This window comes from Mytilus edulis, chromosome 9, assembly GCF_963676685.1.
Source record: "Mytilus edulis chromosome 9, xbMytEdul2.2, whole genome shotgun sequence".
Classification (NCBI taxonomy): Eukaryota; Metazoa; Mollusca; class Bivalvia; order Mytilida; family Mytilidae; genus Mytilus; species Mytilus edulis.
Window position 1 is genome coordinate 70570259 of NC_092352.1, and position 54573 is coordinate 70624831.

Consider the following 54573-nt stretch of genomic DNA (forward strand, 5'->3'; position numbering starts at 1 on the left):
TCGAAAATTATGTTCTTAATGTTATAATGCTTTTAGTAACGCCAAAATTAGGATGAGTTGGGTATTGCTTTAATGAGAATGAATAAAAGTAAATGCTAGATACATTTTGTTGTATCGTGTCTTTTGTTGACTTGTATATATATTGGTTACCAGCAGCAAACATTTCACTTATAGGAAACTGACAAATATGGTTTACATGAAGTACATGATATGCATAGGGCACAACATTTTAAGACCGCCACCGGGCTTTTCTCATTGTTATAATCCCTTGGTTAAATTTAGTAGTCAAAGTGATATTCATGCACACTCCACATCGGAGTTCTACTGACACTCGCTGGGAAATCATGATGCTTTTGTGCGAACTATCATAATTTTCCCAATATGATCTTTTTTCTTTACATATATATAAATTGTTCAAACATCGTTTTCATCTTTGTCTTCTTCAGAAATTGCTTTGTGAGTAAGGTGTGTCTATATATCATTTTGTGCGTAAAATAGATTTACAGTGGCGGATCTAGAACTTTTCATTAGGGGTGGAGGCTGGGCCCGCTGACTGAACTAAAGGGGGGCGCTCCAATCATGCTTCAGTGATTCCCTATATAATCAATCATTTTTTTCCCACGAAAGGGCGTGGGGGCTAACTAGCCCCCACGCCCACCCCCTTTTTTGATCCGCCTATTTATGATATGGGGCCGATATGTTTTATTCATTGTATGTCGATAGAGGGTTTCCGTAGTCTATCAAGCTATGCTAATCTAAAATATTTCAGATCAATACATCTCAATATAAATATATGCGGTATGAGTTGACAGCCATGTTTCTTTTGAAAGGTTTAAGAAGAGGCGTCCTCATTGCCATATCAACACAATTACTATCAAACAAAATAAGAGAATTACAAACAGACTCTGAAAGCATATGGGCAGAAATAAACACGACAAATGCAAGAAAACTTATACTAGGCTGTTACTATAGACCACCTTCAAATTATGGCATAGTCACTTAAAAATCTAAACATCTCACTTAATCGCATCAACAATAATACAAAAACCACTGTCAACATGATGCTAGGTGACGACTTCAATCTCGGCCACATTGACTGGGAAGTACCATGCATTATTCTAGGCAAACCAGAAATTCAACTGCACACACAACTCTTAGACATCATAAATGACCACTATTTAGAGCAACATGTAAATAAGCCTACTGGAGGTGACCGAATAATTGACCTCCTACTCACGAATATGTAAATGCTCTTTTGTTCCGACGTTGGAAAGTTCCGGGCGGAAAGAACTAACTAGCCGAAAAGGAACTTATTAACTACAAGTAGTTACTTTGTTCTTCCTCTGGTTTAAAAGTTCCACCGGAACAAACTGATTGGTTGAAAGGTTCCACCGGAACAAACTGACTGGTTGAAAAGTTCCAACGGAACATATCAACTAGTTAGAAAGTTCTTTTTTGCCAAATTAGTCAAAACCGGAACTAACAAACTAGCCCAAAAGTTCCAACGGAACTTATCATCAACCAGGCAGAAAGTTCGATTTGGAGAATTGATGCAAAGTTGAAGCGCAACATATTATATTTGAACCGGAACTAACACACTAGCCCAAAAGTTCCAACGGAACTAGTTCGTTCTTATGTTGTACTGTAATAAATATACCACTGTCCCAGGTTAGGGGGCAATCTAATTAAAAACCGATCTCTCATCGCTCCTGTTTCTGATATGTCGCGTGGGAGATCTAACGAAACCCGCTCAGAGGTCACATGTGAGTGAACTAGAAGTTATGAATTTATAATGATATGCAAATGACTTGACGACCTATTAATAAGCCAATCAAAAAAGTTTATGAATTATTTTGACTGACGATTTCGTCGTAAATAAAATGAGTTACATCCCTTTACCTTACGATAAACTTTCAAGATCGTGGAAGACTCAATTTCATTGGTCGAAAAAGACACACCTACGAGGTCACTCATATGTGACCTCAAATCGGGTTTCGTTAGATCTCCCACGCGACATATCAGAAACGGGAGCGATGAGAGATCGGTTTTTAATTAGATTGGTTAGGGGGAGGGTTGGGATCCCGCTTACATGTTTAACCCCGCCACATTATTTATGTATGTGCCTGTCCCAAGTCAGGAGCCTGTAATTCAGTGGTTGTCGTTTGTTTTTGTGTTACATATTTGTTTTTCGTTAATTTTTTTACATAAATAAGACCGTTAGTTTTCTCGTTTGAATTGTTTTACATTGTCTTATCGGGGCCGGCCTTTTATAGCTCACTATGCGGTATGGGCTTTGCTCATTGTTGAATGCCGTACGGTGACCTATAGTTGTTGATGTCTGTGTTATTTTTGTCTTTTGTGGATAGTTGTCTCATTGGCAATCATACCACATATTCTTTTTTATATTATCATCCAGTCACAAAGTTCCATTTGCAGAATTGGTGCAAAGACCCACAAGAGGAGGGGTATTCTTCCCTCTCTTAAGGGTACTATGAATACTAAATTTGCATGACAATGCAACTTATTCCGTTTTATGTGAGCTATGAAATACAACTTAAATTTCCCTGGGGGAGGTTGTTCTTCCTCCTCAGTACATCAAAATTTTAATACAGTTTTCATTATTTCCCCGAAAATAAATTTCCATGTCCCTTTTTCATATTTGTCCCCCCCCCCCCCCCAAAAAAAACCCAGTTCAGTGCGTTGGGTATTCTTGGAAATTAATGATTTGCTCTTTATATACTGATACTCATTCTTCCCCCTCTTTCACAAAAAGGACGAAATATGATATATTCGGAACGATGTAACTAGTTGTTCTGTTCCGCCAGAACTATTCAACTAGTTACATTGTTCTGGGAATTTTCAACTAGCTACTTTTTCCGGAACTTTTCGACTGCACTCGGAATAAAACAGCTAGTTGGAAAGTTCCATCGGAATGAAATAACTAGTTGAAAAGTTCCGCCGGAACAAAGTAACTGACGGAACATAGTGGCTGTTACATATACACCAAGCATAGTTAACAAGACAGAAACCATGCAATCGAGTGGGACATACAGTGGCGGATCCAGAAATTTGCATAAGTGGGGGCCCACTGACTGACCTAAAAAGGGGCCCGCTCCAGTCACGCTTCAGTGATTCCCTATATATAAGCAACCAAATTTTTTACCAAAAAGGGGGGGGGCGGGTCCCCTGCCCCCCCCCTAAATCCGCCTCTGACATATCAGAAAACGGGAGCGATAAGAGATCGGTTTTTAATTAGATTGTACAGAATCATGCCTAAGAAGAAAAAAATATCATTGTCAAGTGAGATAACTAGTGTCAGATTAAATGACCACGTTCGATAACTTCTACCAGATAAGTAAAGAGCCAGTTTAATAGAGCGATGAGGTGTAATTATTACCCGGTCTAAGCAAGAAATGCATCATAATATTTTCTTTGAAGTCGGCCGCGTTTCCATTTCCAGTGGCGGATCCAGAACTTTTTCTAAGGGGGGGGGGGGGGGCGCTGACTGACCTAAGAGGGGGTCCGCTCCAGTCATGCTTCAATGATTCCCTATATAATCAACCTAATTTTTCCCACGAAAGGGAGGGCCCGGGCCCCCAGGCCCCCCCCCCCCCCCCCCTGGATCCGCCTATGATTCCTTTTAATGCTTATATGTAGGGTCTACAGTGAAAATCAAAAACAAGTTATTATTTCTTTATTTAATTTTGTATGTAAATATATAATTGTAAATTTTACTCGCATGCACGGCACATAGTCATCAATATTATGATGAAAGAAGATTCCTGCTATGTTAGTTAACGCTGAAAGATTTTTAAAAAGCCCGCGCACCTGCATTGAAATGGGAGTTAACTCTGTGTTGTACAAAGTCCGCTCTCGTTTTCAACGAGACTAGCAGATGATATGCACATAACTAAATATAAAACACTTTAGACCTAATTCACTTTGTGATTTATTTGATCAGTTAAGTTGTGGCAAAATGTCAGAACTAAGACATAGAGTAAAAGATGGAGAAGTTAGCAGTTCAGATGAGGTGAGACATCAAACGTTTATTGTTCCTGTTACAACGTCCCAAAACATGACCACCTGAATCAAAAACATTGATGCAAAAAAATCAAAACAAACTATTTTGAACATGTTTTGAACTGAAACAATGCTTAATTAACATTTATAGTTGCAGTTGTGCATAACAAATGATGTTAACTTTATAAATTTTAATCAAGAAACTTGATCATGTTGATGGAAACTAGATTTTGGAATTACCATGATCATGTTTTTGCTCCAGGCAAATAAGTGTGGTAATTCCTAAAGACTATTCCTATATTTAAGACAGCTGTTGCATGGAACATCATAACTATAATGTATTTGTACATAGGATCATAAATAGATATTGATTCTATCATTCCTTGAGGTACATGCATTTTCGAAGGGAATATTTATGAGGGTGGAAAATGGGTAATACATTTGTATATAAATGTTGATGAAAATATCAAAATATAAAGCTGCGAAAACAGTAACTGCAAAAGTCCTTTTGCTATTTTATGATTTGTGTGGACCTTGAATCTGCAAATTGTCAAAATCTATCAAAAGAACATAAAAGCTAGGGTACTGCGCGCAACAACATACAGCTCATTGAAGGTTTCAGAATAGAATAAAGTACATTTGTACCTGTCATCCCAATAACTAAATTCAGTTAAGATTATTAATGTTGCATGCATAATAACATAGCTTTTTATTTCATGTTCTGCTTGATACAGATACATGTGTATAACTAATATTAGGATGGATATTTAGTGCCTGAAATGTGTTGTTTTTTTTTGTCATTCAGTAGTGGTTGTTTATCTTCCTCTAAATAAGTGCCATAGATCATGTAGATTGAGTTTGTTGTTTGTCTTTGTCTTTATAAATGGCTGAGCCATAGATTGAGTTTGTTGCTCATCTTTGTCTAAGTATTAAAGTGCCATGCATTGAGTTTATCTTTCAACTTCGTATATACAATTGCCGTAGATTTTGGTTTGTCAAATTAAAACTTATTGCTTGGTCCTGGAAAGAATGTGTCAAATATTCCTAGTTCCTGAAAAATGAATTAAACATGTCATAGGATGAAAGGTGCTGGTATTTTCAGAGTTGAGAAATCAGTATCAGAAGTGAGATAGTCATACATCAATGTACATATATACATATATACATGATAAACGAGTCTAAATTGAAAACTACATTCAAACCTATGATTGCGTTGGATAAAAACCGCAATTTTTATATGTGTGCATGTAAAACAAATTTCGTTGTAGAAGGGTCTAAAAACAGCACAAACAACATTTTCTGAAAGACCAAAAAAGTGAAAAAGTATATTTAAACAAAACGCATTTGACTAACAGGTCGAACAACTGATGTTCTTTAACCCTGCTGACTGCCATTGGTGATTGCCAAATAAAATTGATCACAAGATGTAACAAAATGGATCTTAATATAAATTTAATACTAAACAGAAAAAAATTAACTTGTGGCCACAATGTTATGCCACAAACATACGGTGTCAATATTTTTATATATACAATGTATGTAAACCTCTATTAGTCCAAATCAGAGGACTGTACTTAGTTTCAGTTACTTGTTCATAGCCTGTTTGACCATGTAAACTAGATGCTACCCTAATTTCATAATTTGCATGGAAAGAATATGTATTGAACCTTTCTTATCTATGGAATATATTATAATTTATTTATTTTATTTCCAGATAAATCAATAATATCTCAGGTTAAAATTTTTATATTTGAACATATATTTCAATAGACTTAGCCATTCATATTAAAAGAATAAATAATGGAAATTAATATCTGAAAAGTGACTTTAATTGTGAGATTAAAAGTCTGTTCTGATCCCCACAACATAGGCCACATTCATTATCTGCATGTAATTTTAATTTGTTTACATTTCGAATTCATATCAACAGATTATGAAAATTCCTATCAATTTATTTGTAAAATAAACAAACATATACTGACTAAGTTTTTTATTACAAATATATACATGTATGTGCATTTTGTACATGCAGATTTTATCTGCTAACAATTGGCATAATTAATTTTAGATTGTAGATTTAGTGTTTTTGACTCTCACTTTATTAACATGATTAATTAACATGTTTATGTCATTAAGGATTATATTAAACTAATCAACTAAATTCAAATATTTACTGTCAACTAACTATTGTTAAGTAAAACAAGTTTGTTACATCCAAAATACTTTCACACACAAAAAACACTTTTTAAGACATACATGACATACATGAACAAAATAAAAACGAAATCAGAGATCAAGCAATTATACATAAATGGTCCTTAGTTTTTATACGACCGCAAAATTTGAAAATTTTTTCGTCGTATATTGCTATCACGTTGGCGTCTGCGTCGTCGTCGTCGTCCGAATACTTTTAGTTTTCGCATTCTAACTTTAGTAAAAGTGAATAGAAATCTATGAAATTTTAACACAAGGTTTATGACCACAAAAGGAAGGTTGGGATTGATTTGGGGAGCTTTGGTCCCAATATTTTAGGAATTAGGGGCCAAAAAGGGGCCCAAATAAGCATTATTCTTGGTTTTCGCACAATAACTTTAGTTTAAGTAAATAGAAATCAATGAAATTTGAACACAATGTTTATGACACACATAAGAAAGGTTGGTATTGATTTTGGGAGTTTTGGTCACAACAGTTTAGGAATTAGGGGCCAAAAAGGGACCCAAATAAGCATTTTTCTTGGTTTTCGCACCATAACTTTAGTATAAGTAAATAGAAATCTATGAAATTTAAACACAAGGTTTATGACCATAAAAGGAAGGTTGGTATTGATTTTGGGAGTTTTGGTCCCAACAGTTTAGGAATAAAGGGCCCAAAGGGTCCAAAATTAAACTTTGTTTGATTTCATCAAAAATTGAATAATTGGGGTTCTTTGATATGCCGAATCTAACTGTGTATGTAGATTCTTAATTTTTGGTCCCGTTTTCAAATTGGTCTACATTAACCTTCTTGCTGCCGGAGGGACACATATGTCCAAACCGGCAGTGCCGGAGGGACACATATGTCCATGGATAAATTTATGCAAGCTTCTTATCAATGCTGTATCTCTTTCAATTAAAATACGGAAGAATAAACAGGGTTATGTTTTTCTCCAATTGGTCCCAAATGTAGTGGTCATTTTGTCGTGACGTCATATATCGAATGACGTTGTTGTTTGGCATGTTACGTCACAGACGTTGAGTTGTCGTATTTTCCGGCATATGAAATGCAACCTTGAAAAACGGTCGGCAGCAAGAGGGTTAAGGTCCAAAGGGTCCAAATTTAACTTAGTTTGATTTTAACAAAAATTCAATCCTTGGGGTTCTTTGATATGCTGAATCTAAAAATGTACTTAGATTTTTTATTATTTGCCCAGTTTTCAAGTTGGTCCAAATCGGGGTCCAAAATTAAACTTTGTTTGATTTCATCAAAAATTGAATAATTGGGGTTCTTTGATATGCCAAATCTAACTGTGTATGTAGATTCTTAATTTTTGGTCCTGTTTTAAAATTGGTCTACATTAAAGTCCAAAGGGTCCAAAATTAAACTAAGTTAGATTTTAACAAAAATTGAATTCTTGGGTCTCTTTGATATGCTGAATCTAAACATGTACTTAGATTTTTATACGACCGCAAAATTTGAAAAATTTTTCGTCGTATATTGCTATCACGTTGGCGTCGTCGTCGTCGTCCGAATACTTTTAGTTTTCGCACTCTAACTTTAGTAAAAGTGAATGGAAATCTATGAAATTTTAACACAAGGTTTATGACCACAAAAGGAAGGTTGGTATTGATTTTGGGAGTTTTGGTCCCAACATTTTAGGAATTAGGGGCCAAAAAGGGCCCAAATAAGCATTTTCGTGGTTTTCGCACTATAACTTTAGTTTAAGTTAATAGAAATCTATGAAATTTTGACACAAGGTTTATGACCACAAAAGAACGGTTGGGATATCGATTGATTTTGGGAGTTTTGGTTTTAACAGTTTAGGAATTAGGGGCCAAAAAAGGGCCCAAATAAGCATTATTCTTGGTTTCGCACAATAACTTTAGTTTAAGTAAATAGAAATCAATGAAATTTAAACACAATGTTAATGACTACAAAAGGAAGGTTGGTATTGATTTTGGGAGTTTAGGTCCCAACAGTTTAGGAATTAGGGGCCAAAAAGGGACCCAAATAAGCATTTTTCTTGGTTTTCGCACCATAACGTTAGTATAAGTAAATAGAAATCTATGAAATTTAAACACAAGGTTTATGACCATAAAAGGAAGGTTGGTATTGATTTTGGGAGTTTTGGTCCCAACAGAATAAGGGGCCCAAAGGGTCCAAAATTAAACTTTGTTTGATTTCATCAAAATTGAATAATTGGGGTTCTTTGATATGCCGAATCTAACTGTCATGACTGTGTATGTAGATTCTTAACTTTTGGTCCCGTTTTCTAATTGGTCTACATTAAGGTCCAAAGGGTCCAAAATTAAACTTAGTTTGATTTTGACAAAAAATGAATCAGTTAGGTTCTTTGATAAGCTGAATCTAAAAATGTACTTAGATTCTTGATTATTGGCCCAGTTTTCAAGTTGGTCCAAATCGGGGTCCAAAATTAAACTCTTTTTTTTGTTTGATTTCATCAAAAATTGAATAAATGGGGTTCTTTGATATACCAAATCTAACTGTGTATGTAGATTCTTCATTTTTGGTCCTGTTTTCAAATTGGTCTACACTAAAGTCCAAAGGGTCCAAAATTAAACTTAGTCTGATTTTAACAAAAATTGAAATCTTGGGGTTCTTTGATATGCTGAATCCAAAAATGTACTTAGATTTTTTATTATGGGCCCAGTTTTCAAGTTGGTCCAAATCAGGATCTAAAATTATTATATTAAGTATTGTGCAATAGCAAGTCTTTTCAATTGCACAGTATTGCGCAATGGCAAGAAATATCTAATTGCACAATATTGTGAAATAGCAATTTTTTTTTTAATTAGAGTTATCTTTCTTTGTCCAGAATAGTAAGCAAGAAATATCTAATTGCAAAATATTGTGCAATAGCAAGATTTTTTTTTGATTGGAGTTATCTTTCTTTGTCCAGAATCAACTTAAATCTTTGTTATATACAATATACAATGTATATCCACTTTTTACTACCAACTGATAAATTACAATAATCTTTACCATTCAGTGATAACAAGCAGTTTTTTTACATCTTAATATTTTATGATGTATTTAAATGAGTAGTTATTGTTGCAAACTCCATTAGAAATTTTAATTGAGATTAGTTTTGGAATAAGGGAAAGGGGGATGTGATTAAAAAAATTGGGTTCAATTTTTCTCATTTGAAATTTCATAAATAAAAAAGAAAATTTCTTCAAACATTTTTTTGAGAGGATTAATATTCAACAGCATAGTGAATTGCTCTAAGAGAAAACAAAAATTTTAAGTTCATTAGAACACATTCATTCTGTGTCAGAAACCTATGCTGTGTCAACTATTTAATCACAATCCAAATTTAGAGCTGAATCCAGCTTGAAAGTTGTGTCCATACTTGCCCCAACTGTTCAGGGTTCAACCTCTGCGGTCGTATAAAGCTACGCCCTGCGGAGCATCTGGTTGATTATGGGCCCAGTTTTCAAGTTGGTCCAAATCAGGATCCAAAATTATTATATTAAGTATTGTGCAATAGCAAGAAATTTTCAATTGCACAGTATTCAGCAATAGCAAGAAATCTTCAATTGCACAGTATTCAGCAATAGCAAGAAATCTTCAATTGCACAGTATTGTGCAATAGCAAGAAATCTTCAATTGCACAGTATTGTGCAATAGCAAATATTTTCAATTGCACAGTATTGCACAATAGCAAGAAATATCTAATTGCACAATATTGTGCAATAGCAAGAAAATCCAATTGGATTTCAATTGGAGTTATCTTTCTTTGTCCAGAATAGTAGTTGAATCAACTTAAATCATTGTTTTATACAATATACAATGTATATTCACTTTTACTACCAACTGATAGATTAAAACAATCTTTACCATTCAGTAATAACAAGCACTTTTTTACATTTTAATATTTTATGATGAATTTAAATGAGTAGTTATTGTTGCAAACTTCATTAGAAATTTGAATTGAGATCAGTTTTGAAATAAGGGAAAGGGGGATGTGAAAAAAAAATTGGGGGGTCAATTTTTTTCATTTCAGATTTCATAAATAAAAAGAAAATTTCTTCAAACATTTTTTGGAGAGGATTAATATTCAACAGCATAGTGAATTGCTCAAAGGCAAAAAAAAATTTTAAGTTCATTAGACCACATTCATTCTGTGTCAGAAACCTATGCTGTGTCAACTATTTAATCACAATCCAAATTTAGAGCTGAATCCAGCTTGAATGTTGTGTCCATACTTGCCCCAACCGTTCAGGGTTCAACCTCTGCGGTCGTATAAAGCTGCGCCCTGTGGAGCATCTGGTTTTATTTTCAAGAGGAAAACAAAATGTACCAGTTGTGTTGTATCCCACTATGACTACATGTACGAAATGACTGCTTTTCTTTCATTCATACATGTATTTAATAAGTTTAGAAAATGAGAGTTTTCAATTTTACATAGATCTTACAAAAACAAATTGGTCATGTTGGTTATGATTTATAATACTTATAAGCATGATAACATTAAACATGTTTAACACATTCTTTTTGGAGTATTTCAAAAAAGAGGTAAAAGATATATAATATATATTTAAACTCATAAGCATGATACATTGTAAGTAGAAAACAAACTGACAATGCTTTGCATTTTCTATGTTCATGATGATCAGTGGACTGTGAAATTTGAGTAAAAACTCAAATTTGTTAGATATTCAGTGTTCCAGCTAGGATTTCAAAAGGGCAGGGTGCAAATCCTGAAAAAGGGCATTTAATGTGTGATATGATAAAATGAAAACGGCATGTTTTAATAAAGATATTAATCAAACATTGTGTTTATTTGTTAAAATCACTGGTTATACAAGAACAACATCATTAGCCCATATAGAACTCTATCTTTCTACTTTTTAGGCTGAAAAAATGGTCAAGCAGCTTGTCACACAAGTTTTTAAATCATTGCTTGGCACAGTTGAGCTTTATATATATGTAGTATGTTTTGAAAGGTGTCCTGCTTCATTCTGTTTCTATGGTCTGACACACTTTACCAGTTACCTATAATAGGATCAGATATGACAATGTTCAGTAGTTTTGGTCATATTCAGTTCCATGTTGGTTTCTGTAACGTGGAAGTCAGGGGCGTAGCTAGAAAGAAACGATGTGGAAGCAACTATCGCCGAGCGGAACGAGGCGAAAAATGTTTGGGACCCTATTGTGCAGATTTTTTTTTTTTCGGTTTTCGGTCATAGGACGGTTAAAAGAGGAGCTATATGTAGATAAAAATTTATGAATGTAAAACTATTAATAAATCTTCTGCATATAGTAATACATAAACAACACATATTTGTGATACAGAATTTACTAAAAATTGTCCAAAATCTGCTCTTCGGGTCTGGGCAGAAATAAACTTCTCTATTACTTTGTCAACATTCACACTGAATCCCGATGAATACGCAGTAATGCTATGTAACTTTCGTTGTACATTGTTGATCGTACATTTGTTTTCAATTACATACGTAGTACCGTGACTGATAGATCTCAGGGCCATCATGGCATGGTAGCACTCGCGAGATGTTATAAACCAGCGTACGTGTTCGGCATCGAGCGACCTCCCAATTGAATTCGTCAAAATTACATGCTAGGTCAGTTTCGTATGTTTCAGACAATATTGAGATTTGTTCGTTTGTGATATTTCCTATAACACGATGAAGCAGAAACAGCACAAAGAAGCGATTTTCTGATAACTTGACGCGACTCCACTCTCCAGTTGCCTTATCATATGGTCTATGAACGCAAAAAATAATGAGACTTTCCAATACTGTTTTGGCGTGGTTGCAGGGTGATTGGCTCCGGTAGTCTGTCAACCACATCGCCTCGGCATATTTTCAACGATATCGAAGGGATCTGATAATTCTAATGCTGATTGGTACATCTCATTCCAAACTGATGAACTGTACACTGTAAAAAGTGCTCTAAAACTACATATCTAAGTGACTGAGTATTACAAATTCAAAAGTAAAAATCTTGTAAAAGATACAAGTAACCTTCCGATTTTGTCATAATCTCCAAAAAAAAAAATATTTTGAAACCAAATGTCATATCAATTAAAAAAGTGACAACATAAGTGTTTCCTTTAACATTCAATTTATAAATTTTTATTTTGCCATTTTTTTTTTTTTTGGCATGCCGAATCAATGTGCACGCAACTTCGGAGCTACGATCTTTTTCTGAATGAACAGATTCATCCACACTTGTAACTAGGTTGTCAAACTAATATCCCGGATAGACGGAAAAGACACCAACAGTCTCCGATTCCGATTGACCAACTCATCTCTCTCTCTTCTGCTTTTTTTTTTTTTTGTGAAAACGACGTGGATGCACGTGCTGTCGTGCCTCCGGGTAGCTACGCCCCTGGAAGTTACTATTTTTAGCAGTTATCACTAAGTAACTAGTACATGTATACATACAATGACATGTAAAACAAATACATGAAAGGCTGATGTAAGATACATTTTAAAAGTGCAATAACTATGATATCTAATGAATTTTAAATATCTAATTTAAAAGTATTTGTATTTTATTTTTATTTCACACAGTATTTTATTTTTAATTTCACACATATGTCATTGTATGTGTGTATTTTTAATTATATATATGAATGATTGATAGGATTTTAATTTTTTTAAATACTAGAATTAACATGATTATAGTTTAATTTTAATAATGAGTTGGGCTAAAAATATATTAGTTTTAGAATTAAATAGTGCTTAACGCCTTCAGTACTGACATTGACTTATAACATAAACTTTTCTTAAAGTATGGTAAATCATCTGTTAATCATGTAAATAATTTTAGATATTATTATACATTTATATGCATGCACATGTATTAAGAAGGTTTGTCAGGCAAATAAAGCTCCCCAGGTATTTAAGTGAGGTATACACCATTGACTTTCAAACTTTTGGGTTAATCCAGTTAATTGGCTTCAGCTCTACCTAATCTATATTAAATTTATTTATAAATTATTATTTGCATTTCACGAAAGAAACATGGAAAATAACAAAAAAAATGAACTGTGGAGTCATTTATTTTCAAGGGTACCAATTTTACTGGTTTGAGTAAAAACTTGCAAATTTGAACATTTGAATTTGTGGTTCCCCTGTACCCTTTGAAATCCACGAAAGTTGATATCCAACGAATATTAATGAATCCACAGTAGTTTTAAAAGACAAAATAAATTGTATTTATATTTTAGGCCTGTATTGGTGACTGACAAACTAATTCAAAAAATTATTTATTTGATACACTTCAATCATGTCAATCATTGAAATGAAATTATTGCACCGCTGGTAAATTATCACATTGTCATTGGTTTAACTCCGTCACATGGTGACCGCTATGAGACCGTATGGGGTTAGTAAATTAAATAGGGGGTTCATGACGCGTTCATGGTGACGTCATCTATTAATGTTGTTGTGTTTCATTGGTTTTTTTTCAACAAAATGCAACAAAAAATGTAGTGTGCGATAAATTCGTTATACGGTTAACTACTGACCCCCTACGGATCCATAGAGGGTGATATTGATTACAGTCAATACCATCCTGATTCCTAACCATTAACCATTAGCCACTAGTCTTATGCCGCAGACTAGGAAAAGTTTTTCAACTTGTAACTTTTTGCAAAATTTTTAAGACACTTAAAAGGGAAATGTATGAATATTGGTCTTCCAACTAGCTGTCAGAAAAGATTTTGTTGCAGACTGTGATAAATGTTTTATATTTTATAATTTATATATACTATTTTTTTGTAATTTTATTTTTAGAAGCCTCCACCTCAAAGTAACCCTGAATCAGAAGATGATGAGCTGCCACCTGGTGCTGACCTGAGTACAACACGTCAGTTGTCACAATCATCAGACAAAACAACCGAAGCTTTAGATTCAGCTCTTAAAGGCCTCAACCCAAGGTAAAGTTTTTATTAGTCACTTAGTACCTCATCCTCTTTTAACTTTCTCTCTTAATATGAACTTCACCTTGTTCACCTAATAAGACAGAGGTCTATAGAATTCAAAACATAATGATATTCTGCACCTTGAGGCTAATAAGGGATAAGGGTGCTTTTTATGCCTCATTAAGGGCATTATGGTTCTGGTATGTGCGTCTGTTTGTTTGTCTGTCCATCCCGCTTAAGGTTAAAGTTTTTGGGCAAGGTAGTCTTTGATGAAGTTGATGTTCAATCAACTTGAAGCTTAGTGCACATGTTCCCTATAATATGATCTTTCTAATTTTAAGGCCAAATTAGAGTTTTTACCCCAATTTCACACTCCACTGAACATAGAAAATGATAGTGTGATTGGGGCATCAGGAATTGATAAATTCTACATGAAGATAACTTTTGTTATTTTCATCAATATTAAAAATTTACTTGTATAAAGATAAAAGTTATCTCTATTTTCTAAAAATAACTTCCTTCATCTTTCTGAATGATAAGTTGCAACTCACACTCTTTTAAGTGTGATAGTGATTAAGAAAAAAAGTGAAAAACAGATTTGTTTTTATTGTTTATTGAAACTTGTTACATTTGTCATCCTCATATCATCTAAGGAAATGTACTTTAGGCCAAATAAAAAAGTATGTGTGGTTCCAGTTACATCTGAAAAAAGTTAGGGTAGGCAGTAGGGATTTTTTTTTATTTTATGTTTTTTTTTTACATTGAGTCTATGGGAGCAACATTCTGACTTTAACAGTGCTTAATGAAAAATGACAATAAAATCTTTAGGGTAGGCTATTTTTAAGCCGAAAAAGTAGGGACGGTAGGGTTACTGGAACCACACATATATTTTTATTTGGCCCCTTTTTGGCCCAAAAATATAACAGTTTTACAAAATTGTTAAAATGTAAACTTTTAGTTATTTATTGGACAGATGAATGCTTCTGCTACATAAATATGGGCTGTTTTTGACAATACAATGCACTTATATCGGGTTGTAGCACCATCAAGTCATGCTAAATTACTGAAATCTTCAAAATTCTATCATTTTAGTTAAATTTTAGACGGTTTCCGTGTAAAACGAAAGTGGCCGCATTCGTGTTCATCCTTAATATTGCAATGTAAGTTGTATTTTATGATAATACATAACATATATAAAGGTTGTGGATGAACACGGATGCGGCCACTTTCATTTTTGACAAAAACAATCTGAAAAGTGACGTTTTTTGGCATATTTGAGAGATTTTTCATATTTGAGCTTCAATCGGATCGTTTTTAATGACTTAATCAGTTACAATCTTTCACATAAACTAATTGAATCAAGTGAAATAGACACTTAAATGTTTAAAAAGTGGTCAAAATCTTTCGTCAGATGAAACTGAAATTTGAGGCCAAAATGAGTCCTTACCGGACCTACTCCTTTCAAACATTGTTATATCAGATCTAGACAACATTCAAGTAATTACTATTGTATTGAAAATATATGATGGTAACACACACATGACACAGGACTGTTTGAATTGAAGATTTTAATATACATGAAGACCCCTTTGTGGCCTAGGGCTGTTTTCTGCTCTTTGGTCGTGTTGTTGCCTCTTTGACATATATTCCCCATTTCCATTCTGAATTTAATGAGTCATTTACTAAAAATTAAATCAGACTAAAGATATATTGCATCTTTTGTAATTATAATAATCTATACAGAGCATCATCATTACCATGCATAACCACCTCAGGTTGGAAACTTTGTTATAGAACTTGACATTTCATTGGAATAAAATAACATCATAACATTTAAATGTACCAGCAGCTTGATTTTATTGTGCATTTTCATGATTAAGATATAAAGTAATTACATGATGATGCAGGTAGCTAAATGTTTGTTACAACTATTAAGCAGACAATCATATTACATTTTGTACATTTTTCTTGTTAGCTGACTGTTGTATTGTTTAAATGATAAACTAATCTTCCTTGATGTAAATGTATAGGCTTGTTAATTAGTGCATTATGTCGTTGATGAATTAGTTTATTGATTCCTGCCAATTCAAAATGATGGAGAAGAAGATTTTGATTCATTTCAGATAAAAATATCATTTGTGCATTGATTATTGGAGTTTGACCTTTAATTAACCAAGGCCTATAAATGAAGGTGATTGAAGGTTTAATAACATGGTTAAAATATTTTGCTTTATGACCCTGTCCTATGATATATCTTGAATGTATCCCTAGCTTTTTGTGACCTTACTACAAATGTATATGGTTATGATGGTTATATAGATACCAGGACACGCGTTTCATCTACAAAAAGACTCATCAGTGACGCTCGAATCCAAAAAAGTTAAAAAGGCCAAATAAGGCCAACTAAAATTAATTAGTAGATTTTCATCCAAATTTTTGAAAAAAATGGGGCGGGTGGGAGGATTTTATTTTTTAAATTTTATTTCATATGAAACCCTCTTGTCACAAGTTCTTCGTACCGCGAGGTATAAACAAGTGTAAAATATATATTATAATATATTATGATAATAAGCTTACGTCATGTATATACATGTCGTATAAGGGACTATAAGGAATCATAATATATAATTTTTCAAACTCTTAAATAAATATCTAATTTGCAACCACTGTTATACATGTACATGTAAATTTGCCCCTTTAGAAACCTATTTATAGTAAACATCAAAAACGAAGAGAAATACTCTCTTCACTATACCTACACTAAATGTATTTTGCTTTCTAAGCAATTATTTGTAGTCCCCAGAAATTAAGAAAATGTACATCATGCATTGGTACAATTGTATGCCACACAAGTATTATGAGTACAGAATACAATGAAAACTCAGTGTTGAAAGTCATTATGATGTAAAACACGAACTTCACCAAAAACAAAGTTGTTGTTTAATGACTACATTGAGGGTATTGTGCCTGTTTGGATAGGGAGTGTTTGCTGTTTGTAAAAAAAAACGACAGTCATTGGTAAATCTAACGGCTTTCTATACATGCTATAATAAAATGTGTTTGTTTGTCGATTTTTTTGTTCATTATACGGCCATAAATCTAACAAGTTCGTGCTTGTGTCAATTTCTTTAATTCAGTGATGTTTTTTTGTACCAATTTGTTCAACGATTCTTGCGTTTTGGATATCATTCACAGTCGAAGTTTCCTGACACAGTCATAAATTAAAAAAAATATGTATAATCTACTGAATACTGGGCATACATCGAAAATATGATCTTTGACATCGATATAAAAGAACCAGATCAGCATTGCTTCAACAAACAACCAAAAAAGCTGTACTCTTATATAAAAAGCCAAAGAAAAGAAAACACCGGCATTGCATCCTTAAGAAGCGAAGGCACCCTCCATACAAACCCCTCTGAAAAAGCCAACATACTAAACCAACAATTTCAATCTGCTTTCACATCAGAAACTAACACAGAAATACCAACGAAAGAAGCTAGTACACGCCCTAAAATGGAACTAATTAACATCAGTCGGGAAGGTGTATACAAACTCATAAAAAACATAAACACCAATAAAGCTACAGGACCAGATACTATCGCTGGCAAAATACTGAAGGAAAACATCGAAATAACCTCAGACATACTTGTAATCATTTTTGACAAATCTCTTGAGACAGGCAAAGTACCATCAGACTGGAACCATGCAAACGTTACACCAGTATTTAAAAAAGGAGACAAACATCATCCTGGTAATTATAGACCAATCTCACTTACCTGTATCTCATGTAAATTACTTGAACATATACTAGCTAGCAATATGATGAAACATCTTGAAGCAAATAACATCCTATATGAACTACAACACGGATTTAGAGCAAAAAGATCTTGCGAATCTCAAGTAATATCTCTTTTCACCAACTAGCTCAAAACAACGATAAAAATATACAAACTGACTTAGTTATCATGGATTTTGCCAAAGCATTCGACAAAGTGCCACACAAACGCTTACTTTTCAAATTAAAACACTACGGCATCTCTGATCAGGCAATAAACTGGATCCAATCATTTTTATCTAACAGAACTCAAACAGTCCTTCTCGAAAACACGACATCTGAAAAAATTCCAGTAACATCAGGCGTTCCTCAGGGCACTGTACTAGGACCAATACTCTTTCTTATCTACATCAATGATTTACCTGACTACCTTAAACACAGCCAAATAAGACTCTTTGCAGACGACAGCATTATCTACCGGCCTATTACCTGCCAAAACGATTGTATTAAGCTTCAAGAAGACATAGAAGCAGCTATTAAATGGGAACACGACTGGCTCATGTCATTCCACCCTGACAAATGTAACATCTTAAGAGTCTCAACAATGAAAAAACAAATACACTTCTATTACAACATGCACGGTCATATCCTAGAACAAGTACAATCAGCTAAATATCTAGGCATTACAATCTCTTCAGATCTCAAATGGAACAAACATATACAACAATCAGCAGCAAAAGCAAATCAATCTTTATCTTTCGTCAGACGCAATCTAAAAATTAGTTCAAAATTAGTGAAAGAAAGAGCATATCAAACTATAGTAAGACCAAAACTCGAATACTGTTGTACCGTTTGGGACCCATACACATCAGAAAATATATACAGACTGGAACAAGTGCAAAGAAGAGCTGCACGATATACATGCAACAGATTTTACAACACCAGCAGTGTATCTGATATGCTTCAAAATCTGAAATGGCAAACTCTACAAGAACGAAGGCTTATAACCAGATTACAAATGTTCCACAAAGTCATGAAAGTAATAAATAACGAAATTGCTATACCATCACAAGATATTCTGATAAAAAGCCAGTCCAAAACAAGATCTACTCATCAATTAACATTCAGACAGCTCCAATGCAATAAAGACAGTTTTAAATTCTCATTCTTCAGCCAAACAATCAAAGACTGGAATAAACTACCACCTGAAATTTCAAACAAAACTTCTACAGACAACTTTAAGGATGCACTTACCCATGAAGTACTCCTTAAAACCTTTTCTCACTTAAACTAAATGTACCTATTGTTTTTATCTTAATTTAAAAAAAAAAAATAGAATAAAAAATGTAAAAATTAAAAGTTCAATAAAAATTGTAAAGCTTAAAAATAAAGAAAAATTGAAATAAATTTTAAAAAGCAACCTCAATCAGGCATGCGCCAGAAAGTAATCTTCAAAATGTTGATGGTTTTCTGTAACTAAAGAAGAAGAATCACATTTGTGACATACCGCAATTTGCGTTCTTGGACACAGCGTTTTAGTAAAACTTTTACTCGTAACTCTAATATTTCATACATGCCCTTCTCTTAATCCATCTTAATTCTCGGTAGATGATGTTGTCATCAGAGAGCAGCACAATATGTCAACTTGATCATTTTCGTTAGATTACTCGAAGAAATACAAAACCGAAATTTAAAAGAGGAAGTTTTGAATGAAACGAAATAATCGAATGTTCCCGGTAACGGACGTGAACAAAATCCAGAAATCATATTTTTTTATAAAATAAAAAAAATTGGGGCTGGACGATTTCAGAGGGGCGGGCGGGGATGAAAATCTATCAATTAATTTTAATTGGCCTAAAGTACGAAGTTGAAGAGCATTGAGGACCAAAATTCCTATAAGTTTTGCAAAATACAGCTAAGGTAATCTATGCCTGAGGTAGAAAAGCCTTAGTATTTCAAAAAATTCAAAATTTTGTAAACAGTTAAAGACTGTACAGTTAAATTTCCTAATAGAAAAACAAAGATTATGAGGTTTTCATCCATGACACAAAATCAGTACATGAACACCAAATAAACACATGAAAATCAGTACATGAACACCAAATAAACACATGAAAATCAGTACATGAACACCAAATAAACACACAAAAATCAGTACATGAACACCAAATAAACACATGAAAATCAGTACATGAACACCAAATAAACACACAAAAATCAGTACATGAACACCAAATAAACACATGAAAATCAGTACATGAACACCAAACAAACACACAAAAATCAGTACATGAACACCAAATAAACACACAAAAATCAGTACATGAACACCAAATAAACACACAAAAATCAGTACATGAACACCAAATAAACACATGAAAATCAGTACATGAACACCAAATAAACACACAAAAATCAGTACATGAACACCAAATAAATGTGTTAGGAATTTGAAACTTGTTGGGAATGAAGGAATGTGTCAAAGAGACAACAACCTGCCCAAAGAGCAGAAAACATGGAACTATGGAACTTTTTTTTTGAGGCATTATAATTTCTTTTTAGCTCACCTTTCCAAAAGGAAATGTGAGCTTTTGCCATCACTTGGCGTCCGTCGTCGTCCGTCCATCGTAAACTATTTCAAAGATCTTCTCCTCTGAAACTACTGAACCAATTCAAACCAAACTTCATCTGATTGATTCCTAGGGTATCTAGAATAAACTTTGTGTTTTAATTCCCATTTCATCAAAAAACATGGCCGCCATGGCTAAAAATAGAACATAGGGGTAAAATGCAGTTTTTAGCTTATAACTCAAAAACCAAAGCATTTAGAGCAAATCTGATCTGCCCTGAAATTTTCAGATGAATCGGACAACCCGTTGTTAGGTTGCTGCCCCTGAATTGGTAATTTTAAGGAAATTTTGCTGTTTTTGGTTATTATCATGAATATTATTATAGATAGAGATAAACTGTTAACAGCAAAAATGTTCAGCAAAGTAAGATTTACAAATAAGTCAAGTTGACCCCTTTAGGAGTTATAGCTCTTTATAGTCAATTTTTAACCATTTTCCGTAAATCTTAGTTATCTTTTACAAAAATCTTCTCCTCTGAAACTACTAGGCCAAATTGAACCAAACTTGGCAACAATCATCATTGGGGTAACTAGTTTAAAAATTGTGTCCAGTGACCCGGCCAACCAACCAAGATGGCCACCATGGCTAAAAATAGAACATAGGGGTAAAATCAGTCTTTGGCTTATAACTTATAACTTTGGTTTCAGTTGACAACCCTGTGTCCTGTGGTGAAGATCGTGTCCGCTCTATATCTTGAGAACCGTTATGATTTCAAAGTTTATACTTGACATGTATATGAACAAACACCAGAATATAAACCAATATCAGAGGGTATGTCATAATTTATGTACAACTTCCTAGGTCAAAGGTCAAGGTCAAAAACTTTGGTTTCAGTTGACAACCCCATGTCCTATGGTAAAGATCGTGTCCGCTCTATATCTTGAGAACCGTTATCATTTCAAAGTTTATACTTGACATGTTTATAAACCAACACCAAAGGGTGTGTCATAATTTATTTACATCTTCCTAGGTCAAAGGTCAAGGTCAAAAACTTTGATTTTAGTTGACAAACCCATGTCCTATGGTAAAGATACAATTTTTTAATGCACATTATTCACAGCGGGGCCCACAGAGATGGCTCCCATCTCAATGATATCTAGTTATCATGAATATTATTATAGATAGAGATAAACTGTAAACAGCAAAAATGTTCAGCAAAGTAAGATTTACAAATAAGTCAACATGACCGAAATGGTCAGTTGACCCCTTTAGGAGTTATGGCCCTTTATAGTCAATTTTTAACCATTTTCCGTAAATCTTAGTTATCTTTTACAAAAATCTTCTCCTCTGAAACTACTAGGCTAAATTGAACCAAACTTGGCAACAATCATCATTGGGGTAACTAGTTTAAAAATTGTGTCCAGTGACCCGGCCAACCAACCAAGATGGCCACCATGGCTAAAAATAGAACATAGGGGTAAAATCAGTTTTTGGCTTATAACTCAAAAACCAAAGCATTTAGAGCAAATCTTACAGAGGTTAAATGGTTTATCAGGTCAAGATCTATCTGCCCTGAAATTTTCAGATGAATCGGACAACCCGATGTTGGGTTGCCGCCCCTGAATTGGTAATTTTAAGGAAATTTTGCTGTTTTTGGTTATTATCTTGAATATTATTATAGATGTAGATAAACTGTAAATAGCAATAATGTAATGCTTGGGGTATACAATGTTTTTTTATGCTTTCATCATAAATTATATTATGAACACCAGACATTTCAGTGTGTCCACTCTTGTTTTTGCTTTTGAAGAAGATATGACAGAATCGAAGAACCATTTATATAAATTGAAAACCCAAAATAATCATTGATGGAAGATTTAAGCAAAAAATTTAAGGTGAGCGATTCAGGCTCTTGAGAGCCTCTTGTTTATAAAGTAAGTAAGTAAGTAAGTAAGTAAATTATTTATTATAGTGACATGTGTAAATATGTACAGATTATAAATATACAATATATGATAAATATTAATACACCCGGCCCAATGGACCTATAAGTCACCTCAAATGAAATTAAGTAATTTTAAAACAATATATATTTTAATATATATAATTTATATGTGGAGCAATTTGATTTTGCAATGAGTCTTTACATGGTGATAGAGTTTTTGAAGGATTCGTTCTAAATGACTAAATACTAAAGGGAGTTTTTGGTGAAATAAAAATAGATTGATTAATGTATTATTTTTTCCTATATTTTCAGATGGAGAAATTGGATTATAAGAGGAATTTTCTCCTGGGCGATGATTTTCTTTTTCTTTTTAATCATCTATTTAGGACCACTGGCATTGGTTATAGTTGTAAGTAAAATTATCATTTTTTTTACATACATGTAAGTTATTTAAATACAATTGTGTCGATTGTAATGTATTGATATTAAAAGCCTGGCATAGAAAATTAAGGGGTCATTATGTTTTCCAGTTTGTCCTTTCAACCAACCATCCATTATATCTTCAATTTGTTATCCAGTATATCAGGTTACACATTTTTCTAAAGATAGTTTACCATGTAGTAGCGTCACATCAACTTAAAGCTTTGTGCTCTTGTTCATTTATATGATGTGAAATTTTCAAAAAATATAACCTCACTTCACATGGAAAAATAAAAGTGTTAGCCGGTCCTGACGCAAATGACACATATTCTTGATTACTTAATGGAATTAATTATTTTCATAAATTTTTATATGCCTCCCTGGCTAGGGAACATGGCCCTATTAGTTTAATCTGTTTTACTGTTGTTCGTTGGTACATCTCAGAATTATTTCTACTCTCTAACTTTGGTTTGCCTCAACCGAATGTAATGAAACTTATACACCATGCTTATTTATACCAAATTTTTCTTTTATTTATTTATAGACACTGATGGTACAGATCAAATGTTTCCATGAGATTATTACAATCGGGTATATTGTTTACAAATCCTTTAACTTACCATGGTTCCGTATGTTGAGTTGGTACTTCCTGTTTACATCAAATTATTTTTTCTACGGAGAAAGTCTCATCCAGTACTTTGGTGTTCTGCTTCAGCGAACAGTGAGTTTTGTATTATTACAAATTTTGATTGATTATAAAAACAGCTTTTAGATTTAATTGGTCATTAAAAAAATTTGTTTAATAATGTTATTTTTTAAATACATAATTATAGTCTTACATCTAATTTATAAGAATTCATGAAATCAAAATAGATAGACAACATCATGGCTAAAAAGAAAAAAGGACAAACAGACAAACAACAGAACACATAACACAACATAGAAAACTAAAGACTATGCAAAATGAACCCAACCAAAAACTGTGGGTGATCTCAGGTGTTAGCAGATCCTACTCCACATGTGGTGACTGTCATTTTGCTCATGTTAGTACAAACCCAGTAATAAGTCTAATTTGGATTCTTATTCAGTGAAAGGGGACAGATAGTATTGCAGTTACCACATTTGACATCAGCTGCGAATTTATTATTCCATTTCATATATTTGACTTAAATGTATAATATGTTTTGGATAATGAATATTTATTATATGACCGCAAAAAATTTTGCGTTCATATATTGGTATCACGTCAGCATCATCCGAAGTCGGATGGTTTCCGGATATTAACTTTAGTATAAGTGAATAGAAATCATTAAAATTTTAACACAATGTTTATAACCACAAAAGGAAGCTTGGGATTGATTTTGGGGGTTATGGTCCCTAAGGTTGAGGAATTAGGGGCCCAAAGGGGCCCAAAATAAGCATTTATCTAATGTCAGTACAAAAAGTTGTGTAGAAGTATTTCAATTGTTCTGAAATTATACCACAATGTTTAATACCATAAGTAGAAGGTTGGGATATATTTTGTAGGTTATGGGGCAAACAGTCTAGGAATAAAGGGCCAAAAAGGAACCAAAAACAAGCATTTTTGTAGTTTCAAGACAATAAATTGGAGTTATCTTTCTTTGTCCAGAATGATTGTTGAATCACGTAAACCCAATGCTTTATGAAATCTTCTTTGAAAATTGGAGTTATCTTTCTTTGTCCAGAATAGTAGTTGAATCAACTTAAATCAATGCTATATATACAATATACAATGCAATATTCACTTTACTACCAACTGATAAATTAAAGCAGTCTTTACCATTCAGTGATTACAAGCACTTTGATTACCATTCTAGGGTTATGTCCCTTTACAAATGGAAAAATGTTTCTGTTCTCTTAACTTAAGTTTGTCTCAACTAAATTTAATGAAATGTGTATATAATGCTTATTACCTCCAAACTCAGTTTAAGTTCAATTTTTGGCAGCTTCACTTTTACAGTTCTTGAGTTATTTCCCTTTATAACGTTATATGCTAGCAGAAGCATCATCTGTGACTCTGTGTCCCTTTGGACACATTCTCCATTTATTTTGTTGGAAGTTACTATTAATTAATATTAATTTTAACCATGACTGTATGACATTTAATATTTCAATATTTTATGATGTATTTAAATGAGTAGTTATTGTTTCAAACTCCATTAGAAATTTGAATTGAGATCATTTTTGGAATAAGGGAAAGGGGGATCTGAAAACAAAATTTTTTTTTTGGGGGGGGGTCAATTTTTCATTTCAGATTTCAGAAATTAAAAAGAAAATTTCTTCAAATTTTTTTTTTGAGAGGATTAGTGAATTGCTCAATAGCAAAACAAAAAAAAGTTCATTAAACCACATTCATTCTGTGTCGGAAACCTATGCTGTGTCAACTATTTAATCACAATCCAAATTCCAGAGCTCTATCAAGCTTGAATATTGTGTCCATACTAGCCCCAACCGTTCAGGGTTCGACCTCTGCGGTCGTATAAAGCTGCGCCCTGCGGAGCATCTGGTTCCTAATATATTTACTCTTTAAAACAAGGCACAACAAATTTATGTGTTACCTATCTAAATACCGTTTATGTTTACAGGAATTTTTACGTCCCTTAGTATCGTACCACAGATTTATATCATTTTCCTTGTACGTGGCTGGCTTTGTTGGTTTTGTTGTCAGCTTGAAGAAGAAGCACTACTTAAAACAGTTCACCCTGGTAAGTGTATGAATAACATGAAGTAGTACATGCATTAACAATTATTGATGTTTTCTTAGGTTAAAGGAGAAGGTTACAATTTTGGCCTCTTGGCCAAATGAGAATGAAATTTCACATAAAAAAAGAATATGAAAATCAAAAAATATCTTTCAGATGCTCATTAGTCACAGTGTTCTCCCCAGGATTTTTGGATAGCACCAGGGTAACCTGTGTCAAAACTATTTGTAAAAAATGTTGTGTCGAATTGCATCGCTTATTTTTTTTTTCTTGTTAGTTTTTTGTGTTAGTAACCTTTTTGTCTTTTGTTTTGTTTACTGTGGTACTGTGTTATGAAGACTTTTGGTCAAAAAAACAATCTACAATTTTTTAACCGAAAATTTATCACCACAGAGAAAAATTAAACATCACAGTAAGAATGATACCATCATGTAAAAAATTATACATCACGGGTCTGTGGTCTTTTAAGGGCCTGGGGAGATCACTGAGTTATTAGTCTATTAGAAAGTAGTATTTGAATTTTACTTAAATTTGCATAGAGGCTTCATGTTGAATTGTGTTCAAAACAAAATGCCAAAATATTCACATTTTATAGAGATATTGTCATTTATATTTATATACTATTAAACGAGAAGACCTCATTTTGTGTGTCGCTTCTCTTCCTCCCACAATAAATTAATCATTATGCATCTGTGTCATATAGGTACCATGCATAGTCGCATTTGTCATCCTTTCTTATGACTATTCAGTTTGGGTTATTTTGGGAGAAAAACGAAAATAAAGGTGTCCGAATATTGTTTCCGTTATCAAACCGACTTTTATGTCAGACATGTCTTTCGGATTAAACATTGAGAACCAATCGAATGATAGATAACAAAAATGAAAAATAAATAAGCCAATCAGAGCGTTGTCCATATCTTGGTTTTCATATTGTAAGAACCACTACTTTATACCTCAGTTTTAACCTACAGATAATTTTCATAAGTACTCGGACGGGGACAGGACAATTATTTTCGCGTTTATCTGCATGTATACTGTGATCAATATACTACTATAATATATAGAGACTCTCTATATAATGTAGCAGTGATGGCCATGGAGAAGACACTTTGAATTGATAGTTAAAATAGAAAATTAAATACACTTTAATATTTATAATATAGTATACGTTTGTTCATAGTATACAGAAACGCGTAAATATCAGAATTTAACAGAAAAAAATAACGGACTTTGGAAACAATGGAGCTTAAACTGTTTCCATGTACCTATGAATTTTGACACCATTTCTGAAATACTCCAGATATGAAATTGTTTCAGGCCGAAATTCCCCAGACACAAAATCTCACAAGCTCTAAATGTCTGCGATTTCGCAGGTGTGTTCTAGTTATATTTATATATGAGGAACAGCTTTACTCAAAAAGACTTATTATTTATACATTTGTAATATATCATATTAGAAATTATAATGTATTGATATTATTTTAGAAATTATAATGTTATTACACAGAAGCTTTGTACTAAAAGCCTTACTGTAACTTAAAGATTAAATGTAACAATTAAAGAGTTGTTTAAGTGTCAATATAAAAAAGAAGATGTAGTATGATTGCCAATAAGACAACTCTCCACAAGAGACCAAAATGACACAGAAATTAACAATTATAGGTCACTGTACAACCTTCAGCCATGAGCAAAGCCCATTCCGCATAGTCAGCTATAAAAGGCCCTGAAATGACAATGTAAAACAATTCAAACGAGAAAACTAACAGCCTTATTTATGTACAAAAAATTAACGAAAAACAAATATGTAGCACATAAACAAACGACAACCACTGAATTACATGCTCCTGATTGTTTTGAAGTACGAAATTTATGTTATAAAATAAAATAAATAATAATTTGTTTGAATCACATTTATTAATCCTTCTGCGTTTTATTTATTTTCAGTTTGGTTGGACACACGTAACCTTACTTATAGTGGTCACACAGTCCCACTTAATTATACAGAATGTTTTTGAGGGACTCATTTGGTATGGGATATATATATCTTGTAGTTTGTGAACAGTATGAAAATATGGTTTAAAGTTTCCACTCTTAGAGAACACCATTTAATCATATTAAGAAATAATTCATGAGGGCTTGAATTTATACTCATACTCAATATCTGCATAAAGGTCCAACTCGTGGTAAAATCAGTATAAATTCGAGCCCCATGAATTATTTCTATTCTAATAGGAAAAAGACTGCAATTCTTTTGGATCGAAGCGCTCTAGGTGGAGGAAAATATTTGCCGTTCCTGTAAATAAACCCATAATTACATTGATAAAAAAGAATGGAGCAAACTGAAGCAATGACATGACATGCTTATAAAAGATACTTATAATAATGTATTTAGTTAGGTGGGGTATCTCATTCTTAAAAAAACATATGACGTGTCAGTATGGTCAGAACAGCTCATGCAAGTAATATATTCATATTTTACCACGGGTGTGTACTAAAACTGTCTGAAGAACATCATATAAGAATTTTAATTAAATCTCCCCAACACGACTTAAGTAGACAGTTGACTCATCATATGAGTTATGCTCTTAAATGGTGGTTTTTACCCAATTTCTTTGTGTTTTGGATGCAATTTGGACTAATGTTCAATATCTTTATGTCCCATGATGATATTGCATGAGATACAAATTTATGTATATTGTTTATAATATTTTTTGTTATTTTTCAGGCTTTTAGTCCCAGTCTCCATGATTATTTGTAATGACATCATGGCGTACATGTTTGGATTTTTCTTTGGTAAAACACCGCTGATCAAACTGTCTCCTAAGAAAACATGGGAAGGATTTATTGGTGGTGCTTTGTCTACAGTACTGTTTGGATTAGCAGTTAGTATATTAACTGCCTCAGGCGGAATTTCAATCATATCCACCTGTGCAGTGTGAGATTTGGCACAAAGATACAAGATCATTCCAAATGGAGTGAAGATGCCGTTACTTTTCTTTCGTCATTACAATAACACTCACAACACCCTGTTAAGCGTAGTTGAGTTTATAAATTCCCTATATTTACAAAATTTTAGTTTTAATGTTAGTCCTTAGTGTTGGGCTGCCTGAAAAGACCAAAGAAAAGAAAACTGACCAAGGCCATGAATGTGTCATCAGAACAGGAAGAAATCCCAATGGGGAGACTGGCTTCAGCTGGCTCCATAACAAAAATGCATACTAGTTCATTGCAAATGGATATCACACTAAGCTCCAAAACATATAAATATCTGAAATCATACAAGACTGACAAAAGTCAGAGCCTCCTGACTTGGGACTGGAACAATAATGCGACAGGATTTGACATGTTTTGTAAGATCTCAACCCTCCCTATACCTCTAGCCAATGTAGAATAATCAAACCCACTGCAATATGCACAGTAAAACTCAGTCTAATGTCAGAATAGGTAAGAGAAGAAACTAAGAAAAAATACTATGAAAACATCTATTAACAAGGGACTACTAGCAGTTACTGACATGCCAGCACTTAAGTTTCCTACCATCATCAGATTTATATGGGTCATAATGAGAAGAACATTACCATTGAATGTCATGCCAACAACAGGTTTAAGAATAAATGTGTTTATGTTATAAGCATTTTAATTTTGATATCAAGCAGCCTGGCATTTAAAAACATTAACGGTTTTAAATTCAAGCAACCAATGAAATTTACTGAAAAAGTTTTGTTTTTTCAAATAAACCAATGAAAATGGTCACAGCCATGTAACAAACCAATGAAAATGGTCACAGCCATGTAACAAACCAATGAAAATGGTCACAGCCATGTAACAAACCAATGAAAATGGTCACAGCCATGTAACAAACCAATGAAAATGGTCACAGCCATGTAACAAACCAATGAAAATGGTCACAGCCATGTAACAAACCAATGAAAATGGTCACAGCCATGTAACAAACCAATGAAAATGGTCACAGCCATGTAACAAACCAATGAAAATGGTCACAGCCATGTAACAAACCAATGAAAATGGTCACAGCCATGAAACAAACCTGGAAATTAGTTAGTCATTTGGTCTGATTTCTGTGTCAGAAGTTAGAACAGACAAATCAAATGCAAAACCATGCTCAACTGAGCACAAGGCATTAAAAGTCCTTATGCTGTGAATTTCATTTTGTATGACACTTAATATTGTTTATATTTGTAGTTGTCCTATTTTCTGGTGCAGTTTGATTATTTTGTTTGTCCGATTTCTTACGATGATGTAAATAACAAGATATCGTATGAGTGTGAGAGACATCCTGTGTTTATATTAACAGAAGTCAATCTGCCAACAGTAGCACAGAAGATATTCAGTGTAGTAAGTTTATTTTAAAGTGTTCAATATTTTCCAGAAATTTCACAGCCTCTATTAGTTTTTTAACGACATATTTTTATGTAAAGATTTTCATGCAATCAAAACCTTATGGGACTGACTTGATATCTAAAACTTCCAAGGCTAATCACTACCTTTTTTGATACACAAAATATAGTGCATTGATCAAAACATTCTATACATCCTATCCATTAAAATTGAGAATGGAAATGGGGAATGTGTCAAAGAGACAACAACCCGACCATATAAAAAACAACAGCAGAAGATCACCAACAGGTCTTCAATGTAGCGAGAAATTCCCGCACCCGGAGGCGTCCTTCAGCTGGCCCCTAAACAAATATATACTAGTCCAGTGATAATGAACGCCATACTAATTTCCAAATTGTACACAAGAAATTAAAATTAAAATAATACAAGACTAACAAAGGCCAGAGGCTCCTGAACATTTAAAGAAATTTATGGATGTAATACATTTTGTATATGCTCAGGTATTCAAGGCACAAAATATTGTTAAACTTGTCCAAAAAAATACATAACTTTTGCAAGGTGTAGGAATCTAATATCTGTTTTAAAAATAGAATAATGTCATTGTTTACATCTTCTCTAAAAATTTGTAGTTATCCTCCTTTGTCTAGAATTGCTGTTCATTCAACTACAACCAATGCAATAATTGATTTTACTTCCCACTAATAAATTAAAGCAATCTTTACCATTTAGTGCTTACAAGCACTTTGATTAGATTACTTTGCCTACTCACAAAAAAAAATGTTTCCTGCAAGAAGTGTGGCATTCAAAATAAAAAAAATCTATAAATTTATTTTTATCGTGGATAAAGCAAAAAAAACTGGAAAATGGGAAAGATTTTGTCCTTGAACTCTTTGGTGATAAGATTTATCAAAATATTAGAAATTTACATTGACCTCTGCCACTGTCTTCAGTAAATATAGTAGTTTTGTTTGATGATCCTTTATGAAACAAATCCTGCTTTATCATCTTTTCATTTACACCTATTTTATATGGGAAGGGTTGTACTTCAAGTTTAGAATATATTTGTATTTTATTTATAGCACACAACACAACACATGTTTATGATTGAGCTATATTTTAATAAGATTTGCATGTCTGTGATAAATAAGCACATTATTAAATTCACTGTTTCAAATTGAGTACTCATTATAACATACATTAAAATTAAATACTTAACACAACCAAAAAGTCACCATTTTATATTTTCAGTTTGAATACGTTTACATAATATGCAATCCAACATTGCAAATTAAATATTAATGGTTATTACATTGGTTGCAATGAATTACAATGACTTCCCAGTGAAATAAAAACCGATAATTTCAAATGTGAAAACAATAGGCGTTGTCAAGACGTCGATAACGGCAGATCAAAACAAATTGTGAATGCGTAGAAAAAGATATAGTTCCTTACATTTTCTACTTTAAATTCATAAAAAAAAGCTTTTTGCCAATGTAATAAAAAGAATAACTAATCAAACAATTCCAATATCGAAAAATATTCCTCTTGTGACCGAACAACACTGATAATTAACTCATGCACTGTATATCAAAATGGTTCTGACTTATATCTTTAAAAAATGGTATGCTTGAAAGTATCCCAAAGATATAGTTTGTACAAATCAAGATATTTATCATGTGAAGGACTAATTTATCTTTTGATGCACAAATTAAACTCTCATACCAGAAGTTTATGCTTTGATACCACGAAAATATTCCCATTTATTATGTTTGAAATTGCGCCAATTTAAAAACTATTATTTTAAGCTCATATTCAAACAATTGATATTCATATTTTGTATAAATTTTTTCAGAGCAAAATTGTGAGTATACAACATGTAAAACACACCTAATAGAAACATGCTTTAGATACTACTCCGATGCATTCTCCGAATTCTTGGAAATCCTTATAACATAGTTGTACATGTTTAGCTCACCTAGATATGTGAGATACATGTATTGTCTTCACTTCTAATCTGTCTTTGTCGGTTAACTTTTACCATTAAAATTGTCAATTTTGATAATGTATATATATAAACTGGTCAGTAATTTTTGAAAACAATTATAACTATTAAGATGCATTATTTCAAAAATTATTGCAATTCAGATATTCTGTTTTCTAAGTTTTATATCATTTTATACACATGATCAGGTGATGACACATCAAATTTTAGTTATTAATGTCATCGTAACCTATGTTTTCACCATGAAAAGGAGGACAAAATAGAATAGTGTTAATATTTTGTGGAAATCTATTTCAGTCCCTCTAATTGCATGATTCTCTATCATGTCTATTTGGGAAACCAAAAAAAACGTCACATTTTTAATCACTACAATGAAATAACAAATATTTTGGAAAACTCCATTTAATGACTCAATGCAACAGTTAATCAGCGCCATTTAAATCTTTGTAGTGTTTGTCAGACATTGTGCAGGCTGATTAAATGTTTTCTTTATTACGTACATTGATTATAAATGACTCCTCATTTCCACTTGTCCACAGCAAAATTACTGCTAAGATCACATAGATTGTACACTTTTCAACTTTGTTGAACTTTATAGTTCTCATCAATGAATTTATAGAAAGCACAACATCTGTAAAGATCATCTTTTCTTACACCATCATTATCAATGAAATCCATTATTTTTTTGGCAAAGATGGGAGATGAATGAAACAGATTCTCTTGAGCCAAAAGTTACGATGTGGGAAATTTTAGTACATGTAGTATGAATATATTTCATGTAAAAACTTTAATGCTTGGTTCACATTTCCAGATTTGCTGAGATTTTTTTGTACCGACTTTGTGGATTTTGTTGGTATAGGTAAAACCAGAAGTTTAAATGTTGAACAAAATATACATAAACTTTCTATCAGCTTGTCCACAAAATTTGGAAAATAACCAAAATCAAATATGAATGATAATACAATTTTTCCTCAATCTATAGAAACTGATACTCACAAAAAAATGTCTGAATTAACATTAATCTGTAAGCTATCTTCTGTTTCAATGTCATTATCTTAATTTTTGTATTTTTTTCTGATATTTGCAGAACAGTTTTCATTCTTTTGCAAGCTTGACATTTTCTAACCATAGAATAGTTTATCAGCACTTTCACAAACATCTTCTATTCTAAATGCATTATTTCATGTAAATTTATTTTTGATTGGACCACATTGCAACACTTCATGTAAAGTTACTTTTGATTGGATGATATTTACTGTCAATTTCTATGTTTTCATTTTGAATCATTAGCAACAGTGTTTTGCAAACACAGTCAATGTCTAGTTATTGAACATTTTGATAGTATTGCATTAAAAAAGCAATAACTGTACTGAGTTTAAAGATTTGCCACTATTAATTGGGAGTTTGAATGTTGCAAGTATAGTTTTACTAGTAACAAACAGTGCAGACAAATAAAATGTATATTTACCACTGTCAAAGCCCTAAAGGTGTCATACCACCAATTACTCCCTCAAATTTAGAACGTATGTGAAAGTAGGCCTACTCGGACAAAAAAAAGTGCATTTGATGTCATTGTTCACCTAAACTAACTAACAAATTTGCAGAAATGAAAGTTTTGTTGAAAGAGAAATATATATTAAGACCATTTTGAGCCAAAATTTATCTGTCTATGAGTTTGCATTAAAAATTGAGGATTAATGCGCTCCATAGTATACTAATTTAAGATTTCCAGAAAACCAGGGGTTATTTTTAGTGGTACCTCCTTTCGGAAGCTCTCTGCTTTCTTATATGATTTTGAATGTATGTTGAAAATTGGCATGCAGAAAGGTGACACCTGTACAATTCAGGATATACCTAGTTTCTATGAAGTTAAACTTAAGGTGAAATATTTAGAAAGCTGTGAAAATTGCAAAATTTGGTTGAACAGATAGGGACTTTTAATTGGTGGTATGACACCTTTAAGCAAAATACGGTGAAACATCAAAATCAGAAAACAATTGTTTTTTTTTTGTCTTAACTGATCATTTGAGATAATAGTAGCCACATTTCAATCTTTTTGGGGGCAAAATGTCACATATTGCAAATTTAGAGCCTAAAACTTGAGTTTGTCCTATTTTTAGCTTTTCCCATCCTGACAATATGCTTTTATATAAAAAAAATGTCCTAAATAATGTTATAAATGCACAGAAAGTTATTCTGTGGTGTTAAACATTGAAACATAAGTTGTTTAATACCCCCAAAAAAATTTTGTCATGCAGATTTAATGAAATTATTTGATTTTTACCCCTTATAGCATTGCGTCATACTATGTACTTGGCAGATAGCATAGCCTAATGTAAGCACTGCTGAAACTCACAAAAGCACCATTTATTATTCCAAATGAAATATTTATAACTTAAATTTTATTAACTGATGTTAAAAACACAGTTAAATGACCATGACTGCACTTTTGATCAATTTGTAGTACTTTACTGACACCAGATGAAAAAAAGGAAGGTCAATATTCCCTTACACTTCAATACCTTGAATTTTTTACTAAATTCATTGCAAAAATTGTTGGAAGTCTTTAAAGAAGTAGAACAAACAAGAAAAAATCAGCAAACAATGATCTTGATATTGAAAGTTTATGTTCCTGTAGCCCAAAATGAAATTTTCAAGTATTTTCTATCAAAGTCATACATTACAGTCAGTTTAAATTGAGCTGTGAAATTTTTATTATAAGTCGCATAATGCTCAGATAGGCTGTTTTTAACTACAAATTGACTAAGGATTAAGAATAAAGCAAAGTAAAAGATTTCTAATCAACTTTTTTGTCTCTTTAGGTGTCATACCACCAATTACTCCCTCAAATTTAGAACGTATGTGAAAGTAGGCCTACTCGGACAAAAAAAAGTGCATTTGATGTCATTGTTCACCTAAACTAACTAACAAATTTACAGAAATGAAAGTTTTGTTGAAAGAGAAATATATTAAGACCATTTTGAGCCAAAATTTATCTGTCTATGAGTTTGCATTAAAAATTGAGGATTAATGCGCTCCATAGTATACTAATTTAAGATTTCCAGAAAACCAGGGGTTATTTTTAGTGGTACCTCCTTTCGGAAGCTCTCTGCTTTCTTATATGATTTTGAATGTATGTTGAAAATTGGCATGCAGAAAGGTGACACCTGTACAATTCAGGATATACCTAGTTTCTATGAAGTTAAGCTTAAGGTAAAATATTTAGAAAGCTGTGAAAATTGCAAAATTTGGTTGAACAGATAGGGACTTTTAATTGGTGGTATGACACCTAAATAATGGTGGCAACTGTTTCATTCCTCATGTGTAAACATAAATGACAATACTAGCTAGTACTTTATCTTATTGTTAAAAATCAATTTCATTTTACAGTCCGTCTCATTTAATATATATATATAATATTGATTGTCATTCATGAAAAACAATTACATTTCATCAAACAATATTTTATCTTTTTTATAATTTGGGAAATATTCCATAGAAGACCAACACATTCATGACATGTATCCAATCATATTTTTTCTATTTATAGTTTGGTATCCAATGGATGACCTTTACAGATTATCCAATCATATTTTATCTATTTATAGTTTGGTATCCCATGGAAGACTATCACACTTTATCCATTCATGTTACATTCTATCAGTATGTCCCTGTTTGCCTCAGTCATTGGACCATTTGGTGGATTCTTTGCCAGTGGATTCAAAAGAGCATTTAAAATCAAAGTAAGTAAAACCAGAAGTTAAAAATAAGTCGTACAGTCTTAAGCAGACTGATTTTATGATGAATAAAAGAATAAATAGTATTCAAATACTTTATTATGCATGTATATTTTTTTTAGAAATTAAAAGATCTGGTTTATTTCCAACTATTTCCAAATACTAAGAAAAGAAAAAAATTTGATGGAAAAAAAACCACATTTAATTTATTTCAGTGCATTCCGTCCTCTCACCAATAGTTTTGAAACAGCCCCAAACCATAAATTGTAGGTTGTACAGGTATTGCTTGCACTTTCTGTATATTATAAGTTCCCTACAGACAAAGTAGAAGGGGACTTTAGGTTTACACTCTGTCTGTCTGTCTGTCCATCCGTCAGTCCGGCAAATCAGTTTTCCACATATATTTTTTCATTCTTACAGATATTGATTTGATAATGGGTATATAGTTTTATCATGACAAGTTACAGTTCATTTGTGAATTTTGTTCTGTTCTGAATATTTGATGCAGAGTTATGACCTTGCACTTCAAAAATTTACTCAAATAATCAGGTTTCTGTACTTTTTTTTCATCATGCTGAAAGATATTGATTTGAAATTTGTGATATAGTTTTATCATGACAAGTTACAGATCAAGTTCGAATTTTGTTACGATCAGATGGTATTGTGCAGAGTTAATAATTCAGTTTAATAATCAGTTTTCAACACTTTTTTTCGTCATGCCTGAAGATATTGGCTTGATATTTGTTATATAGTTAAAACCGTGTCAAATTATAGATCAAGTTAGAATTTTGTTCCAATACAATGAACTTTTAACTGGTAGGAATGCTTGTTAATCCAGGACCATACTTGCCAGTAAATTTTATTGCATATAAAAGCTCCATTTTGAGACATTAACAACAATTATGACTATTTGTAGGATTTTGGAGACACTATCCCTGGACATGGTGGTATCATGGACAGATTTGACTGTCAGTTCCTCATGGCCACATTTGTTCATGTCTACTACACTAGTTTTATCAGGTATAGTATAGCTAGATTGTATAGATCTATTGGTGTTCATTTCAGTCCAAAACAGACAATTTTACAAATTGATAGATTTTAATATTCGTCTTTTCAATAGTTATTAAAAATAAAGTTCTTTTTCTGAATAATATGATGACTTAGGAGTTTTTGTCATTATTACTGAGAAACACGGTAGATAATAACCTCATAGATTGTTTTGTTTATTTATTATATACTGATTCATTAAAAGATCTGGTTACACTAAAACATTTCCAGAAATCACTAACTTATATGCATACACAGCTTATGAGGTTCCTGTATTGAAGAGGCACATTTAGTTGTAAAAAAGCATCAAAGATAATTATCAGGCTTATTTATTGTCTGATACATTAGACACATATTTCATCTACACAAGACCCATCCATAAAAGTTGTCAATAAGATAGAAATTATCAAATATCAGCTGCCAAAACTGAATACTTAAAATAACAAAAAACATTAGGAGTTCATCCTGTAATCGACCTGTCCACTATACATATATACCTACAGGTTGACATGTAAAACGAAGCAGTGGATGAATCATAGTATATTTATATTATAGTCTCCTTGTGCTAAGGATTTTCAAATCCCTGTATTCATCACAGCTCAGCATTTAAGGTGGAACTAACACTACAGGGAGATAACTCTGTAAATTCAGCAGAACGTTTTAATGACATTGTGTTGTGAAGGGAATATAAAGCTTCTTAATGATCAAAATAAGTGTTTGTCAAACTGCTATATAACCAGTGCAATTTTTCTGATTAAACGGTTGGTTCAAATTTTTTGAAATTTTTATATTTTTGTCAAAGGGTCAAAGTAAATAAGAAAATTAAACGAGCCAAATTAATTTTATGTAAGGTGTTGGGTACCACCTAAAGTCTTGTTGATTTGTTTCAGAAACAAATTCCACAAATATTAGAATGGGAAACAAACTAAATGTTTAAGCTCAATATTAAATTTCAGAATGAATACAATATTAAGACAGTGTAGGAAAATTTAATTTATTTGTACTCAATATGAAACAGGAGAAAGCTTGGCGAGCCTTGGTTTTTTTTCTGTTTCTAATGCTTGTCAAGTATATTTTCCTACATAATGAAAATTGTATTTGTATTTCATTTGCATTATTACCTCTAATAATATTTTTTTCAGAGCACCTAACCCACAGAAGATCTTACAGAGTATTTGGTTACTTACAACAGAGGAACAGATTCAGATATATAATACACTGAGAGAGAAATTAACACTGAGGGGACTCATTCTCGACAGGGCCACAAATACGTAACACCATTTTCAAATGAATTTTAGAAGATTTTAGATCAATTTTGTAATTTGTTTTAGAAATATATAGCAATATTTGTTACTAGTTTTATGAATGTTTTATCCTGATGGTACATGTGATATGAGTGGGAGGGCCAGAAGAGGTGAATGCTTCATATTTTATCGTTATTTATTATGGGTGTACATTTTTTTTTATCATTTTCAGTAATGAAAGAACTTGTGATCATATGATTGGTTTAAATATTTGCTAATTGTGTATATTATATGTATATGTGTAAATTTTAAAAACAAATTGAAATTTTGAGGATGTTTGTCTTTTATTCTATGGTTTGAGTTTATATGAATTATCAGAATGTAGACCCTACTAAATGTTTTTAAAATATTTTTTTGTTTACTTTTTTTGTAGGTTGCAATTTTTGATAAAAAAATATTATAAGCATGAATTGCCAGAATTGATAGTAAATGTCAATAATCTTAAAGCATTATTATTTTCAAATGGCAACTAATACTGTCCGTGATGTTTAGTTACTTATTTGGCATAAATTCTTATTCAAATGATTATGAAAAAATATTGATCTGTTGGGAATGAGCCAATCTAATTAAAAACCGATCTCTCATCGCTCCTGTTTCTGATATGTCGCGTCGGAGATCTAACGAAACCCGCTTTGAGGTCACATGTGAGTGACCTCGTAGGTGTGTCTTTTTCGACCAATGAAATTGAGTCTTCCACGAGCTTGGAAGTTTAACGTAAGGCAAAGGGATGTAACTCATTTTATTTACGACGAAATCGTCAGTCATAATAATTCATAAACTTTTTTGATTGGCTTATTAATAGGTCGTCAACTCATTTGCATATCTTTATAAATTCATGACTTTTAGTTCACTCACATGTGACCTCAAAGCCGGTTTCGTTAGATATCCCACGTGACATATCAGAAAAAGGAGCGATGAGAGATCGGTTTTTAATTAGATTGGGAATGAGCTTGACTAATATTTTATGAAAAAATTACTTTTTACAGTCTTAAGGTGGCTCGGGCCTATTAGAAGTTTCTATCAGAAGTGTCGTATTTTTTGTTATTTTATTCTTTTTGGAAAGTTCATCAAATCGGTTGAAAAATAGGGGGTCATGAACCACTTAAACTCAAAATTTTATTTTTAAGCAGGTATGTAAAAGGGACCATTTTCATATGAAATGATAGGGAAAATAGAGCTGTTGACATATTTTTATCGCAATATCAAAAAATTATTCCAAAACTGCAATATAAAAAGCTGAAATAAAGCTACAAAGAATGAGCAAATGAAAAACATAGGTCACTGAGAAGGGAAAAAGAATATTTTACCTTAAAACCCAAATTATGGCGGGGAAAATGGTGAAAAATGGGTGAAATGACATTTTGAGCCTTTCACAGATACACCTAATAACGATTATATTCTTTTAGTGACCTAACTACAATGATTACATTTCTAATCAATCAAAATATTTTAAAAATTAAAATCGAAATTTACGACACATACTTTTCGTGTGCATTATAATACATGCGTGAAATTATGCGCAGTGGAATGGTCCCACTCCACCTTAAGTAGATATATAGGTAGCATTAAATTTTCTGAGATCTCTACAAAGGGGAGATAATTTCATTTATATTGCAATATGCTCTTAATTCCATTGAGAAATTGTGGTATGAGTAGGGCTTTTTTATTAGCTCACCTGGCCCAAAGGGCCAAGTGAGCTTTTCTCATCACTTGACGTCCGGCGTCGTGCGGCGTCGTCGTCGTCGTCCTTCGTCGTCCTGCGTTAACTTTTACAAAAATCTTCTCCTCTGAAACTACTGGGCCAAATTTAACCAAACTTGGCCACAATCATCATTGGGGTATCTAGTTTAAAAAATGTGTCCGGTGACCCGGCCAACCAACCAAGATGGCTGCCATGGCTAAAAATAGAACATAGGGGTAAAATGCAGTTTTTGGCTTATAACTCAAAAACCAAAGCATTTAGAGCAAATCTGACATGGGGTAATTTGTTCAACAGGTCAAGATCTATCTGCCCTGAAATTTTCAGATGAATCGGACATTTCGTTGTTAGGTTGCTGCCCCTGAAATGGTAATTTTAAGGAAATTTTGCTGTTTTTGGTTATTATCTTGAATATTATTATAGATAGAGATAAACTGTAAACAGCAATAATGTTCAGCAAAGTAAGATCTACAAATAAGTCAGCATGACCAAAATGGTCAGTTGACCACTTTAGGAGTTATTGCCCTTTATAGTCAATTTTTAACCATTTTTCGTAAATCTTAGTAATCTTTTAGAAAAATCTTCTCCTCTGAAACTACTTGGCCAAATTGCATCATTGGGGTATCTAGTTAAAAAAATGTGTCCGGTAACTCAGCCAACAAACCAAGATGGCCACCATGGCTAAAAATAGAACATGGGGGTAAAATGCAGTTTTTGGCTTATAACTCATAAACCAAAGCATTAAGAGCAAATCTGACAGGTAGTAAAATTGTTGATCAGGTCACGATCTATCTGCACCGGAATTTTCAGATGAATCGGATAATCGGTTGTTAGGTTGCTGCCCCTGAATTGGTAATTTGGAGGAAATTTTGCTGTTTTTTAGTTATTATCTTGAATATTATTATAGATAGAGATAAACTGTAAACAGTAATAATGTACAGCAAAGTAAGAACTAAAAATAAGTCACTATGACCAAAATAGTCAATTGACCCCCAAAGGAGTTATTGCCCTTCATAGTCAATTTTTAACAATTTTCTTAAAATTTGAAGATTTTCAATAACATTTTCCACAGAAAGTACTGTTATAGATAGAGATAATTGTAAGCAGCAAGAATATTAAGTCAAGTAAGATCTACAAACACATCACCATAACCAAAACACAATTTTGTCATGAATCCATCTGTGTCCATTGTTTAATATTCACATAGACCAAGGTGAGCGACACAGGCTCTTTAGAGCCTCTAGTTTGTTTCATTGTCTTTTTTTCTAATCCAAAAAATACTCGCTATTATTTGTTGTATCATTTCATCTGTGGAGATTTTCATTTTTCAAGTCATATTCAGTGGCTGAGTATTATTGATAGGTTGTTGTCATCTGCATTTATTGATCACTACAACCTCTAAATCCATTCAAATTTGCCGTTTCAGAATGGAATGCATCCTGGGTAATATTTTCAAAAGTGTACACCAAAACGTCGTGATTGGTTACAAATGTCATAAACAATGGAAATGTGTACCAATGACGTAACATTATTTTCATTTTGGGGTACGAACAATGAAATTACCCATGATCCTTTAGATTCTGAAAAGGCGAATTGATAGTTTACCTAATAACTTATTTTAGATTGAGGTCCTAAATATGCTTGCAATCTTTGACACTGGAAGTTAAACAGAAAGCTTACAATTGTTATTAATCAAATGCTAGGGGATGAAAGTTTTTTTAAATTGGATTGAAATTAAGATACATACCTATATTTAAAGGTCACACTCATAATGACATTACCAAAATAATTCTGACCTTGTAAGAAAGATGACTTATGATTGGAAGTTCAATTTGCAGAGGTATTACTACAATTGGACAAGGAAAGGGTGACCCAACATTGACCTGTATAGTTTGTTTGCTTAGATTTTCAATGTATGGGTATAAATTGTGGACTTTTTTTTCATTTTCTTTTAATTGGGGGATGGGTAGGTTTAAAATATATTGGCATGGGAAATTGGGTAATCATGGTTTTTAAAACGGGTCATGTTAATAATATTTTTGCATACTTATTAATTGTGTTTATAATTATATTATTAAGCTAAAATACTTATTTATATATATATCTACTTAGGGGTGTAGGTATTCTGAGCCACATTTACAAATCCAGGTATTTCATTTATATAAATCATATATGCAACATAAATATGATAAGATTTTTCCTCATTTTACTGAATTTCTCAAGTCAAGCTGAGAAAGAAAAAAGATACAAATCATGAAATGACAAATATGACTAAATCAGCTATGAAATAATATTTTTACAAGGTGAAAAAAAATTTTCCTTTTTTCATGCAGGTCAATTTTATGAAATAGCATTATATAACAGATAGGCCTAATTTGATATATTTTATGTAAATCATTTCTTTTTCTTAGATGCAATATTTTAATTTTACAACATGTGATTTATAATCATTTTAATAATTTGTTTTAAAAAAAAACTGTCATCATGTAGGATGCCTCTATCAAAAAGATAATGAATTGTTTAAAATGAGGGAAGACAGGCCAGGTCATTCACTAAATTGTATTACCTCATAAATTTATGTAGAAAAAAATCAAATTTTATTATGTTTATATTTTAGTTTTTCATAGAATTTTATAAGAACTGCATTCAAATCATGATTATATGCTTTAATTTGAAACTAAGGGCTTTTCTGTTTAAATGGATGTGCAAAAGATGAATAAACAATGAATTCATTTATTTAAAATTCAATCTGTACAGAAGATTTAATGCAAAGTAGCATGGTTTTATGATATAGAGTTATTTCATGAAATTTGGGGAATATTGTCCCGAGTAGAAGTTTATATTGCATGAGCTTGCGAGTGCAATATATATGTTCTACGAGGGACAATATTATATGTTATTCAGGTCTCAGACAGGGTATATACTGTGACATTCCCGGCTTAGAGTTTATATCCCCTGAGCAGAAGGCGAAGGGGATATAAGCCCTAAGCCGGGAATGTCACAGTATATACCCTTTCTGAGACCTGAATTACACATATATTACGGATTACTCCTGACTTAATGTTATTTTCCAGTGCAGGTATTTGTTGACAACACTGTCATATATATATTGAAAAACCCAACCTGATATGATCGGCATACGTGAAGGATTTTCTAATTTGCTGTGAACATAATTTTATCGTGTATGTAATAATTTATAATAACACTTTTAACATTAAATTTAAGTATTAAAAGTGTAAAATGCGTGATTTTGTATCAAAAATGTATTATTGACTGAAGCACGTCATTATTTTCCCTCTGTGAGCCTCTGACAGCCTGATAGCTTTTGACTACGTCACATAGTAACCGGTGTTATGATGACGTTTTTGAGGTTCCAATTGGGGATAAAAACGTCGTATATACCCCGGCAGTTTCCTGAATATATACTGACATCTCTGTGTTGTTATCCAATCACAAACCTCGACACATTTGTAATCCGTAATATTCCCCAATATTCATGCAATAACCCTTTTATTGTATAGCAATATAATATTTGAAAGTAAACACTGGTTTAAACTAAGATCTTGTCGTTGATGACATCATGAATTGTGTAGATTTATTGCACGCTAACTTTTGGTTACTTTCTGTGGGAAATATTATATTGCTATACAATAATACTTGTTTTTTGACTTTCAAGTTTTAATAGTCACAAATTTACAACTTAGAAACACTTCTTAAAATCTTTCCTTGGTACTTTGTGAATGGTCACTTTATTCTATTCTACTGAATTGTGTTCTTTTGAAATGTGCATTTAGTGTATTGCTTATCGAAAAGGAAAATATTTAGAATATTTATTTGTAAATATATATGGTATTGAATCCAGAAGGTGCAATATTCAACTGCTTCAATGTATACAGGCAATTTCACATTTTATAGAGGACAGTGTTTGTAGTATTTTATTGAAATCAGTTATAATAACCCATATGTTGTGTATAAAAATTATGTTAATTTGCTATTTTATTTTTACGGGGGGAATCCATTAAACAAAACTTCTTACTTTGAAAAATCATTGAAATAAAAAAAATGAAAATCATTTGAATAAAAATATAAAAGTTTGGTATTTTCATCTTGGCATATGTTTTTAGTTATACATTCTTTGTGTAGAAAACACAATCATCTGATGAAATGTACAGCACATTTATCTTAAATTCAATGAAGAAGATTGCAATTTAAATAAAACGGCAGAATTTTTTTTAAGTGTGTGTGTGTTTGGTAATTATAAATGGAACATAGAAAATTTGCATGTCTAGATAAATAAATACTGTGTATGTAGTGTAATTGACAATCAATTAATCCAAAGGAAAAATTATAGCATTTATTACTAATGGGCTGTTTTGCATTGACAACATAAATGTTATCACAAATTGTTCAATGTTTCAATTCAGTTAGTCAAATCAGAAATTCAATCAGTTTGCCTCCAACTTGAGGTAAAGGGAAATAATTTCAACCTCAAATTATGTCAATTAAAAATTATCTTTACAGTGAAACCTATGTAAACTAAACCCTTGTGAGTCTTTAAGTTGATATCAAGATATCTGCCCTTTTCATAGGTTGAACTGAAATGATTGTTCTGATACTACAGGTATATAGTTATCTCCCCTTTTTATAGTTATCTCCCTTGTAACAAAGGAGTCTAAGAATGCTTAACATTAAAATTCCAATCCGGTGTCAGTGGTTTAAGGGCATACGATACAGTTACAGGGGAGGTAATGACGTTGCTAACGTAAAATGTTATTTTCGCGACTTCGAACTGTGACATATCGGAAAAAGATGCATTTTTCGACTGATTTTTATCATTCAGACTGATTTAATTTGAAAACGAGTGCATGAACCCCTATTTTTTAAAACGACATTTTGTTTCATTTTGCAGGGACATTATGGGAACCAAATTTTATAAAACTGTAAATAATGCATTTTTTTTAATGTTGATAAATATGCAGCAAAAAATTACATTTTTCTCAATTTATGACCATTTAATAAATATGCGTTATTTCTGAATAAAAAATGCATAAGTTTTTAGGATACTTATAAATTACAGAAATAACAAATTATTTAACAAAAAACAATTTGTGTTTATCTTTTAAAACAAAAAAGTTGTGGCTTTCTTTCGGAAGATAAAATACGGCCACAAATCCGAATTTTGAGCAAATATACAAAATTTCAACATCCTTAAACTCAAAAAGTAGCACATGAAGGTATATTTTTTATTACATATTTGATTTAATCAGGCAAAACATAGCCTATATGGAAATTTTCATCAAACTGTAAATACAGGATCAAAACTGTATCGTATGCCCTTAAACTATTTCAGTGACTGATCCAGGGGGGGGGGGGGTCTTGGGGGTTGGAACACCCCCTTTTTTTTGGCCGATCACGATCAATGCATTTGAATGGGGACATATAGTTTGACCCCCCTTTATCCTGGGTTGAGAACCCCCTTTTAAAACAGCTGGATCCACCCCTGTATTTGTATAAACTGTTGTATTTTAGTACATAGAGGAACCAAATGCTTTTAAACCTAGAATAATATGCCTTTTGTTTGGAAGTTTCTTTCTGATACATGTTGATTGTTTATGACCTATTTACATTGTTTAGAGCCACCAAAAAAAAAATCGAGTTTTATGTCATGTTAATTACTTACTTATTTTATTTAGAATATGGAGACTGTTCATGTCTGTCTGAAAGGATTCATCTAACTTCAATTTCATTTCATAGGTCAGTGATCAAAGTTAACTTTTTTTATAGTATTCATTCTCATATACTGAAAGCAGTTAGTCAACTATATTTGATTTATGGAATGATTGGTAGGTGTAAATGTCAACTGGCTGGGTTCATCTGACCCTTGACCTCATTTTGATGTGTGATTGATAATGTTAAGTTTATTTGATACTTATGTGTACTAAAACTTTTATCTTTAAGACTTTCAACATGAATTCAATAATGATCATTAAACCAGTCCAGACTTTTCAGCAAAATTACTTAGGGTTTGGTTGAAACCGGTTTCCTTGTATGTTTACTCAGGGTTTGGTTGAGACTGATTTGCATGTTGATAGAAGATAATTTACAGTAAGCCATATTAAATAAACTCTCTTTCACCGCTGTATAGGGAAGAATTCATCTACATGTATGTGCTTGTATTTATTTACAGTTCAAAATAAATATGATTTTGTGTACGGTGTTTGAATTTTATGCCATTTAAGTGACCTCACTGCTGGTACCTACAACTTCTTAATATGGTGTTTCTAGTATCTATATGAATAAAATGTTTGGACAATTTATGTCTTTTAGTTCAACCGGAATCCAACAGTATAGTAAAACAAAATAATACAGTCTTCAACAATAGATAACTTTCGAGATTGATGCATTTCCGTCAAAAAATCTGGTTTTAGTGAACATCATTCTTACGTTCCAATGTTGAGCGAGTGGTTGAGAAACTATAATGTTATATTGCACGAATTATTCGGCAAATTTTAAAAATTCTCTTAATTGATGATCAGCACTGTTGCCATTTGGGAATTGTAATTAAAGTACTCACAAAACAAATTTTATTTCTAGTTTATCCTGCACAATGACGATCACTAAGACGCTTGATAAACGTATTATGGTGCAGGGATACAGTTAAGGCGTGCTTAATTGACGAGTTTTTTCCGTTGACGAATGAACTCGAAAGTGGTCTATTAGACAACAGAGTTCATGGCTTTTAAGTCATCTTCATTCTCATGCTACAAGAGAGTTCCTGACTTTTAAGTTATCTCCATTCTCATGCTACAAGAGTTCATGGCTTTTAAGTTATCTTCATTCTCTTGCTACAACAGTGTTCATGACTAAGTTATCTTCATTCTCATGCTACAACAGAGTTCATGACTTTTAAGTTATCTTCAGTCTCATGCTACAACAGAGTTCATGACTTTTAAGTTATCTTCATTCTCATGCTACAACAGTGATCATGGAATTTAAGTTATCTTCATTCTCGTGCTACAACAGTGATCATGGAATTTAAGTTATCTTCAGTCTCATGCTACAACAGTGTTCATGACTTTTAAGTTATCTTCATTCTCATGCTACAACAGTGATCATGATTTTTTAGGTTATCTTCATTCTCATACTACAACAGTGATCATGGAATTTAAGTTATCTTCATTCTCGTGCTACAACAGTGATCATGGAATTTAAGTTATCTTCAGTCTCATGCTACAACAGAGTTCATGACTTTTAAGTTATCTTCATTCTCGTGCTACAACAGTGATCATGATTTTTATACGACCGCAAAATTTGAAAAAAAATTTGTCGTATATTGCTATCACGTTGGCGTCGTCGTCTGCGTCGTCGTCGTCGTCTGCGTCCGAATACTTTTAGTTTTCGCACTCTAACTTTAGTAAAAGTGAATGGAAATCTATGAAATTTTAACACAAGGTTTATGACCACAAAAGGAAGGTTGGTATTGATTTTGGGAGTTTTGGTTTCAACAGTTTAGGAATTGGGGGCCAAAAAAGGGCCCAAATAAGCATTATTCTTGGTTTTCGCACAATAACTTTAGTTTAAGTAAATAGAAATCAATGAAATTTAAACACAATGTTAATGACTACAAAAGGAAGGTTGGTATTGATTTTGGGAGTTTAGGTCCCAACAGTTTAGGAATTAGGGGCCAAAAAGGGACCCAAATAAGCATTTTTCTTGGTTTTCGCACCATAACGTTAGTATAAGTAAATAGAAATCTATGAAATTTAAACACAAGGTTTATGACCATAAAAGGAAGGTTGGTATTGATTTTGGGAGTTTTGGTCCCAACAGAATAAGGGGCCCAAAGGGTCCAAAATTAAACTTTGTTTGATTTCATCAAAAATTGAATAAATGGGGTTCTTTGATATACCAAATCTAACTGTGTATGTAGATTCTTCATTTTTTGTCCTGTTTTCAAATTGGTCTACACTAAAGTCCAAAGGGTCCAAAATTAAACTTAGTCTGATTTTAACAAAAATTGAAATCTTGGGGTTCTTTGATATGCTGAATCCAAAAATGTACTTAGATTTTTTATTATGGGCCCAGTTTTCAAGTTGGTCCAAATCAGGATCTAAAATTATTATATTAAGTATTGTGCAATAGCAAGTCTTTTCAATTGCACAGTATTGCACAATGGTAAGAAATATCTAATTGCACAATATTGTGAAATAGCAAATTTTTTTTTAATTAGAGTTATCTTTCTTTGTCCAGAATAGTAAGCAAGAAATATCTAATTGCAAAATATTGTGCAATAGCAAGATTTTTTTTTAATTGGAGTTATCTTTCTTTGTCCAGAATCAACTTAAATCTTTGTTATATACAATATACAATGTATATTCACTTTTTACTACCAACTGATAAATTAAAATAATCTTTACCATTCAGTGATAACAAGCAGTTTTTTTACATCTTAATATTTTATGATGTATTTAAATGAGTAGTCATTGTTGCAAACTCCATTAGAAATTTTAATTGAGATTAGTTTTGGAATAAGGGAAAGGGGGATGTGATTTAAAAAAAATGGGTTCAACTTTTCTCATTTGAAATTTCAAAAATAAAAAAGAAAATTTCTTCAAACATTTTTTTGAGAGGATTAATATTCAACAGCATAGTGAATTGCTCTAAGAGAAAACAAAAATTTTAAGTTCATTAGAACACATTCATTCTGTGTCAGAAACCTATGCTGTGTCAACTATTTAATCACAATCCAAATTTAGAGCTGAATCCAGCTTGAATGTTGTGTCCATACTTGCCCCAACCGTTCAGGGTTCAACCTCTGCGGTCGTATAAAGCTACGCCCTGCGGAGCATCTGGTTTAGGTTATCTTCATTCTCCTGCTACAACAGTGATCATGGAATTTAAGTTATCTTCATTCTCGTGCTACAACAGTGATCATGGAATTTAAGTTATCTTCATTCTCATCTACAACAGTGTTCATGACTTTAAGTTATCTTCATTCTCATGCTACAACAGTGTTCATGTCTTTTAAGTTATCTTCATTCTCATGCTACAACAGTTTTCATGACTTAAGTTATCTTCATTCTCATGCTACAACAGCGTTTATGGCTTTTAAGTTTTCTTCATTCTCATGCTACAAAAGTGTTCATGACTTTTAAGTTATCTGCAGTCTCGTGCTACAACAGAGTTCACGTCTTTTAAGTTATCTTCATTCTCATGCTACAACAGTGTTCATGGCTTTTAAGTTATCTTCATTCTCATGCTACAACAGAGTTCATGGCTTTTAAGTTTTCTTCATTCTCATGCTACAACAGAGTTCATGGCTTTTAAGTTTTCTTCATTCTCATGCTACAACAGAGTTCATGGCTTTTAAGTTATCTTCATTCTCGTGCTACAACAGTGTTCATGACTTTAAGTTATCTTCAGTCTCGTGCTTCAACAGAGTTCATGACTTTTAAGTTACCTTCATTCTAATGCTACAACAGAGTTCATGGCTTTTAAAATATCTTCATTTTCATGCTACAACAGTGTTCATGGCTTTTAAGTTATCTTCATTCTCATGCTACAACAGTTTTCATGAATTTAAGTTATCTTCATTCTCGTGCTATAACAGTGTTCATGTCTTTTAAAACTAAAATCATAAATCTAAAACAAACTGACAACGCCATGGCTAATAATGAAAAAGCTAACAAATAACAGCACACATGACACAACATAGAAAACTAAAGAATAAACAACACGAACCCCCCGAAAAAGAGGGGTGATCTCAGGTGCTCCGGTAGGGTAAGCAGATCCTGCTCCACATGTTGCACCAGTCGTGTTGCTTATGTGATAACAAATCCGGCAAATCGTCTAATTCGGTAGGTCACATTCATGAAAGGGAAGCGGATTGTAGTTACGACGTAAGGAACATATCCGATATCAATTGTGAAACGGTTATTCCATAACGGTCAACCAACTCGTGATGGCGTCCGTAAAATTTACGAAGGGATGATTTCAACTTCACCATTTGGAACTCTTGGTTTAATAGCTTCCTTGTGAGCAGCAACTCTCTATCAAGAAAATCATGATAGGAAATGCAAGCACGGGAATATCGTATATACAACAGAGTTCATGGCTTTTAAGGTATCTTCATTCTCATGCTACAAAAGAGTACATTGATTATCAAAATAAGTTTAAAATGCCCTGGTGTGGAATAAATTTGTGGTAAATTACTTCTTAATTTATTTATTTCAATCAGTTAAATATTGTATACTGCCTTAATGATAACATGAATTTAATAACAGTTTAAATTTGTTTGCTGGGCATTACCAATTATGGATTCGGTAATTTCCGCTAAAAAAACGACGTTTACCGAATCATCTCATCATACATCAATCTCATCAAACATCAAACATCATCATCACCATCACCTTCATCACCTTCATCAACAAAAAACGTATAATGTTGTGACCACTGCATATAATGTCCCTACAACTGCATATAATGTCCCGACAACTGCATATAATGTCTCGACAACTGCATATAATGTTGGGACCACTGCTTATAATGTTGTGAGCACTGCATATAATGTTTTGGCCACTGTATATAATGCTGTGAGCACTGTATATAATGTTGTGAGCATTGCATATAATGGTGTGAGCACTGCATATTATGGTGTGAGCACTGCATATAATGGTATGAACACTGCATATAATTTTACAATGAACTAGACTGCGGTTCATAATGCTGATCATCAACATAAGGCAGTAATGGCGTTCCATAATAATGGATACAACCATAGATATAATAGCTATTATATCTATGATAAAACCGAGATACAGTTAAGTCTGCCTCATATCTAGACTTGCATCTATAAAATGACAATGAGGGTCGGTTAAAAACAAAACTTTACTGTAATAGAGATGATTTCAGCTGCTTCCCAATAGCTAGTGAACTTTTCATTTCTATTAAGTAGTAACATTCCAGCAGCGCCTTAATACGGAGTATATATCTCCCAATTGATACTATATTCACGGGCTTGTATTTTCCATCATAATTTCGTTGATAGAGTGTTGCTGCTCATAAGGAGGCTATTAAACCATGAAAGAGTTCCAAATGGTAAAGTTGAAATCATTCCTTCGTACATTAACCGTTATGGAATATCCGTTTCACAGATGATATTGGATATGTTCCTTATGTCTAAACTACAATCCCTTCCAGGGGCGGATCCAGCCATTTTAAAAAGGGGGTCCCAACCCAGAGTAAAAGGGGGGGGGTTCCAACTATATGCTCCCATTCAAATGCATTGATCGTCCAAAAAGGGGGGTTCCAACCCCCAGAACCCCCCCTCCCTTTTGGATCCGCCAATGCCGTCCCCTTTTCACAACATATGTGACTTACCGAATTAGACTATTTACCGGGTTGGTAATAACATGAGCAACACGAAGGGTACCACATAGGAAGCATGATCTGCTTACCCGTGCGGAGCGTGACATAAGATCACCGCCAGTTTTTAGTTTTTGGTAGGGTTCGTGTTGCTAAGTCTTTAGTTTTCTATGTTGTGTCTTGTGTACTTTCGTTTGACTGTTTGTCTCAGTTTTCTGGTTTTTTTTTATCTATGCGTTTGAGTGTCCCTCTGTTATATTTCGCCCCTTTTTGACAAGCAGTGCAACATTTCATAATTAAAACGTATAGTTATGATTAATTTATTACATAAAATCTGAGTTCAGTATAATGTATTGTGACAGATTTTATCATATTATTAAGCTTTGAACATACGAGGGTCATACAATTATTGCGTAACTTTTATGTTCGTCAGAAAGGCACGGCCGACACTCGGCTAACCGAGAGATTGGTCGGTTAATCTATATTGAGTATGCGGCTATATCGGCAGTGGGTCTGTTAATCGGGTTGGCTAAAGTCTGTTAATCAGGTGTTATCGAGAAAATCATTGAAAACTCAGAATGTTTCATTGTATAACCTTTTAAATATATGTTTATCATAAAAAATATTTATGTCTGACAAAACTATTCAATGTACTGAATCCAGTGGTGTAATTATTATTTTTCTAGCTTCTATGTACGATCTATAAAATGAAAAGGCAAATTACTCATCAGTAAATTTATACACATTTTACACACACAAAATGTACACAAAATGACACTTGGGTTGAATTTACTTGCATGCACTATTTTGAACATCGAAAAAAGACAGGCATTATGAGTGTTAACCAAATTGATATCATTTTGTGAAAAATCTACACGAAAATCTGTATTTTGGTGACATAAATCAATCTTTATTAAAAACCTGGTCTGTTAATGGGTCGGATGTATAAAACCCGGTCTGTTAATTAGTCTGTTAAGAGTTATGAATGACAATAAAAGTATAATTTTATTACTTTATGGTGTGTTCATTTGGTAGGCTCAAGACGAGCGGCTAAAATATACGGAAACAACACTTGAGCAATGGAACATAAAATATATACGGAAACAAAACATGAGCAATGGAATATAAAATATACGGAACAAAACACATGAACAATAACAATGTAGGCAATGGATATTGAAAATTGATAAAAATGGTTTCAAAAAGTGTTAAATTAAAGTAAAATTGATTTTATCCGAGAATGGTCGCATATATCATGTGGATTCTGTTTAATTGTCATGAATGACACCAATGTGTCATCTACATTGGTAACCAGTATATAAATCAGAGATTAACGTCGTAATGTAACTAAACATCAGTATATTGGGATGCCTAAATATAAAGAATAGAGAAAGAATAATGGGTAAGATAAATAAAATGTAGAGAAAAGTAACATAACCATTTAAAGAATACAGAAATAAACAACACCCCCCAATCCGTACCCTCATGGTATACACGAGAATCTGGATGGAGATACAGAATACAAAATAAAAGATAAGGACAGTAGAGAGTGATGCATTGCTAAAAAAGAGAAGAAAACAAATTGTTTAAGACTAAAGACATGAAACCCCCCTGGGTGTTGAAACAGTAACGGATTGCGATGTACTCATATTGGTGACAAATGCTTGACGTTTACATGTGGACACCTGCAGTTCTCCTCTGCACATATGTAGAAAAGGAACTAAACGGAATAAAATGAATTAAATTTTAATACAACCAAATGTAGCTGCATTCGCTCCTTTCCATTTATTTCTTTAGAATGATTTGTAAACAACAGATGATTAAGTAATACAAGGAAAAAAAACAATTGGATGATGCTGAGGAATTAGGATTAAGGTGGTACCGAACACTTTTACTAAAATCAATGTGGTTCGTTTAATTTGGATAAAATTTTGACAAAGTATTTAATTTGAACCTTTAACAGAAATATAAAAATTTCAAAAAATTTGAACCAACCGTTTTGTCAGAAAAATGATTAAAACTGGTTATATAGCAGTTTGACAAACACCAATTTTGATCTTCGAGAAGCTTATTATTCCCTTTACAACACAACGTAATTAAAACGTATCACTGACTTTACAGAGTTATCTCCCTGTAATGTTGGGTACCACCTAAACGTCCAGTGACAAATGTCATGTGCATATGAAAACGACAACACGTTATATATGTACCCTGTGTTGTATTAGAAAGACACGTTCAATCGGATTTGAGAACATGCTACTTTGAGCAGACACAAAAATTAAGGCTGATTGAAATCGTTAATAATAAATTCATGCATATTCCAGCGACCAACCCAGATCACGCTATATTGAAGTGACACACTCTTGAGTAAAATGCAAAGAAAGTCAAAATAAAAATGCTTTTACTGGAAGGATAGTGTTGCATCGTATTATTATTTTTTGTCGAGCCCTCGACTTTAGTCGAAAAAGCGAGACTAAGCGATCCTACATTCCGTCGTCGTCGGTGCCGTCGTCGTCGGTGTCGTCGTCGTCGGCGGCGTCCACAAATATTCACTCTGTGGTTAAAGTTTTTGAAATTTTAATAACTTTCTTGAACTATACTGGATTTCTAACAACCTTGGACAGAAGCTTGTTTATGATCGTATTAAGATAGTATCCAGAAGTAAATTTTGTAAAAATAAAATTCCATTTTTTCCGTATTTTACTTATAAATCATGGACTTAGTTTGTTCTGCGGGGAAACATTACATTCACTCTGTGGTTAAAGTTTTTAAAGTTTTAATAACTTTCTTAAACTATCCTTAGTTTGTACCAAACATGGACAGAAGTTTGTTTATGATCATAAGATAGTATCGAGAAGTAAATCCATTTTTTTCCGTATTTTACTTTTGAATGGAATTAGTTTTTCTGCGGGGAAACATTACATTCACTCTGTGGTTAAAGTTTTTAAAAAATTATTAACTTTCTTAAACTATCCTGGGTTTGTACCAAACTTGGACAGAAGCTTATTTATGATCATAAGATAGTATCCAGAAGTAAATATTGTAAAAAGATAACTCCATTTATTCTGTATTTTACTTTTAAATGGACTTAGATTTTCTTCCAGTTAACATTACATACAGTCTGCAGTTAAAGTTTTCAAAACATTTATTAGATTCATTCACTATCCTAAATTTTTACTAAACTTGGACAGAAGCTTCTTACAATCATAAGATAGTATCAAGAGGAATATTTTTTATTGATTTTTTCCCTCATTTTTGTTGAGCCTGCGATTTACAGCAAAAGTAGGCGAGACACTGAGTTCCGCGGAACCCTTACAATATTTTTTTTTACTCAAGAACATCTCATTTTTAACATTTTCAATGGGAAAATATAAAGGTAGCACAACTATTTTCGTGGCTAAATAACTCTTAACTGACACAATTTCAATTGTCCAACCCATTAACAGACTTTATTCACATAATATTCACTAAAACGTGGTATTACTCACGTTATA

General features: G+C 32.6%; 1 protein-coding gene across 1 annotated transcript; it reads left to right on the plus strand.

The window, feature by feature from the left end:
* The first annotated feature begins 3869 nt into the window (after positions 1-3869).
* On the plus strand, positions 3870-38538 carry LOC139488936 (phosphatidate cytidylyltransferase, photoreceptor-specific-like). Its single transcript, XM_071274919.1, has 11 exons — positions 3870-4030; positions 14004-14146; positions 22737-22833; positions 23389-23565; positions 25451-25570; positions 27512-27594; positions 28293-28449; positions 29771-29923; positions 35537-35671; positions 36582-36685; positions 37855-38538. Exons 1-11 carry the CDS (start codon positions 3977-3979, stop codon positions 37985-37987), a joined length of 1356 nt encoding a protein of 451 aa, XP_071131020.1. The 5' UTR covers positions 3870-3976; the 3' UTR covers positions 37988-38538.
* The last annotated feature ends 16035 nt before the right edge of the window (positions 38539-54573 follow it).

Bases quoted from the DNA above. Each gene is read 5' to 3' on its own strand.
- LOC139488936 (XM_071274919.1), top strand. From the start codon at position 3,977: ATGTCAGAACTAAGACATAGAGTAAAAGATGGAGAAGTTAGCAGTTCA. The intron at 14,147-22,736 runs GTAAAGTTTTTA...CTATATTTTCAG, and splicing joins CTTAAAGGCCTCAACCCAAG to ATGGAGAAATTGGATTATAA. The intron at 22,834-23,388 runs GTAAGTAAAATT...ATTTATTTATAG, and splicing joins CACTGGCATTGGTTATAGTT to ACACTGATGGTACAGATCAA.